This window comes from Salmo salar, unplaced genomic scaffold (assembly GCF_905237065.1).
Source record: "Salmo salar unplaced genomic scaffold, Ssal_v3.1, whole genome shotgun sequence".
Lineage (NCBI taxonomy): Eukaryota > Metazoa > Chordata > Actinopteri > Salmoniformes > Salmonidae > Salmo > Salmo salar.
In genome coordinates this window covers 1-72,089 of record NW_025548838.1, presented here as the reverse complement: position 1 = coordinate 72,089, position 72,089 = coordinate 1, and the positions used below count along the sequence as shown (strand labels likewise).

Below are 72,089 nucleotides of genomic sequence, written 5' to 3'. Positions count from 1 at the left end.
TGACCCGTCGGCCAACAGTGCCTCATAGACCGGTTAAAACTAGGCTACATCAATGAAATAGTGTGGTGACTTTGAGTTGATTAAATAGCAACAAATACAAGAACCCATTAGTGTATATTTCTCCATGTAGAGTGTTATAATCATGTTGGATTTTATTCGCTGCTTAACACCCTGCATCCCACAGCTGGCTTGCTTCTGAAGCTAAGCAGGGTTGGTCCTGGTCAGTCCCTAGATTGGAGACCAGTTGCTGCTGGAAGTGGTGTTGGAGGGCCAGTAGGAGTCACTCTTTCCTCTGGTCTAAAATAATATCCCAGGGCAGTGATTGGGGACATGTGCTGTCTTTCGGGTGGGACGTTAAACAGGTGTCCTGACTCTCTGTGGTCACTAAAGATCCCATGGCACTTATTGTTAGAGTAGGGGTGTTAACCCTGGTGTCCTGGCTAAATTCCCAATCTGGCCCTCATACCATCACGGTCACCTAATCATCCCAAGCTTACTATTGGCTCATTCACCCGCCCCATCCCCTGTAACTATTCCCCAGGTCATTGCTGTAAATGAGAATGTGTTCTCAGTCAACTTACCTGGTTAAATAAAACATATGCTTCTAAATAGCACTTTCGGTTTGAACGGGAAGCCTGGTAATTTCTTGCAATTTCCTCAGGAAGGAAAATTGGTAGGTTCTCTGGAAAAGATATGTCTCTACATGACCAATGAGGCCTACCCTCCTCCCCCAGCCATTGGGATGAACTTTGCGGGACCCCCATCCGAATACTCTACCAGGTACGGACGAGACATGGAGACAACTGTTCCTTTAATGTTTTGTACTCGTCTCATTAAAAATGGATTCATACTAAAGACTAGGTCAGAATACATTTGGACTCCCTCGCTCTTTGTCTTTCCCTCTCAAATCAACTCTTTACCGTGAAATGCTTGCTTACGAGCCCACCCCAACGATGCAGAGAACAAAACTATAGAATATATATATATATATATATATAGTACCAATCAAAAGTTTGGACACACCTACTTATTCAAAGGTTTTTCTTTATTTTGACTATTTTCTACATTGTAAAATAATAGTGAAGAACTCAAAACTATGAAATAACACATATGGAATCATGTAGTAACCAAAAAAGTGTTAAACATATCAAAATCTATTTTATATTTATATAGACTCTTCAATGTAGCCACCCTTTGCACACTCTTGGCATTCTCTCAACCAGCTTCACCTGGATTGCTTTTCCAAAAGGACAGATTTCCACCGGTCTAATGTCCATTGCTGGTGTTTCTTGGCCCAAGCAAGTCTCTTCTTCTTATTGGTGTCCTTTAGTAGTGGTTTCTTTGCAGCAATTTGACCATGAAGGCCTGATTCACGTAGTCTCCTCTGAACAGTTGATGTTGAGATGTGTCTGTTACTTGAACTTTACAGCAGAGGTAACTCTGGGTCTTCCTTTCCTGTGGCGGTCCTCATGAGAGACATAGCGCTTGATGGATTTTGCAACTGCACTTGAAGAAACATTCAAAGTTCTTGAAATTTTCCGGATTCACTGAACTTCATGTCTTAAAATAATAATAGACTTTTGTTTCTCTTTGCTTATTTGAGCTGTTCTTGCCATGATATGGACTTGGTATTTTACCAAATAGGGCTATCTTCTGTATACCACCCCTACCTTGTCACAAAACAAGTGATTGGCTCAAACGCACTAAGAAGGAAATAAATTCCACAAATTAACTTTGAACAAGGCACACCTGTTAATTGAAATGCATTCCAGGTGAGTACCTCATGAAGCTGGTTGAGTGAATGCCAAGAGTGTGCAAAGCTGTCATCAAGGCAAAGGGTGGCTACTTTGAAGAATCTCAAATCTCAAATATATTTTGATTTGTTTAACACTTTTTTGGTTACTTCAGGATTCCTTATGTGTTATTTCATACTTTTGATGTTCTACAATGTAGAAAATTGTAAAAAATAAATAAAGAAACCCTGGAATGAGTAGGTGTGTCCAAACTTTTGACTGGTACTGTATATATTGTAACACGAGGAATAAAATACCCAAGAATAAAGCTATATACAAGGAGTACAGGTTCCAGATCAGTGTGCAGGGGTACGAGGTATTTGAAGTAGATATGTACAAGAAGGCTGGGTAAAGTGACTAGGCATCAGGATTGATAATAATAATAATAATAGCAAAATAAAGAACAGAGCAGCAGCTGCAAATGATGAGTGTAAAGGTGTGTGTTTGTGAGAGTGTGTAATGTGGATGCATGTGTGTTTGGGTTGTGTCGGTTTTGTTGTGTGTGTGTGTGTGTGTGTGTGTGTGTGTGTGTGTGTGTGTGTGTGTGTGTGTGTGTGTGTGTGTGTGGGAGTGTGAATGTAGTGTGTGTGAGTGTGCATATGCTTTGTATACAGTCTAGTGATTGTGCGTAGGGTCAGAGCAAGACCCTTTAACTTTTTGAGGATGCGAGTGCCCATGCCCCGCCCCTTACGACTGTGCGGGTGTGTGTGGACCATGTTAGGTCGCCAAGGAACAGCCCTGTTGATGTGGATGGGGACGTGCTCTCCCCTCTTGCTCCTGTAGACCACGATCAGCTCCTTGGTCTTACTGGCATTGAGGGAGAGGTTGTCCTGGCACCACAATGCCAAGTCTCTGACCTCTCATCGCCTTCGTGTCGTCAGCAAACTTGACACACTGGGTCCCGACACACTGGGTCCCAACCCACTGGCTCCAACCTCCTGTCTCCAACCCTCTGGATCCAATCTCCATCTCTTCATTACTTGGTTATGAAAACCACCTGGCCCCAAAGCACTGGCCCAACCTCTCTTCATTACTTTTTAAGGCAGACAGGTCCAGAGGGTGCGCCCCTGGCTGTCCCTCACGTCTAGATCCAGCAGAGACTGAACCAGGACCTCCATAGCATGGTGGTGGCCGTGGTACGCCTGAATAGAAACACAAACACAGTCTCAAGCAAAGTCCAGTGGTACGCCTGAATCGATATATAATCAATGTCCTATAGTAGACCAGTGGTACGCCTGAACAGAAATACAGTGCTAGACCTCTAAAGTAGACCAGAGTCTTTCAATCGGGAGCCCATTTTTGCTCCCGCCCAGCATCAACATCGGAGGTCCCTGCCAAGCGTGTGATTGAGAAACAAACACTCTACTTCTCCTCTGAGGTTGATTAACTCAAATGGCAAAATAAGGAAATCATCCTCATCATCACTGTGTAGAATATGCATGTATTTTACACGAATCAGGAATAGATAGGAATTTGGTGTGTGAGTCTGTCTGGACAGTCAACTTCCTGTGGAAAATCAACACCATGCCTGCTTCCCAGATAGCACCCTATTCCCTATGTAGTGAACTACTTTTGATCAGGGCCTATAAGGATCTGGTCAAAAGTAGTGTACTAAATAGGGAATAGGGTGCCATTTGTCATATGGAGACCACTACAGGAGCAGGTAGGCTTTACTCACAGCGAGGTGTAGAGGGCTGATGGGAGCTCTGACATCAAAGTCGTTCAGGATGTCTGTCCCTGAGCTTTCAATTAGTTGAGGAAAGACAAGGACGGCCAGTTCAGACTTGTAACATATTTACTTGGAAGGTTAGTCTAGTAGCATGTGTAACATGGTAAATCTCAGTGACCAGCCCCTGCAGACATACTGGGGTGTTGCATCCATACCTTAAACAAGCAAGTGTGAGGAAAAGTTACCAACTGGCACTTACCACATCTAAAGGTGTTTCACTTGCAATCTGGAAAAAGAACATCAAGAGTGACGATGCGTCCACGACAAACATGCAGCCACACCTTAAAACCTACTGTTGGGTTCTGAGAATATGAAATATACTAATTCATGTCACTGAGGGAGAGAGCTTAATGTATAACGTTTACATTATGTCAGGTTAGGGGTCACATCCACTTGAATGTCCTTCATATGACGAACCTCCTACAGAGCAAATGAGGAAAATATGATATATTATGATTTATGTTAGTAACAATACAATATGGGAATTTTATCCCAAAGCTACCTACAGCTAACATATATATATTTAAGTATGTGATCTATGTAAATAAATAAATATATCACAGCTGTAAAACTGTATGGTGGAGGCCTACCCATTTCCCAGGAGCATTGTAAAAAGTGGATTTGGGTACAGTGTTTATTTCCCCTAATATCTTTGAAGATTCTGAGACCATTAGGGTTAAACATTACAGATATAAATGCAATATATGGAGTAGAAAAGATTGCCTGCCCACCAAAGAATCAACATATGTTCTACATGGTCTATTTCTATCTGAATGTAACACCTCAATCAAGCTTGTTAATTGATCGTTAAGTCATGTTTGTCAGGTAAACGGTCATTAGTGGCCTATATAAGCCTCATACAGGCCATGGGAAGACATTACCTGTTGATAACACAGACTATTCTCATGATCATGGGAGGTGTGAGAGAATTGCTGCTCTTTGTGATGACTGTGGGGGTTGTCAAAGGTTGGTTCACTAACGTTTTATTTGGATTGAAGGGATTTGTTTGGGAAATATGCTTAACTTTATAAGTTGGAGATTCAAATTTGACTGTCTGTTTCTTCCGCATTGGTCATCTATTATTAATATATGTAGCTATTTTGTGTGAACTCAACTTCTGTCAACACTTTCTCCTCAGTTTCTTGTTACCCTGTTGGAAAGTCCCAGAAGCAAGATCAAGTCTCTCTGCAGAGGAGACTTGGAGGTAAGTGTTTCTTTCCACAACCCTTCTAGCTATGTTCTTTGTCACTGTCTATGGTGCTGCTGTGTTTGACACTCATTCAACACCATAGAGTAACTCAGTCTAAATAACGTTGTCAAAGCCTTTGATTTGGTAATTTTGCTTGTGTACCTTAACCTACGTTTTTCAGAGCTGTCATCAAATGACGTCTCCATTGAGCATGCCCTGGCCTTGCTCCGATCCATAGGGTCTGACGCTAAACAAGACAGAGAAGGTACGGCCTGAAACATATACTTTGAAAACTGTTGGGTTCAACATTCGACTGGCAATTCGGCCTAGACCGTGTGGAACAGATGTGTTGCTGTAGAATACCCAACTGTTCCTTTTGTTTTTTCTATAGAGTATTTAGAGACTAACGAAGTAGAATCCCAAGCTTCTCCAAACCATGGTAGCTCTCAGGCAAATGATGCCCTGTCCTCTGAGGAGAAGCTGAGGCGCATGTCCTCTGACGACGCTGCGACTGGCCCGTCTGACGACGCTACCTCTGAAGCTGCGACTGGCCCGTCTGACGACGCTACCTCTGAAGCTGCGACTGGCCCGTCTGACGACGCTACCTCTGAAGCTGCGACTGGCCCGTCTGACGACGCTACCTCTGAAGCTGCGACTGGCCCGTCTGACGACGCTACCTCTGAAGCTGCGACTGGCCCGTCTGACGCACGCTACCTCTGAAGCTGCGACTGGCCCGTCTGACGACGCTACCTCTGAAGCTGCGACTGGCCCGTCTGACGACGCTACCTCTGAAGCTGCCACTGGCCCGTCTGACGACGCTACCTCTGAAGCTGCCACTGGCCCGTCTGACGACGCTACCTCTGAAGCTGCCACTGGCCCGTCTGACGACGCTACCTCTGAAGCTGCCACTGGCCCGTCTGACGACGCTACCTCTGAAGCTGCGACTGGCCCCGTCTGACGACGCTACCTCTGAAGCTGCGACTGGCCCCGTCTGACGACGCTACCTCTGAAGCTGCCACTGGCCCCGTCTGACGCACGCTACCTCTGAAGCTGCCACTGGCCCCCGTCTGACGACGCTACCTCTGAAGCTGCGACTGGCCCCCGTCTGACGCACGCTACCTCTGAAGCTGCGACTGGCCCCGTCTGACGACGCTACCTCTGAAGCTGCGACTGGCCCCGTCTGACGACGCTACCTCTGAAGCTGCGACTGGCCCCGCCTGACGACGCTACCTCTGAAGCTGCGACTGGCCCCCGTCTGACCACGCTACCTCTGAAGCTGCGACTGGCCCGCCGCGACGCTACCTCTGAAGCTGCGACTGGCCCCCCGTCTGACGACGCTACCTCTGAAGCTGCGACTGGCCCCGTCTGACGACGCTACCTCTGAAGCTGCGACTGGCCCCCGTCTGACGACGCTACCTCTGAAGCTGCGACTGGCCCCGCCTGACGCACGCTACCTCTGAAGCTGCGACTGGCCCCGCTCTGACGACGCTACCTCTGAAGCTGCGACTGGCCCCGTCTGACGACGCTACCTCTGAAGCTGCGACTGGCCCCCGCCTGACGCACGCCACCTCTGAAGCTGCGACTGGCCCCGTCTGACGACGCTACCTCTGAAGCTGCGACTGGCCCCGTCTGACGACGCTACCTCTGAAGCTGCGACTGGCCCCGCCTGACGATCGCTACCTCTGAAGCTGCGACTGGCCCCGTCTGACGCACGCTACCTCTGAAGCTGCGACTGGCCCCGTCTGACGACGCTACCTCTGAAGCTGCGACTGGCCCCGTCTGACGACGCTACCTCTGAAGCTGCGACTGGCCCCGTCTGACGACGCTACCTCTGAAGCTGCGACTGGCCCCGTCTGACGACGCTACCTCTGAAGCTGCGACTGGCCCCGTCTGACGACGCTACCTCTGAAGCTGCGACTGGCCCCGTCTGACGACGCTACCTCTGAAGCTGCGACTGGCCCCGTCTGACGACGCTACCTCTGAAGCTGCGACTGGCCCCGTCTGACGACGCTACCTCTGAAGCTGCGACTGGCCCCGTCTGACGACGCTACCTCTGAAGCTGCGACTGGCCCCGTCTGACGACGCTACCTCTGAAGCTGCGACTGGCCCCCGTCTGACGCACGCTACCTCTGAAGCTGCGACTGGCCCCGTCTGACGACGCTACCTCTGAAGCTGCGACTGGCCCCGTCTGACGACGCTACCTCTGAAGCTGCGACTGGCCCCGTCTGACGACGCTACCTCTGAAGCTGCGACTGGCCCCGTCTGACGACGCTACCTCTGAAGCTGCGACTGGCCCCGTCTGACGACGCTACCTCTGAAGCTGCGACTGGCCCCGTCTGACGACGCTACCTCTGAAGCTGCGACTGGCCCTCGTCTGACGACGCTACCTCTGAAGCTGCGACTGGCCCGCCTGACGCACGCTACCTCTGAAGCTGCGACTGGCCCGTCTGACGACGCTACCTCTGAAGCTGCGACTGGCCCGTCTGACGCACGCTACCTCTGAAGCTGCGACTGGCCCCGTCTGACGACGCTACCTCTGAAGCTGCGACTGGCCCCCGTCTGACGACGCTACCTCTGAAGCTGCGACTGGCCCCCGTCTGACGACGCTACCTCTGAAGCTGCGACTGGCCCCCGTCTGACGACGCTACCTCTGAAGCTGCGACTGGCCCCCGTCTGACGACGCTACCTCTGAAGCTGCCACTGGCCCCCGTCTGACGACGCTACCTCTGAAGCTGCCACTGGCCCCCGTCTGACGACGCTACCTCTGAAGCTGCCACTGGCCCCGTCTGACGACGCTACCTCTGAAGCTGCGACTGGCCCCCCGTCTGACGACGCTACCTCTGAAGCTGCGACTGGCCCCCGTCTGACGCACGCTACCTCTGAAGCTGCGACTGGCCCCCGTCTGACGACGCTACCTCTGAAGCTGCGACTGGCCCCGTCTGACGCACGCTACCTCTGAAGCTGCGACTGGCCCCGTCTGACGACGCTACCTCTGAAGCTGCGACTGGCCCCGCCTGACGCACGCTACCTCTGAAGCTGCGACTGGCCCCGTCTGACGACGCTACCTCTGAAGCTGCGACTGGCCCCCGTCTGACGACGCTACCTCTGAAGCTGCGACTGGCCCGTTCTGACGACGCTACCTCTGAAGCTGCGACTGGCCCCCGTCTGACGACGCTACCTCTAAGGAACTGTTCACCGCTTCATCGGAGCCCCCGTTGACCACAAACATGGATATCTGACGTGGGACATGCAAGAGTTCATGGGTACTCTAGTCCAGGTTGTCTGTGTGTGTAACTGCATTTGCTTGTTTTGGCTCAATTAAACATTAACTGTAATACTTGTGTCCTCAGTATTGTTTTGGCGGTTCCTACTTGGCAACATTTATTTTGCATTATAACCATGCTTTGGCCTCAGCAATATATTAATACTTTGACCCCTGTGTTTAAGCTACATTTGCTCAGTGTTGGTCAATTTATGCTAGTAGCATCACATGATGTGGAATGGGTTCTAGTTCATTTTAACTTGATGGTTGTGGAACACAGTGTCTGGGGTTGGTACATATGAGGATGTTGCTAGAATCGGGGTTTCAGTGCTAACTAATATCACGGTTGTCAACTTGCATTTAAATTACTCTGCTGGGTGTCTTCTCTCCTGACTGACTTGGTTTCCTATTAGTGAATGCTTACATGTGAAACCAGCTCTCGTCTCATTAGCCCATCGTTTTGGCGGTTGGTCTTCATATCCCAGTGACAATCCAAACTTTCAGGTTAAATAAGTCAATGCTAACCTGCTTTAGCTGGCAGGCTGCTATCAGGTCCTAGCTCTCCCAGAGTTGCTTGTAGCGCCTCTAACCTAGGGTTTGATGGGGGGAACAGTTTTACCAGGATTTCCCACCCACTCCGATTACATGGGAGAAATTAACCGGTTAATTTCTATGAAAAGCGTGAGGTGAAGTCTGTTCATACAGGCCTTCTCTATCCGCATGATCAACGCTCGGGGTGTGCGTCGTACTTATAGTCGCCATGAATTCAAAGAGCATGTACACGCAACCTTTAAATGCAGTTAATACAGCAACAAAATTGGCTCCAACTTTTGAGCTACCGGTAGGTATCTGCTTTAATTCAAAACAATTTCTGTGGCACCGCTTTACTCACTTATGCCAACCTGAATTCAGCCTGTTTTGAAGCAAGTTAAACCGTTACGGCCTATGCAAATATTTTGTTTGCTACAGGGTAGGCCTTCCAGGTTATTTTATGTAGCAGGGGCGAAAATCTGATATCAACTTTGGAGGGGACAATTACATGACATTTTCTGAAGAGCAATTCCTGAGGGGGACACCAAAAGTAGTGCTGTAACACACAGCCTACGTTGTAATATGGTAAATGTATATTGAGGAACCAAAGAAATAAGGTGTTTGCCGTACTCCTAACTACCGGTACCCAAAACTACACAACTAATCACAACAGCAATACCATTGCCTTTAACAGATCTTAGTTCAGTCACCAGTGTAAGTTGAGAGTGGGGGTATCCATGGCATTTTCCAATTATGTTCCTATTTTACAAGTCAAAAAAATGGAGAACCTTTCATAATGTTGCCAAACAAAGACTCAACAAACTTACCTGAGACTCCCTGTCTCTGCCAGTCTGTCCCCAGCTCTGCCGTCTGTGTGCCATCTGTTGCCTGCTCTGCCTAATGACATCTTGTGAAACATTTTCATTAGCATTTCACTTCTTTCTTATGAACATTTTATCAACTAGTCTTTGAGATATTAGGCTACTAGGGTTCTTACTTTGCGTTTTGGTGTACTGAAAAATACTCTGATGTCCGTCTTTTTTCTGCCATTTTTCTACCTGGCTGGCCACACACACACACACACACAGTGTGTAGGTTATTTACAGTAGGAGATGGGCTTCTATCATATCTTCTATCATTCTATATGGGCTTCGATCTAAAAGGTAGCTAGCAAATGTGAAACGGATTGCAGTGACAAGAGTTGACAGCTGTATGAGTTCACCATTTACACAACATATGCTGCAACCTTTTGTAATTTTAACCGTTTGTTTCATATTGGCTGGCTTCCAACAATAGCTGAATTTGCAAAGCTAGCGAGCACAAATTCCGTTTCAGTGGTGTTTGCTATAATCTTTGCTACCCGGGTTAAATAAAGGTGAAATAAAATAAATAAATAAAGTTCCCTTGCGACAATTTAGCTTTTGCAACGAGACCATTACATATATTTAAGACAATGGTAGAAGAGAGTGTAGTTCTGTTCAGTTTGGACTTCAGTTTATCGCTAACCTTATCACAGGGACTTTGAAGCACTAACTTACATTGCTGATCTTGGAATAAATTGACGATAGCAAAGATTCCATCTTTGACGACGCCACATAAATGGAATAGGTACTAGCTAGCTTAATAGTTAATATTTGCGCGCTAGCTCTGCAAATTCAGCTAGTGTGTGTGTGTGTGTGTGTGAACCCTGCCAACATAAAACAAATCATTGCTATGGCGCGATTGACTGGATTAACCTCATGTCAGTCACGTGCATTGAGTGCCTTTCAGACAGTAGATACGAACCCTCTGTTACCTTGCCAACTAAGGAACTGGCAGTGGATCAAACCATTGTGAGGCAAAGGGTGGGGGGTCGCAATCTTTTGAAACTTAAAAAAGCTCTATTAAGTGTCTATAATCAGCACAATTGCTTTCATTGCGTATTATTCATATTATTTAAATTACAGAGTTATGTTTACAGTGATATATTGGGGGGGACAAATCATATTTTTCCCAGGATGGGGGGGTCGTGTACCCCCCGTCCCCCCTGGGATTTCCGCCCCTGTTATGTAGCCTACGTTTGTGTATTGAATGTTATTCTACATTTGTTTGTCTGGGTCTTGAGAATCAGTTACCCTTTCTGACCAAGTCTGTAAAATAATGCGAGAACTGGGGGTATTTTGTCTTGAATAAAAGTAATAACGGAGAAGAATGGCAGGGTCTTGACAAGTTAATTTGATTGTGTAGGCTCACGTTTAATTTATGCTGTGACTAAATGAATATTAACTTGATAATGTACTTTATTGCTGGAGAACAGATGCAATAGGTAGGCCTGAGAAGATTTGATGTAAATATAGCCGAAGAATGGCACATGATAAACTGCGGGTTTAGATTCACGTGCAATTGATCAACTGCGGCGCTATCCATTGTGCTGAATCTCCGCTACAGCGTAACTGTTAGATTATCAGAGATTCAGATTTGTTTCCTCTGACAAAATCATCACAATAACCGAAGTATAAACAGCCACAACCTTCCCAAATTCCCTTGATAGCCAGGTGTAAGGGGAGAGGAAAGGACCGAAATGCATCTTTCAGTGAAAGGTAGGCTACTGTAATAACCTCATATTTGACCCGTCGGCCAACAGTGCCTCATAGACCGGTTAAAACTAGGCTACATCAATGAAATAGTGTGGTGACTTTGAGTTGATTAAATAGCAACAAATACAAGAACCCATTAGTGTATATTTCTCCATGTAGAGTGTTATAATCATGTTGGATTTTATTCGCTGCTTAACACCCTGCATCCCACAGCTGGCTTGCTTCTGAAGCTAAGCAGGGTTGGTCCTGGTCAGTCCCTAGATTGGAGACCAGTTGCTGCTGGAAGTGGTGTTGGAGGGCCAGTAGGAGTCACTCTTTCCTCTGGTCTAAAATAATATCCCAGGGCAGTGATTGGGGACATGTGCTGTCTTTCGGGTGGGACGTTAAACAGGTGTCCTGACTCTCTGTGGTCACTAAAGATCCCATGGCACTTATTGTTAGAGTAGGGGTGTTAACCCTGGTGTCCTGGCTAAATTCCCAATCTGGCCCTCATACCATCACGGTCACCTAATCATCCCAAGCTTACTATTGGCTCATTCACCCCCCCATCCCCTGTAACTATTCCCCAGGTCATTGCTGTAAATGAGAATGTGTTCTCAGTCAACTTACCTGGTTAAATAAAACATATGCTTCTAAATAGCACTTTCGGTTTGAACGGGAAGCCTGGTAATTTCTTGCAATTTCCTCAGGAAGGAAAATTGGTAGGTTCTCTGGAAAAGATATGTCTCTACATGACCAATGAGGCCTACCCTCCTCCCCCAGCCATTGGGATGAACTTTGCGGGACCCCCATCCGAATACTCTACCAGGTACGGACGAGACATGGAGACAACTGTTCCTTTAATGTTTTGTACTCGTCTCATTAAAAATGGATTCATACTAAAGACTAGGTCAGAATACATTTGGACTCCCTCGCTCTTTGTCTTTCCCTCTCAAATCAACTCTTTACCGTGAAATGCTTGCTTACGAGCCCACCCCAACGATGCAGAGAACAAAACTATAGAATATATATATATATATATATATATATAGTACCAATCAAAAGTTTGGACACACCTACTTATTCAAAGGTTTTTCTTTATTTTGACTATTTTCTACATTGTAAAATAATAGTGAAGAACTCAAAACTATGAAATAACACATATGGAATCATGTAGTAACCAAAAAAGTGTTAAACATATCAAAATCTATTTTATATTTATATAGACTCTTCAATGTAGCCACCCTTTGCACACTCTTGGCATTCTCTCAACCAGCTTCACCTGGATTGCTTTTCCAAAAGGACAGATTTCCACCGGTCTAATGTCCATTGCTGGTGTTTCTTGGCCCAAGCAAGTCTCTTCTTCTTATTGGTGTCCTTTAGTAGTGGTTTCTTTGCAGCAATTTGACCATGAAGGCCTGATTCACGTAGTCTCCTCTGAACAGTTGATGTTGAGATGTGTCTGTTACTTGAACTTTACAGCAGAGGTAACTCTGGGTCTTCCTTTCCTGTGGCGGTCCTCATGAGAGACATAGCGCTTGATGGATTTTGCAACTGCACTTGAAGAAACATTCAAAGTTCTTGAAATTTTCCGGATTCACTGAACTTCATGTCTTAAAATAATAATAGACTTTTGTTTCTCTTTGCTTATTTGAGCTGTTCTTGCCATGATATGGACTTGGTATTTTACCAAATAGGGCTATCTTCTGTATACCACCCCTACCTTGTCACAAAACAAGTGATTGGCTCAAACGCACTAAGAAGGAAATAAATTCCACAAATTAACTTTGAACAAGGCACACCTGTTAATTGAAATGCATTCCAGGTGAGTACCTCATGAAGCTGGTTGAGTGAATGCCAAGAGTGTGCAAAGCTGTCATCAAGGCAAAGGGTGGCTACTTTGAAGAATCTCAAATCTAAAATATATTTTGATTTGTTTAACACTTTTTTGGTTACTTCAGGATTCCTTATGTGTTATTTCATACTTTTGATGTTCTACAATGTAGAAAATTGTAAAAAAAATAAAGAAACCCTGGAATGAGTAGGTGTGTCCAAACTTTTGACTGGTACTGTATATATTGTAACACGAGGAATAAAATACCCAAGAATAAAGCTATATACAAGGAGTACAGGTTCCAGATCAGTGTGCAGGGGTACGAGGTATTTGAAGTAGATATGTACAAGAAGGCTGGGTAAAGTGACTAGGCATCAGGATTGATAATAATAATAATAATAGCAAAATAAAGAACAGAGCAGCAGCTGCAAATGATGAGTGTAAAGGTGTGTGTTTGTGAGAGTGTGTAATGTGTATGCATGTGTGTTTGGGTTGTGTCGTGTTTTGTTGTTGTTTTGTGTGTGTGTGTGTGTGTGTGTGTGTGTGTGTGTGTGTGTGTGTGTGTGTGTGTGTGTGGGAGTGTGAATGTAGTGTGTGTGAGTGTGCATATGCTTTGTATACAGTCTAGTGATTGTGCGTAGGGTCAGAGCAAGACCCTTTAACTTTTTGAGGATGCGAGTGCCCATGCCAGCCCTCTTCACGACTGTGCGGGTGTGTGTGGACCATGTTAGGTCGCCAAGGAACAGCCCTGTTGATGTGGATGGGGACGTGCTCTCCCCTCTTGCTCCTGTAGACCACGATCAGCTCCTTGGTCTTACTGGCATTGATGGAGAGGTTGTCCTGGCACCACAATGCCAAGTCTCTGACCTCTCATCGCCTTCGTGTCGTCAGCAAACTTGACACACTGGGTCCCGACACACTGGGTCCCAACCCACTGGCTCCAACCTCCTGTCTCCAACCCTCTGGATCCAATCTCCATCTCTTCATTACTTGGTTATGAAAACCCCCTGGCCCCAAAGCACTGGCCCAACCTCTCTTCATTACTTTTTAAGGCAGACAGGTCCAGAGGGTGCGCCCCTGGCTGTCCCTCACGTCTAGATCCAGCAGAGACTGAACCAGGACCTCCATAGCATGGTGGTGGCCGTGGTACGCCTGAATAGAAAGACAAACACAGTCTCAAGCAAAGTCCAGTGGTACGCCTGAATAGATATATAATCAATGTCCTATAGTAGACCAGTGGTACGCCTGAACAGAAATACAGTGCTAGACCTCTAAAGTAGACCAGAGTCTTTCAATCGGGAGCCCATTTTTGCTCCCGCCCAGCATCAACATCGGAGGTCCCTGCCAAGCGTGTGATTGAGAAACAAACACTCTACTTCTCCTCTGAGGTTGATTAACTCAAATGGCAAAATAAGGAAATCATCCTCATCATCACTGTGTAGAATATGCATGTATTTTACACGAATCAGGAATAGATAGGAATTTGGTGTGTGAGTCTGTCTGGACAGTCAACTTCCTGTGGAAAATCAACACCATGCCTGCTTCCCAGATAGCACCCTATTCCCTATGTAGTGAACTACTTTTGATCAGGGCCTATAAGGATCTGGTCAAAAGTAGTGTACTAAATAGGGAATAGGGTGCCATTTGTCATATGGAGACCACTACAGGAGCAGGTAGGCTTTACTCACAGCGAGGTGTAGAGGGCTGATGGGAGCTCTGACATCAAAGTCGTTCAGGATGTCTGTCCCTGAGCTTTCAATTAGTTGAGGAAAGACAAGGACGGCCAGTTCAGACTTGTAACATATTTACTTGGAAGGTTAGTCTAGTAGCATGTGTAACATGGTAAATCTCAGTGACCAGCCCCTGCAGACATACTGGGGTGTTGCATCCATACCTTAAACAAGCAAGTGTGAGGAAAAGTTACCAACTGGCACTTACCACATCTAAAGGTGTTTCACTTGCAATCTGGAAAAAGAACATCAAGAGTGACGATGCGTCCACGACAAACATGCAGCCACACCTTAAAACCTACTGTTGGGTTCTGAGAATATGAAATATACTAATTCATGTCACTGAGGGAGAGAGCTTAATGTATAACGTTTACATTATGTCAGGTTAGGGGTCACATCCACTTGAATGTCCTTCATATGACGAACCTCCTACAGAGCAAATGAGGAAAATATGATATATTATGATTTATGTTAGTAACAATACAATATGGGAATTTTATCCCAAAGCTACCTACAGCTAACATATATATATTTAAGTATGTGATCTATGTAAATAAATAAATATATCACAGCTGTAAAACTGTATGGTGGAGGCCTACCCATTTCCCAGGAGCATTGTAAAAAGTGGATTTGGGTACAGTGTTTATTTCCCCCTAATATCTTTGAAGATTCTGAGACCATTAGGGTTAAACATTACAGATATAAATGCAATATATGGAGTAGAAAAGATTGCCTGCCCACCAAAGAATCAACATATGTTCTACATGGTCTATTTCTATCTGAATGTAACACCTCAATCAAGCTTGTTAATTGATCGTTAAGTCATGTTTGTCAGGTAAACGGTCATTAGTGGCCTATATAAGCCTCATACAGGCCATGGGAAGACATTACCTGTTGATAACACAGACTATTCTCATGATCATGGGAGGTGTGAGAGAATTGCTGCTCTTTGTGATGACTGTGGGGGTTGTCAAAGGTTGGTTCACTAACGTTTTATTTGGATTGAAGGGATTTGTTTGGGAAATATGCTTAACTTTATAAGTTGGAGATTCAAATTTGACTGTCTGTTTCTTCCGCATTGGTCATCTATTATTAATATATGTAGCTATTTTGTGTGAACTCAACTTCTGTCAACACTTTCTCCTCAGTTTCTTGTTACCCTGTTGGAAAGTCCCAGAAGCAAGATCAAGTCTCTCTGCAGAGGAGACTTGGAGGTAAGTGTTTCTTTCCACAACCCTTCTAGCTATGTTCTTTGTCACTGTCTATGGTGCTGCTGTGTTTGACACTCATTCAACACCATAGAGTAACTCAGTCTAAATAACGTTGTCAAAGCCTTTGATTTGGTAATTTTGCTTGTGTACCTTAACCTACGTTTTTCAGAGCTGTCATCAAATGACGTCTCCATTGAGCATGCCCTGGCCTTGCTCCGATCCATAGGGTCTGACGCTAAACAAGACAGAGAAGGTACGGCCTGAAACATATACTTTGAAAACTGTTGGGTTCAACATTCGACTGGCAATTCGGCCTAGACCGTGTGGAACAGATGTGTTGCTGTAGAATACCCAACTGTTCCTTTTGTTTTTTCTATAGAGTATTTAGAGACTAACGAAGTAGAATCCCAAGCTTCTCCAAACCATGGTAGCTCTCAGGCAAATGATGCCCTGTCCTCTGAGGAGAAGCTGAGGCGCATGTCCTCTGACGACGCTGCGACTGGCCCGTCTGACGACGCTACCTCTGAAGCTGCGACTGGCCCGTCTGACGCACGCTACCTCTGAAGCTGCGACTGGCCCGTCTGACGACGCTACCTCTGAAGCTGCGACTGGCCCGTCTGACGACGCTACCTCTGAAGCTGCGACTGGCCCGTCTGACGACGCTACCTCTGAAGCTGCGACTGGCCCGTCTGACGACGCTACCTCTGAAGCTGCGACTGGCCCGTCTGACGACGCTACCTCTGAAGCTGCGACTGGCCCGTCTGACGACGCTACCTCTGAAGCTGCGACTGGCCCGTCTGACGCACGCTACCTCTGAAGCTGCCACTGGCCCCGTCTGACGACGCTACCTCTGAAGCTGCGACTGGCCCGCCTGACGCACGCTACCTCTGAAGCTGCGACTGGCCCCGTCTGACGACGCTACCTCTGAAGCTGCGACTGGCCCCGTCTGACGCACGCTACCTCTGAAGCTGCGACTGGCCCCCGTCTGACGACGCTACCTCTGAAGCTGCGACTGGCCCCGTCTGACGACGCTACCTCTGAAGCTGCGACTGGCCCCCGTCTGACGCACGCTACCTCTGAAGCTGCCACTGGCCCGTCTGACGACGCTACCTCTGAAGCTGCGACTGGCCCCGTCTGACGACGCTACCTCTGAAGCTGCGACTGGCCCCGTCTGACGCACGCTACCTCTGAAGCTGCGACTGGCCCCGTCTGACGACGCTACCTCTGAAGCTGCGACTGGCCCCCGTCTGACGCACGCTACCTCTGAAGCTGCGACTGGCCCCGTCTGACGACGCTACCTCTGAAGCTGCGACTGGCCCCGTCTGACGCACGCTACCTCTGAAGCTGCGACTGGCCCGTCTGACGACGCTACCTCTGAAGCTGCGACTGGCCCCGTCTGACGACGCTACCTCTGAAGCTGCGACTGGCCCCGTCTGACGACGCTACCTCTGAAGCTGCGACTGGCCCCGTCTGACGACGCTACCTCTGAAGCTGCGACTGGCCCCGTCTGACGACGCTACCTCTGAAGCTGCGACTGGCCCCGTCTGACGCACGCTACCTCTGAAGCTGCCACTGGCCCCGTCTGACGACGCTACCTCTGAAGCTGCGACTGGCCCCCGTCTGACGACGCTACCTCTGAAGCTGCGACTGGCCCCGTCTGACGACGCTACCTCTGAAGCTGCCACTGGCCCCGTCTGACGACGCTACCTCTGAAGCTGCCACTGGCCCCGTCTGACGACGCTACCTCTGAAGCTGCGACTGGCCCCCGTCTGACGCACGCTACCTCTGAAGCTGCCACTGGCCCCGTCTGACGCACGCTACCTCTGAAGCTGCGACTGGCCCCGTCTGACGACGCTACCTCTGAAGCTGCGACTGGCCCCGTCTGACGACGCTACCTCTGAAGCTGCGACTGGCCCCCGTCTGACGCACGCTACCTCTGAAGCTGCGACTGGCCCCGTCTGACGACGCTACCTCTGAAGCTGCGACTGGCCCCGTCTGACGACGCTACCTCTGAAGCTGCGACTGGCCCCGTCTGACGACGCTACCTCTGAAGCTGCCACTGGCCCCCGTCTGACGACGCTACCTCTGAAGCTGCGACTGGCCCCGTCTGACGCACGCTACCTCTGAAGCTGCGACTGGCCCCGTCTGACGCACGCTACCTCTGAAGCTGCGACTGGCCCCGTCTGACGACGCTACCTCTGAAGCTGCGACTGGCCCCGTCTGACGACGCTACCTCTGAAGCTGCCACTGGCCCCGTCTGACGCACGCTACCTCTGAAGCTGCCACTGGCCCCCGTCTGACGACGCTACCTCTGAAGCTGCCACTGGCCCCGTCTGACGACGCTACCTCTGAAGCTGCGACTGGCCCCGTCTGACGACGCTACCTCTGAAGCTGCCACTGGCCCCGTCTGACGCACGCTACCTCTGAAGCTGCGACTGGCCCCCGTCTGACGACGCTACCTCTGAAGCTGCGACTGGCCCCGTCTGACGACGCTACCTCTGAAGCTGCGACTGGCCCCGTCTGACGACGCTACCTCTGAAGCTGCGACTGGCCCCGTCTGACGACGCTACCTCTGAAGCTGCGACTGGCCCCGTCTGACGACGCTACCTCTGAAGCTGCCACTGGCCCCGTCTGACGACGCTACCTCTGAAGCTGCGACTGGCCCCGTCTGACGACGCTACCTCTGAAGCTGCCACTGGCCCCGTCTGACGACGCTACCTCTGAAGCTGCCACTGGCCCCGTCTGACGACGCTACCTCTGAAGCTGCGACTGGCCCCGTCTGACGACGCTACCTCTGAAGCTGCGACTGGCCCCGTCTGACGACGCTACCTCTGAAGCTGCGACTGGCCCCGTCTGACGACGCTACCTCTGAAGCTGCGACTGGCCCCGTCTGACGACGCTACCTCTGAAGCTGCGACTGGCCCCCGTCTGACGCACGCTACCTCTGAAGCTGCCACTGGCCCCCGTCTGACGACGCTACCTCTGAAGCTGCCACTGGCCCCGTCTGACGACGCTACCTCTGAAGCTGCGACTGGCCCCGTCTGACGACGCTACCTCTGAAGCTGCGACTGGCCCCGTCTGACGACGCTACCTCTGAAGCTGCCACTGGCCCCGTCTGACGCACGCTACCTCTGAAGCTGCGACTGGCCCCGTCTGACGACGCTACCTCTGAAGCTGCGACTGGCCCCGTCTGACGACGCTACCTCTGAAGCTGCCACTGGCCCCGTCTGACGCACGCTACCTCTGAAGCTGCGACTGGCCCCGTCTGACGCACGCTACCTCTGAAGCTGCGACTGGCCCCGTCTGACGACGCTACCTCTGAAGCTGCGACTGGCCCGTCTGACGCACGCTACCTCTGAAGCTGCGACTGGCCCGTCTGACGACGCTACCTCTGAAGCTGCGACTGGCCCCGTCTGACGACGCTACCTCTGAAGCTGCGACTGGCCCCGTCTGACGACGCTACCTCTAAGGAACTGTTCACCGCTTCATCGGAGCCCCCGTTGACCACAAACATGGATATCTGACGTGGGACATGGTCTCGGGGTCATGCAAGAGTTCATGGGTACTCTAGTCCAGGTTGTCTGTGTGTGTAACTGCATTTGCTTGTTTTGGCTCAATTAAACATTAACTGTAATACTTGTGTCCTCAGTATTGTTTTGGCGGTTCCTACTTGGCAACATTTATTTTGCATTCCTGCTTTGGCCCAATATATTAATACTTTGACCCCTGTGTTTAAGCTACATTTGCTCAGTGTTGGTCAATTTATGCTAGTAGCATCACATGATGTGGAATGGGTTCTAGTTCATTTTAACTTGATGGTTGTGGAACACAGTGTCTGGGGTTGGTACATATGAGGATGTTGCTAGAATCGGGGTTTCAGTGCTAACTAATATCACGGTTGTCAACTTGCATTTAAATTACTCTGCTGGGTGTCTTCTCTCCTGACTGACTTGGTTTCCTATTAGTGAATGCTTACATGTGAAACCAGCTCTCGTCTCATTAGCCCATCGTTTTGGCGGTTGGTCTTCATATCCCAGTGACAATCCAAACTTTCAGGTTAAATAAGTCAATGCTAACCTGCTTTAGCTGGCAGGCTGCTATCAGGTCCTAGCTCTCCCAGAGTTGCTTGTAGCGCCTCTAACCTAGGGTTTGATGGGGGGAACAGTTTTACCAGGATTTCCCACCCACTCCGATTACATGGGAGAAATTAACCGGTTAATTTCTATGAAAAGCGTGAGGTGAAGTCTGTTCATACAGGCCTTCTCTATCCGCATGATCAACGCTCGGGGTGTGCGTCGTACTTATAGTCGCCATGAATTCAAAGAGCATGTACACGCAACCTTTAAATGCAGTTAATACAGCAACAAAATTGGCTCCAACTTTTGAGCTACCGGTAGGTATCTGCTTTAATTCAAAACAATTTCTGTGGCACCGCTTTACTCACTTATGCCAACCTGAATTCAGCCTGTTTTGAAGCAAGTTAAACCGTTACGGCCTATGCAAATATTTTGTTTGCTACAGGGTAGGCCTTCCAGGTTATTTTATGTAGCAGGGGCGAAAATCTGATATCAACTTTGGAGGGGACAATTACATGACATTTTCTGAAGAGCAATTCCTGAGGGGGACACCAAAAGTAGTGCTGTAACACACAGCCTACGTTGTAATATGGTAAATGTATATTGAGGAACCAAAGAAATAAGGTGTTTGCCGTACTCCTAACTACCGGTACCCAAAACTACACAACTAATCACAACAGCAATACCATTGCCTTTAACAGATCTTAGTTCAGTCACCAGTGTAAGTTGAGAGTGGGGGTATCCATGGCATTTTCCAATTATGTTCCTATTTTACAAGTCAAAAAAATGGAGAACCTTTCATAATGTTGCCAAACAAAGACTCAACAAACTTACCTGAGACTCCCTGTCTCTGCCAGTCTGTCCCCAGCTCTGCCGTCTGTGTGCCATCTGTTGCCTGCTCTGCCTAATGACATCTTGTGAAACATTTTCATTAGCATTTCACTTCTTTCTTATGAACATTTTATCAACTAGTCTTTGAGATATTAGGCTACTAGGGTTCTTACTTTGCGTTTTGGTGTACTGAAAAATACTCTGATGTCCGTCTTTTTTCTGCCATTTTTCTACCTGGCTGGCCACACACACACACACACACAGTGTGTAGGTTATTTACAGTAGGAGATGGGCTTCTATCATATCTTCTATCATTCTATATGGGCTTCGATCTAAAAGGTAGCTAGCAAATGTGAAACGGATTGCAGTGACAAGAGTTGACAGCTGTATGAGTTCACCATTTACACAACATATGCTGCAACCTTTTGTAATTTTAACCGTTTGTTTCATATTGGCTGGCTTCCAACAATAGCTGAATTTGCAAAGCTAGCGAGCACAAATTCCGTTTCAGTGGTGTTTGCTATAATCTTTGCTACCCGGGTTAAATAAAGGTGAAATAAAATAAATAAAAGTTCCCTTGCGACAATTTAGCTTTTGCAACGAGACCATTACATATATTTAAGACAATGGTAGAAGAGAGTGTAGTTCTGTTGAGTTTGGACTTCAGTTTATCGCTAACCTTATCACAGGGACTTTGAAGCACTAACTTACATTGCTGATCTTGGAATAAATTGACGATAGCAAAGATTCCATCTTTGACGACGCCACATAAATGGAATAGGTACTAGCTAGCTTAATAGTTAATATTTGCGCGCTAGCTCTGCAAATTCAGCTAGTGTGTGTGTGTGTGTGTGTGAACCCTGCCAACATAAAACAAATCATTGCTATGGCGCGATTGACTGGATTAACCTCATGTCAGTCACGTGCATTGAGTGCCTTTCAGACAGTAGATACGAACCCTCTGTTACCTTGCCAACTAAGGAACTGGCAGTGGATCAAACCATTGTGAGGCAAAGGGTGGGGGTCGCAATCTTTTGAAACTTAAAAAAGCTCTATTAAGTGTCTATAATCAGCACAATTGCTTTCATTGCGTATTATTCATATTATTTAAATTACAGAGTTATGTTTACAGTGATATATTGGGGGGGACAAATCATATTTTTCCCAGGATGGGGGGGTCGTGTACCCCCCGTCCCCCCTGGGATTTCCGCCCCTGTTATGTAGCCTACGTTTGTGTATTGAATGTTATTCTACATTTGTTTGTCTGGGTCTTGAGAATCAGTTACCCTTTCTGACCAAGTCTGTAAAATAATGCGAGAACTGGGGGTATTTTGTCTTGAATAAAAGTAATAACGGAGAAGAATGGCAGGGTCTTGACAAGTTAATTTGATTGTGTAGGCTCACGTTTAATTTATGCTGTGACTAAATGAATATTAACTTGATAATGTACTTTATTGCTGGAGAACAGATGCAATAGGTAGGCCTGAGAAGATTTGATGTAAATATAGCCGAAGAATGGCACATGATAAACTGCGGGTTTAGATTCACGTGCAATTGATCAACTGCGGCGCTATCCATTGTGCTGAATCTCCGCTACAGCGTAACTGTTAGATTATCAGAGATTCAGATTTGTTTCCTCTGACAAAATCATCACAATAACCGAAGTATAAACAGCCACAACCTTCCCAAATTCCCTTGATAGCCAGGTGTAAGGGGAGAGGAAAGGACCGAAATGCATCTTTCAGTGAAAGGTAGGCTACTGTAATAACCTCATATTTGACCCGTCTGCCAACAGTGCCTCATAGACCGGTTAAAACTAGGCTACATCAATGAAATAGTGTGGTGACTTTGAGTTGATTAAATAGCAACAAATACAAGAACCCATTAGTGTATATTTCTCCATGTAGAGTGGTATAATCATGTTGGATTTTATTCGCTGCTTAACACCCTGCATCCCACAGCTGGCTTGCTTCTGAAGCTAAGCAGGGTTGGTCCTGGTCAGTCCCTAGATTGGAGACCAGTTGCTGCTGGAAGTGGTGTTGGAGGGCCAGTAGGAGTCACTCTTTCCTCTGGTCTAAAATAATATCCCAGGGCAGTGATTGGGGACATGTGCTGTCTTTCGGGTGGGACGTTAAACAGGTGTCCTGACTCTCTGTGGTCACTAAAGATCCCATGGCACTTATTGTTAGAGTAGGGGTGTTAACCCTGGTGTCCTGGCTAAATTCCCAATCTGGCCCTCATACCATCACGGTCACCTAATCATCCCAAGCTTACTATTGGCTCATTCACCCGCCCCATCCCCTGTAACTATTCCCCAGGTCATTGCTGTAAATGAGAATGTGTTCTCAGTCAACTTACCTGGTTAAATAAAACATATGCTTCTAAATAGCACTTTCGGTTTGAACGGGAAGCCTGGTAATTTCTTGCAATTTCCTCAGGAAGGAAAATTGGTAGGTTCTCTGGAAAAGATATGTCTCTACATGACCAATGAGGCCTACCCTCCTCCCCCAGCCATTGGGATGAACTTTGCGGGACCCCCACCCGAATACTCTACCAGGTACGGACGAGACATGGAGACAACTGTTCCTTTAATGTTTTGTACTCGTCTCATTAAAAATGGATTCATACTAAAGACTAGGTCAGAATACATTTGGACTCCCTCGCTCTTTGTCTTTCCCTCTCAAATCAACTCTTTACCGTGAAATGCTTGCTTACGAGCCCACCCCAACGATGCAGAGAACAAAACTATAGAATATATATATATATATATATATATATAGTACCAATCAAAAGTTTGGACACACCTACTTATTCAAAGGTTTTTCTTTATTTTGACTATTTTCTACATTGTAAAATAATAGTGAAGAACTCAAAACTATGAAATAACACATATGGAATCATGTAGTAACCAAAAAAGTGTTAAACATATCAAAATCTATTTTATATTTATATAGACTCTTCAATGTAGCCACCCTTTGCACACTCTTGGCATTCTCTCAACCAGCTTCACCTGGATTGCTTTTCCAAAAGGACAGATTTCCACCGGTCTAATGTCCATTGCTGGTGTTTCTTGGCCCAAGCAAGTCTCTTCTTCTTATTGGTGTCCTTTAGTAGTGGTTTCTTTGCAGCAATTTGACCATGAAGGCCTGATTCACGTAGTCTCCTCTGAACAGTTGATGTTGAGATGTGTCTGTTACTTGAACTTTACAGCAGAGGTAACTCTGGGTCTTCCTTTCCTGTGGCGGTCCTCATGAGAGACATAGCGCTTGATGGATTTTGCAACTGCACTTGAAGAAACATTCAAAGTTCTTGAAATTTTCCGGATTCACTGAACTTCATGTCTTAAAATAATAATAGACTTTTGTTTCTCTTTGCTTATTTGAGCTGTTCTTGCCATGATATGGACTTGGTATTTTACCAAATAGGGCTATCTTCTGTATACCACCCCTACCTTGTCACAAAACAAGTGATTGGCTCAAACGCACTAAGAAGGAAATAAATTCCACAAATTAACTTTGAACAAGGCACACCTGTTAATTAAAATGCATTCCAGGTGAGTACCTCATGAAGCTGGTTGAGTGAATGCCAAGAGTGTGCAAAGCTGTCATCAAGGCAAAGGGTGGCTACTTTGAAGAATCTCAAATATAAAATATATTTTGATTTGTTTAACACTTTTTTGGTTACTTCAGGATTCCTTATGTGTTATTTCATACTTTTGATGTTCTACAATGTAGAAAATTGTAAAAAAAATAAAGAAACCCTGGAATGAGTAGGTGTGTCCAAACTTTTGACTGGTACTGTATATATTGTAACACGAGGAATAAAATACCCAAGAATAAAGCTATATACAAGGAGTACAGGTTCCAGATCAGTGTGCAGGGGTACGAGGTATTTGAAGTAGATATGTACAAGAAGGCAGGGTAAAGTGACTAGGCATCAGGATTGATAATAATAATAATAATAGCAAAATAAAGAACAGAGCAGCAGCTGCAAATGATGAGTGTAAAGTTGTGTGTTTGTGAGAGTGTGTAATGTGGATGCATGTGTGTTTGGGTTGTGTCGTTTGTGTGTGTGTGTGTGTGTGTGTGTGTGTGTGTGTGTGTGTGTGTGTGTGTGTGTGTGTGTGTGTGTGTGTGTGGGAGTGTGAATGTAGTGTGTGTGAGTGTGCATATGCTTTGTATACAGTCTAGTGATTGTGCGTAGGGTCAGAGCAAGACCCTTTAACTTTTTGAGGATGCGAGTGCCCATGCCACGACTGTGCGGGTGTGTGTGGACCATGTTAGGTCGCCAAGGAACAGCCCTGTTGATGTGGATGGGGACGTGCTCTCCCCTCTTGCTCCTGTAGACCACGATCAGCTCCTTGGTCTTACTGGCATTGAGGGAGAGGTTGTCCTGGCACCACAATGCCAAGTCTCTGACCTCTCATCGCCTTCGTGTCGTCAGCAAACTTGACACACTGGGTCCCGACACACTGGGTCCCAACCCACTGGCTCCAACCTCCTGTCTCCAACCCTCTGGATCCAATCTCCATCTCTTCATTACTTGGTTATGAAAACCCCCTGGCCCCAAAGCACTGGCCCAACCTCTCTTCATTACTTTTTAAGGCAGACAGGTCCAGAGGGTGCGCCCCTGGCTGTCCCTCACGTCTAGATCCAGCAGAGACTGAACCAGGACCTCCATAGCATGGTGGTGGCTGTGGTACGCCTGAATAGAAAGACAAACACAGTCTCAAGCAAAGTCCAGTGGTACGCCTGAATCGATATATAATCAATGTCCTATAGTAGACCAGTGGTACGCCTGAACAGAAATACAGTGCTAGACCTCTAAAGTAGACCAGAGTCTTTCAATCGGGAGCCCATTTTTGCTCCCGCCCAGCATCAACATCGGAGGTCCCTGCCAAGCGTGGGATTGAGAAACAAACACTCTACTTCTCCTCTGAGGTTGATTAACTCAAATGGCAAAATAAGGAAATCATCCTCATCATCACTGTGTAGAATATGCATGTATTTTACACGAATCAGGAATAGATAGGAATTTGGTGTGTGAGTCTGTCTGGACAGTCAACTTCCTGTGGAAAATCAACACCATGCCTGCTTCCCAGATAGCACCCTATTCCCTATGTAGTGAACTACTTTTGATCAGGGCCTATAAGGATCTGGTCAAAAGTAGTGTACTAAATAGGGAATAGGGTGCCATTTGTCATATGGAGACCACTACAGGAGCAGGTAGGCTTTACTCACAGCGAGGTGTAGAGGGCTGATGGGAGCTCTGACATCAAAGTCGTTTCAGGATGTCTGTCCCTGAGCTTTCAATTAGTTGAGGAAAGACAAGGACGGCCAGTTCAGACTTGTAACATATTTACTTGGAAGGTTAGTCTAGTAGCATGTGTAACATGGTAAATCTCAGTGACCAGCCCCTGCAGACATACTGGGGTGTTGCATCCATACCTTAAACAAGCAAGTGTGAGGAAAAGTTACCAACTGGCACTTACCACATCTAAAGGTGTTTCACTTGCAATCTGGAAAAAGAACATCAAGAGTGACGATGCGTCCACGACAAACATGCAGCCACACCTTAAAACCTACTGTTGGGTTCTGAGAATATGAAATATACTAATTCATGTCACTGAGGGAGAGAGCTTAATGTATAACGTTTACATTATGTCAGGTTAGGGGTCACATCCACTTGAATGTCCTTCATATGACGAACCTCCTACAGAGCAAATGAGGAAAATATGATATATTATGATTTATGTTAGTAACAATACAATATGGGAATTTTATCCCAAAGCTACCTACAGCTAACATATATATATTTAAGTATGTGATCTATGTAAATAAATAAATATATCACAGCTGTAAAACTGTATGGTGGAGGCCTACCCATTTCCCAGGAGCATTGTAAAAAGTGGATTTGGGTACAGTGTTTATTTCCCCCTAATATCTTTGAAGATTCTGAGACCATTAGGGTTAAACATTACAGATATAAATGCAATATATGGAGTAGAAAAGATTGCCTGCCCACCAAAGAATCAACATATGTTCTACATGGTCTATTTCTATCTGAATGTAACACCTCAATCAAGCTTGTTAATTGATCGTTAAGTCATGTTTGTCAGGTAAACGGTCATTAGTGGCCTATATAAGCCTCATACAGGCCATGGGAAGACATTACCTGTTGATAACACAGACTATTCTCATGATCATGGGAGGTGTGAGAGAATTGCTGCTCTTTGTGATGACTGTGGGGGTTGTCAAAGGTTGGTTCACTAACGTTTTATTTGGATTGAAGGGATTTGTTTGGGAAATATGCTTAACTTTATAAGTTGGAGATTCAAATTTGACTGTCTGTTTCTTCCGCATTGGTCATCTATTATTAATATATGTAGCTATTTTGTGTGAACTCAACTTCTGTCAACACTTTCTCCTCAGTTTCTTGTTACCCTGTTGGAAAGTCCCAGAAGCAAGATCAAGTCTCTCTGCAGAGGAGACTTGGAGGTAAGTGTTTCTTTCCACAACCCTTCTAGCTATGTTCTTTGTCACTGTCTATGGTGCTGCTGTGTTTGACACTCATTCAACACCATAGAGTAACTCAGTCTAAATAACGTTGTCAAAGCCTTTGATTTGGTAATTTTGCTTGTGTACCTTAACCTACGTTTTTCAGAGCTGTCATCAAATGACGTCTCCATTGAGCATGCCCTGGCCTTGCTCCGATCCATAGGGTCTGACGCTAAACAAGACAGAGAAGGTACGGCCTGAAACATATACTTTGAAAACTGTTGGGTTCAACATTCGACTGGCAATTCGGCCTAGACCGTGTGGAACAGATGTGTTGCTGTAGAATACCCAACTGTTCCTTTTGTTTTTTCTATAGAGTATTTAGAGACTAACGAAGTAGAATCCCAAGCTTCTCCAAACCATGGTAGCTCTCAGGCAAATGATGCCCTGTCCTCTGAGGAGAAGCTGAGGCGCATGTCCTCTGACGACGCTGCGACTGGCCCGTCTGACGACGCTACCTCTGAAGCTGCGACTGGCCCGTCTGACGACGCTACCTCTGAAGCTGCGACTGGCCCGTCTGACGACGCTACCTCTGAAGCTGCGACTGGCCCGTCTGACGCACGCTACCTCTGAAGCTGCGACTGGCCCGTCTGACGCACGCTACCTCTGAAGCTGCGACTGGCCCGTCTGACGACGCTACCTCTGAAGCTGCGACTGGCCCGTCTGACGACGCTACCTCTGAAGCTGCGACTGGCCCGTCTGACGACGCTACCTCTGAAGCTGCGACTGGCCCGTCTGACGCACGCTACCTCTGAAGCTGCGACTGGCCCCGTCTGACGACGCTACCTCTGAAGCTGCGACTGGCCCCGTCTGACGACGCTACCTCTGAAGCTGCGACTGGCCCCGTCTGACGCACGCTACCTCTGAAGCTGCGACTGGCCCGTCTGACGACGCTACCTCTGAAGCTGCGACTGGCCCCGTCTGACGACGCTACCTCTGAAGCTGCGACTGGCCCGTCTGACGACGCTACCTCTGAAGCTGCGACTGGCCCCGTCTGACGACGCTACCTCTGAAGCTGCGACTGGCCCGTCTGACGACGCTACCTCTGAAGCTGCGACTGGCCCCGTCTGACGACGCTACCTCTGAAGCTGCGACTGGCCCCGTCTGACGACGCTACCTCTGAAGCTGCGACTGGCCCCGTCTGACGACGCTACCTCTGAAGCTGCGACTGGCCCCCGCCTGACGACGCTACCTCTGAAGCTGCGACTGGCCCCGCCTGACGACGCTACCTCTGAAGCTGCGACTGGCCCCCGCCTGACGACGCTACCTCTGAAGCTGCGACTGGCCCCCGTCTGACGCACGCTACCTCTGAAGCTGCGACTGGCCCCCGTCTGACGACGCTACCTCTGAAGCTGCGACTGGCCCCCGTCTGACGCACGCTACCTCTGAAGCTGCGACTGGCCCCCGTCTGACGACGCTACCTCTGAAGCTGCGACTGGCCCCGCCTGACGACGCTACCTCTGAAGCTGCGACTGGCCCCCGTCTGACGACGCTACCTCTGAAGCTGCGACTGGCCCCCGTCTGACGCACGCTACCTCTGAAGCTGCGACTGGCCCCCGTCTGACGACGCTACCTCTGAAGCTGCGACTGGCCCCCCGTCTGACGACGCTACCTCTGAAGCTGCGACTGGCCCCCCGTCTGACCACGCTACCTCTGAAGCTGCGACTGGCCCCCGTCTGACGACGCTACCTCTGAAGCTGCGACTGGCCCCGTCTGCGCCTGACGAACGCGCTACCTCTGAAGCTGCGACTGGCCCCCCGTCTGACGACGCTACCTCTAAGGAACTGTTCACCGCTTCATCGGAGCCCCCGTTGACCACAAACATGGATATCTGACGTGGGACATGGTGCTCGGGGTCCATGCAAGAGTTCATGGGTACTCTAGTCCAGGTTGTCTGTGTGTGTAACTGCATTTGCTTGTTTTGGCTCAATTAAACATTAACTGTAATACTTGTGTCCTCAGTATTGTTTTGGCGGTTCCTACTTGGCAACATTTATTTTGCATTATAACCATGCTTTGGCCTCAGCAATATATTAATACTTTGACCCCTGTGTTTAAGCTACATTTGCTCAGTGTTGGTCAATTTATGCTAGTAGCATCACATGATGTGGAATGGGTTCTAGTTCATTTTAACTTGATGGTTGTGGAACACAGTGTCTGGGGTTGGTACATATGAGGATGTTGCTAGAATCGGGGTTTCAGTGCTAACTAATATCACGGTTGTCAACTTGCATTTAAATTACTCTGCTGGGTGTCTTCTCTCCTGACTGACTTGGTTTCCTATTAGTGAATGCTTACATGTGAAACCAGCTCTCGTCTCATTAGCCCATCGTTTTGGCGGTTGGTCTTCATATCCCAGTGACAATCCAAACTTTCAGGTTAAATAAGTCAATGCTAACCTGCTTTAGCTGGCAGGCTGCTATCAGGTCCTAGCTCTCCCAGAGTTGCTTGTAGCGCCTCTAACCTAGGGTTTGATGGGGGGAACAGTTTTACCAGGATTTCCCACCCACTCCGATTACATGGGAGAAATTAACCGGTTAATTTCTATGAAAAGCGTGAGGTGAAGTCTGTTCATACAGGCCTTCTCTATCCGCATGATCAACGCTCGGGGTGTGCGTCGTACTTATAGTCGCCATGAATTCAAAGAGCATGTACACGCAACCTTTAAATGCAGTTAATACAGCAACAAAATTGGCTCCAACTTTTGAGCTACCGGTAGGTATCTGCTTTAATTCAAAACAATTTCTGTGGCACCGCTTTACTCACTTATGCCAACCTGAATTCAGCCTGTTTTGAAGCAAGTTAAACCGTTACGGCCTATGCAAATATTTTGTTTGCTACAGGGTAGGCCTTCCAGGTTATTTTATGTAGCAGGGGCGAAAATCTGATATCAACTTTGGAGGGGACAATTACATGACATTTTCTGAAGAGCAATTCCTGAGGGGGACACCAAAAGTAGTGCTGTAACACACAGCCTACGTTGTAATATGGTAAATGTATATTGAGGAACCAAAGAAATAAGGTGTTTGCCGTACTCCTAACTACCGGTACCCAAAACTACACAACTAATCACAACAGCAATACCATTGCCTTTAACAGATCTTAGTTCAGTCACCAGTGTAAGTTGAGAGTGGGGGTATCCATGGCATTTTCCAATTATGTTCCTATTTTACAAGTCAAAAAAATGGAGAACCTTTCATAATGTTGCCAAACAAAGACTCAACAAACTTACCTGAGACTCCCTGTCTCTGCCAGTCTGTCCCCAGCTCTGCCGTCTGTGTGCCATCTGTTGCCTGCTCTGCCTAATGACATCATTGTGAAACATTTTCATTAGCATTTCACTTCTTTCTTATGAACATTTTATCAACTAGTCTTTGAGATATTAGGCTACTAGGGTTCTTACTTTGCATTTTGGTGTACTGAAAAATACTCTGATGTCCGTCTTTTTTCTGCCATTTTTCTACCTGGCTGGCCACACACACACACACACACAGTGTGTAGGTTATTTACAGTAGGAGATGGGCTTCTATCATATCTTCTATCATTCTATATGGGCTTCGATCTAAAAGGTAGCTAGCAAATGTGAAACGGATTGCAGTGACAAGAGTTGACAGCTGTATGAGTTCACCATTTACACAACATATGCTGCAACCTTTTGTAATTTTAACCGTTTGTTTCATATTGGCTGGCTTCCAACAATAGCTGAATTTGCAAAGCTAGCGAGCACAAATTCCGTTTCAGTGGTGTTTGCTATAATCTTTGCTACCCGGGTTAAATAAAGGTGAAATAAAATAAATAAAAGTTCCCTTGCGACAATTTAGCTTTTGCAACGAGACCATTACATATATTTAAGACAATGGTAGAAGAGAGTGTAGTTCTGTTCAGTTTGGACTTCAGTTTATCGCTAACCTTATCACAGGGACTTTGAAGCACTAACTTACATTGCTGATCTTGGAATAAATTGACGATAGCAAAGATTCCATCTTTGACGACGCCACATAAATGGAATAGGTACTAGCTAGCTTAATAGTTAATATTTGCGCGCTAGCTCTGCAAATTCAGCTAGTGTGTGTGTGTGTGTGTGAACCCTGCCAACATAAAACAAATCATTGCTATGGCGCGATTGACTGGATTAACCTCATGTCAGTCACGTGCATTGAGTGCCTTTCAGACAGTAGATACGAACCCTCTGTTACCTTGCCAACTAAGGAACTGGCAGTGGATCAAACCATTGTGAGGCAAAGGGTGGGGGGGTCGCAATCGTTTGAAACTTAAAAAAGCTCTATTAAGTGTCTATAATCAGCACAATTGCTTTCATTGCGTATTATTCATATTATTTAAATTACAGAGTTATGTTTACAGTGATATATTGGGGGGGACAAATCATATTTTTCCCAGGATGGGGGGGGTCGTGTACCCCCGTCCCCCCTGGGATTTCCGCCCCTGTTATGTAGCCTACGTTTGTGTATTGAATGTTATTCTACATTTGTTTGTCTGGGTCTTGAGAATCAGTTACCCTTTCTGACCAAGTCTGTAAAATAATGCGAGAACTGGGGGTATTTTGTCTTGAATAAAAGTAATAACGGAGAAGAATGGCAGGGTCTTGACAAGTTAATTTGATTGTGTAGGCTCACGTTTAATTTATGCTGTGACTAAATGAATATTAACTTGATAATGTACTTTATTGCTGGAGAACAGATGCAATAGGTAGGCCTGAGAAGATTTGATGTAAATATAGCCGAAGAATGGCACATGATAAACTGCGGGTTTAGATTCACGTGCAATTGATCAACTGCGGCGCTATCCATTGTGCTGAATCTCCGCTACAGCGTAACTGTTAGATTATCAGAGATTCAGATTTGTTTCCTCTGACAAAATCATCACAATAACCGAAGTATAAACAGCCACAACCTTCCCAAATTCCCTTGATAGCCAGGTGTAAGGGGAGAGGAAAGGACCGAAATGCATCTTTCAGTGAAAGGTAGGCTACTGTAATAACCTCATATTTGACCCGTCGGCCAACAGTGCCTCATAGACCGGTTAAAACTAGGCTACATCAATGAAATAGTGTGGTGACTTTGAGTTGATTAAATAGCAACAAATACAAGAACCCATTAGTGTATATTTCTCCATGTAGAGTGGTATAATCATGTTGGATTTTATTCGCTGCTTAACACCCTGCATCCCACAGCTGGCTTGCTTCTGAAGCTAAGCAGGGTTGGTCCTGGTCAGTCCCTAGATTGGAGACCAGTTGCTGCTGGAAGTGGTGTTGGAGGGCCAGTAGGAGTCACTCTTTCCTCTGGTCTAAAATAATATCCCAGGGCAGTGATTGGGGACATGTGCTGTCTTTCGGGTGGGACGTTAAACAGGTGTCCTGACTCTCTGTGGTCACTAAAGATCCCATGGCACTTATTGTTAGAGTAGGGGTGTTAACCCTGGTGTCCTGGCTAAATTCCCAATCTGGCCCTCATACCATCACGGTCACCTAATCATCCCAAGCTTACTATTGGCTCATTCACCCCCCATCCCCTGTAACTATTCCCCAGGTCATTGCTGTAAATGAGAATGTGTTCTCAGTCAACTTACCTGGTTAAATAAAACATATGCTTCTAAATAGCACTTTCGGTTTGAACGGGAAGCCTGGTAATTTCTTGCAATTTCCTCAGGAAGGAAAATTGGTAGGTTCTCTGGAAAAGATATGTCTCTACATGACCAATGAGGCCTACCCTCCTCCCCCAGCCATTGGGATGAACTTTGCGGGACCCCCACCCGAATACTCTACCAGGTACGGACGAGACATGGAGACAACTGTTCCTTTAATGTTTTGTACTCGTCTCATTAAAAATGGATTCATACTAAAGACTAGGTCAGAATACATTTGGACTCCCTCGCTCTTTGTCTTTCCCTCTCAAATCAACTCTTTACCGTGAAATGCTTGCTTACGAGCCCACCCCAACGATGCAGAGAACAAAACTATAGAATATATATATATATATATAGTACCAATCAAAAGTTTGGACACACCTACTTATTCAAAGGTTTTTCTTTATTTTGACTATTTTCTACATTGTAAAATAATAGTGAAGAACTCAAAACTATGAAATAACACATATGGAATCATGTAGTAACCAAAAAAGTGTTAAACATATCAAAATCTATTTTATATTTATATAGACTCTTCAATGTAGCCACCCTTTGCACACTCTTGGCATTCTCTCAACCAGCTTCACCTGGATTGCTTTTCCAAAAGGACAGATTTCCACCGGTCTAATGTCCATTGCTGGTGTTTCTTGGCCCAAGCAAGTCTCTTCTTCTTATTGGTGTCCTTTAGTAGTGGTTTCTTTGCAGCAATTTGACCATGAAGGCCTGATTCACGTAGTCTCCTCTGAACAGTTGATGTTGAGATGTGTCTGTTACTTGAACTTTACAGCAGAGGTAACTCTGGGTCTTCCTTTCCTGTGGCGGTCCTCATGAGAGACATAGCGCTTGATGGATTTTGCAACTGCACTTGAAGAAACATTCAAAGCTCTTGAAATTTTCCGGATTCACTGAACTTCATGTCTTAAAATAATAATAGACTTTTGTTTTCTCTTTGCTTATTTGAGCTGTTCTTGCCATGATATGGACTTGGTATTTTACCAAATAGGGCTATCTTCTGTATACCACCCCTACCTTGTCACAAAACAAGTGATTGGCTCAAACGCACTAAGAAGGAAATAAATTCCACAAATTAACTTTGAACAAAGCACACCTGTTAATTGAAATGCATTCCAGGTGAGTACCTCATGAAGCTGGTTGAGTGAATGCCAAGAGTGTGCAAAGCTGTCATCAAGGCAAAGGGTAGCTACTTTGAAGAATCTCAAATATAAAATATATTTTGATTTGTTTAACACTTTTTTGGTTACTTCAGGATTCCTTATGTGTTATTTCATACTTTTGATGTTCTACAATGTAGAAAATTGTAAAAAAATAAAAAACCCTGGAATAGTAGGTTCCAAACTTTTGACTGGTACTGTATATATTGTAACGCGAGGAATAAAATACCCAAGAATAAAGCTATATACAAGGAGTACAGGTTCCAGATCAGTGTGCAGGGGTACGAGGTATTTGAAGTAGATATGTACAAGAAGGCTGGGTAAAGTGACTAGGCATCAGGATTGATAATAATAATAATAATAGCAAAATAAAGAACAGAGCAGCAGCTGCAAATGATGAGTGTAAAGGTGTGTGTTTGTGAGAGTGTGTAATGTGGATGCATGTGTGTTTGGGTTGTGTCGGTTTTGTGTGTGTGTGTGTGTGTGTGTGTGTGTGTGTGTGTGTGTGTGTGTGTGTGTGTGTGTGTGTGTGTGTGTGTGTGTGTGTGGGAGTGTGAATGTAGTGTGTGTGAGTGTGCATATGCTTTGTATACAGTCTAGTGATTGTGCGTAGGGTCAGAGCAAGACCCTTTAACTTTTTGAGGATGCGAGTGCCCATGCCAACGACTGTGCGGGTGTGTGTGGACCATGTTAGGTCGCCAAGGAACAGCCCTGTTGATGTGGATGGGGACGTGCTCTCCCCTCTTGCTCCTGTAGACCACGATCAGCTCCTTGGTCTTACTGGCATTGAGGGAGAGGTTGTCCTGGCACCACAATGCCAAGTCTCTGACTTCTCATCGCCTTCGTGTCGTCAGCAAACTTGACACACTGGGTCCCGACACACTGGGTCCCAACCCACTGGCTCCAACCTCCTGTCTCCAACCCTCTGGATCCAATCTCCATCTCTTCATTACTTGGTTATGAAAACCCCTGGCCCCAACGCACTGGCCCAACTCTCTTCATTCTTTCTTATAAATCCCTGGCCCCCTCCAACCCCGCCCCTGGCCCAACCTCCATATCTTCATTACTTGAAAGGAAATCATTCTCCAACACACTAGAGCTCTGTCTTTTCGTGGCGTTGTAATTGAACAGGGACTACACAGTTGAATGCGGGGAGGTGTATGTATGCATTGATTCACATCCACCCCAAGGTCCAGGAGTTGCTTGACCGTGCTGATCATGCCACTGAAGGCTGCATAGTGGAGAGGGGTGTAGGCCTTCTTGTCTTTACAGGACACCTCTGATCCATGAGAGGCCAGCAGTTTCACCTCCTCAATGTGCACTATGGGGGAGGGGAAGAGAGACAGAGAGAGAAACAGAGATGGAGAGAGAGAGAGACATGCAAAGAGATAGGCTGAGATATAGAGGGAGAGAGGTTAGTTTACAGTGGTACACAGCACCATTAGCAATACCTACATCGTGTTAGTACAATTGAAAACCTACATCTTATCAACATACTTAGTCCATCATTCTGACATAATAACACACTAGAGGTAGACCATACAGCTGAGCTGTGAGGGTAACACACAGCCAATTCATTCACTCACTGGGATAAGGACATTAGTCAGAATGTAAATGATGTGGTCAACTCATTACCCATGTAAGCAGCCCAGTGGATTGCTCGGCGGTCCTTCTTGTCAAAAGCATTAATGTTGGCTCCTCTGGAGAGAAGCAGCCTCACCATCTAACAGGAAAAGGAGAGAGAAACAAAACACAGGCTGAGGAAAACTAAAGCAAAATCTGCAAAAATCTGGCATCAAAGCCTCTCTTGAACAAACTCAAGCATACAACTAGGGCTGTGACGGTCATGGGACTTCCGGTGTTGGTGATTGGCGTGCCGTATGTACACAGTCATCGACATAACTGACAGCCGACGGACGGACGGACGGACGGGGGAAACATTAGCAAAGGAAAACAGAGTGTTTAGGCCTAACTGTCTTGCTCATAGGCATGCGAGTCTCAAGTTAAGGGGAAGCTAATTTTCACCATAAAAAATATATAAAGCATTCTATGCATCATCACATTTACAGACTTATGTAAGATAGCTAACTATTGCTAATGTGATTAGTAAATTGGATAGTCATCCTTTAGGCTAATAATATAACTCAATCACCGTTCGCAAAAAAACGGCTTTTCAATGCAGCGCGTGATGGAGTAAGGCTAGGCAACCTATATCAGATATGTTTCTCTTTACAGGAAAAAAAATTGGCCTTTTTAAAATATGTTTTATCGTGCAATTCTACTACACTTTATATGACTATAGAGATTAGCAGAATCTTTTTCAATATGACTTTCAAGTGGCACTGACCCAGGGATAAAGAAAGTGAATATGCACACTCACCGGGGATATAGCCAATGCCAAAAATACTGTTCGCTCAATTAAGTTGAGAATTTTGATAACTAAAAGACAGATTAGTCTTTTCATTGTCTTCTCTTTGAAGCAATAGCCAATTGCTTTCCAAACTATGTTAGCCTGAGATAGTGTTCAGTCTTTCGTGAGATGCACTGTCAGGCTCATGTAAGAAGTCATATTTACACTTGACCACGTCTGACAGACAAGGGTGGAAAAGACAAAAAACTGGTAATAACCAGGGTTGAGTCCCAAATGGCAACCCTATTCCCTATATCGTACACTACTTTTGACCTGAGCCCATAGGGCTTTGGTTTAAAGTAGTGCACGAAGTAGGGTATAGGTTGCCATTTGGGATGCAGCCCTAATGTCAAAATCTCTTTATTTCAGGAATTGTATCCAAAACCCAAGTGACTTACTGTCTATTCCCGTCTTGAAAGTCCACTGCACTCTGGAGGTCAGCATTTCCAATCAGCAAACGCAAACACTCTGAATGACCGTTGGTAGCTAGAGGAGGATAAACAGAGAGGATATAAGAATGTCAGATGATTGACCGTTGGTAGCTAGAGGAGGATAAACAGAGAGGATATAAGAATGTCAGATGATTGACCGTTGGTAGCTAGAGGAGGATAAACAGAGAGGATATAAGAATGTCAGATGATTGACCGTTGGTAGCTAGAGGAGGATAAACAGAGAGGATATGAGCAGATTGCTGGACGACTATAACCTTCACATGAACAGACAGATTTCTAGAACAGTGGTGTTGCTAGATGACATCCTCATGATGTTAACACAGCAGATAATAAAGAATTTTGGGGCTGAGGCCATCGAAGCCTGTCACCTGCTAGCTGTGTACCTGGCTCTGGATAGAAGTCTCCCCTGTGCACTGATGTAGGATCAGCTTACCCTCCCTAGATCCTCAATCATTAGTGGAGAACATGACAAAAAAATGACCTTAGATCAGTGTCTAGTGTGTATTTTCACACTATACCATGTAACATCCCTAGAGTGGACATTGTCGTCCTAGCAACATGACCAAACAAATGGCCATCTTGGTCAGGAAAACTTTTAATTACAGAAGCTCTATGTGATATTCTATGTGTACATGCAGTGTGGATGGGGGTCCTCTTCAGGGTGAAGTCCTTAACCAGGATGGAGGCTCCCTGGTTGATGAGGACGTCAACACAGTCCACATGGCTTTTTAAGGCAGACAGGTCCAGAGGGTGCGCCCCTGGCTGTCCCTCACGTCTAGATCCAGCAGAGACTGAACCAGGACCTCCATAGCATGGTGGTGGCCGTGGTACGCCTGAATAGAAACACAAACACAGTCTCAAGCAAAGTCCAGTGGTACGCCTGAATAGATATATATTCGATGTCCTATAGTAGACCAGTGGTACGCCTGAACAGAAATACATTGCTAGACCTCTAAAGTAGACCAGAGTCTATCAATCGGGAGCCCATTTTTGCTCCCGCCCAGCATCAACATCGGAGGTCCCTGCCAAGCGTGGGATTGAGAAACAAACACTCTACTTCTCCTCTGAGGTTGATTAACTCAAATGGCAAAATAAGGAAATCATCCTCATCATCACTGTGTAGAATATGCATGTATTTTACACGAATCAGGAATAGATAGGAATTTGGTGTGTGAGTCTGTCTGGACAGTCAACTTCCTGTGTAAAATCAACACCATGCCTGCTTCCCAGATAGCACCCTATTCCCTATGTAGTGAACTACTTTTGATCAGGGCCTATAAGGATCTGGTCAAAAGTAGTGTACTAAATAGGGAATAGGGTGCCATTTGTCATATGGAGACCACTACAGGAGCAGGTAGGCTTTACTCACAGCGAGGTGTAGAGGGCTGATGGGAGCTCTGACATCAAAGTCGTTCAGGATGTCTGTCCCTGAGCTTTCAATTAGTTGAGGAAAGACAAGGACGGCCAGTTCAGACTTGTAACATATTTACTTGGAAGGTTAGTCTAGTAGCATGTGTAACATGGTAAATCTCAGTGACCAGCCCCTGCAGACATACTGGGGTGTTGCATCCATACCTTAAACAAGCAAGTGTGAGGAAAAGTTACCAACTGGCACTTACCACATCTAAAGGTGTTTCACTTGCAATCTGGAAAAAGAACATCAAGAGTGACGATGCGTCCACGACAAACATGCAGCCACACCTTAAAACCTACTGTTGGGTTCTGAGAATATGAAATATACTAATTCATGTCACTGAGGGAGAGAGCTTAATGTATAACGTTTACATTATGTCAGGTTAGGGGTCACATCCACTTGAATGTCCTTCATATGACGAACCTCCTACAGAGCAAATGAGGAAAATATGATATATTATGATTTATGTTAGTAACAATACAATATGGGAATTTTATCCCAAAGCTACCTACAGCTAACATATATATATATGTAAGTATGTGATCTATGTAAATAAATAAATATATCACAGCTGTAAAACTGTATGGTGGAGGCCTACCCATTTCCCAGGAGCATTGTAAAAAGTGGATTTGGGTACAGTGTTTATTTCCCCCTAATATCTTTGAAGATTCTGAGACCATTAGGGTTAAACATTACAGATATAAATGCAATATATGGAGTAGAAAAGATTGCCTGCCCACCAAAGAATCAACATATGTTCTACATGGTCTATTTCTATCTGAATGTAACACCTCAATCAAGCTTGTTAATTGATCGTTAAGTCATGTTTGTCAGGTAAACGGTCATTAGTGGCCTATATAAGCCTCATACAGGCCATGGGAAGACATTACCTGTTGATAACACAGACTATTCTCATGATCATGGGAGGTGTGAGAGAATTGCTGCTCTTTGTGATGACTGTGGGGGTTGTCAAAGGTTGGTTCACTAACGTTTTATTTGGATTGAAGGGATTTGTTTGGGAAATATGCTTAACTTTATAAGTTGGAGATTCAAATTTGACTGTCTGTTTCTTCCGCATTGGTCATCTATTATTAATATATGTAGCTATTTTGTGTGAACTCAACTTCTGTCAACACTTTCTCCTCAGTTTCTTGTTACCCTGTTGGAAAGTCCCAGAAGCAAGATCAAGTCTCTCTGCAGAGGAGACTTGGAGGTAAGTGTTTCTTTCCACAACCCTTCTAGCTATGTTCTTTGTCACTGTCTATGGTGCTGCTGTGTTTGACACTCATTCAACACCATAGAGTAACTCAGTCTAAATAACGTTGTCAAAGCCTTTGATTTGGTAATTTTGCTTGTGTACCTTAACCTACGTTTTTCAGAGCTGTCATCAAATGACGTCTCCATTGAGCATGCCCTGGCCTTGCTCCGATCCATAGGGTCTGACGCTAAACAAGACAGAGAAGGTACGGCCTGAAACATATACTTTGAAAACTGTTGGGTTCAACATTCGACTGGCAATTCGGCCTAGACCGTGTGGAACAGATGTGTTGCTGTAGAATACCCAACTGTTCCTTTTGTTTTTTCTATAGAGTATTTAGAGACTAACGAAGTAGAATCCCAAGCTTCTCCAAACCATGGTAGCTCTCAGGCAAATGATGCCCTGTCCTCTGAGGAGAAGCTGAGGCGCATGTCCTCTGACGACGCTGCGACTGGCCCGTCTGACGACGCTACCTCTGAAGCTGCGACTGGCCCGTCTGACGACGCTACCTCTGAAGCTGCGACTGGCCCGTCTGACGACGCTACCTCTGAAGCTGCGACTGGCCCGTCTGACGACGCTACCTCTGAAGCTGCGACTGGCCCGTCTGACGCACGCTACCTCTGAAGCTGCGACTGGCCCGTCTGACGACGCTACCTCTGAAGCTGCGACTGGCCCGTCTGACGCACGCTACCTCTGAAGCTGCGACTGGCCCGTCTGACGCACGCTACCTCTGAAGCTGCGACTGGCCCGTCTGACGACGCTACCTCTGAAGCTGCGACTGGCCCGTCTGACGACGCTACCTCTGAAGCTGCGACTGGCCCGTCTGACGCACGCTACCTCTGAAGCTGCGACTGGCCCCGCCTGACGACGCTACCTCTGAAGCTGCGACTGGCCCCCGCCTGACGCACGCTACCTCTGAAGCTGCGACTGGCCCCCGCCTGACGACGCTACCTCTGAAGCTGCGACTGGCCCCGTCTGACCGACGCTACCTCTGAAGCTGCGACTGGCCCCCGTCTGACGCACGCTACCTCTGAAGCTGCGACTGGCCCCCGTCTGACGACGCTACCTCTGAAGCTGCGACTGGCCCCCCGTCTGACCACGCCTTTGAGGAACTGTTGGCCGCTACCTCTGAAGCTGCGACTGGCCCCCCGTCTGACGCATACCTCTGAGGCGCGACTGGCCTCTGGCCGCTACCTCTAAGGAACTGTTCACCGCTTCATCGGAGCCCCGTTGACCACAAACATGGATATCTGACGTGGGACATGGTGCTCGGGGTCCATGCAAGAGTTCATGGGTACTCTAGTCCAGGTTGTCTGTGTGTGTAACTGCATTTGCTTGTTTTGGCTCAATTAAACATTAACTGTAATACTTGTGTCCTCAGTATTGTTTTGGCGGTTCCTACTTGGCAACATTTATTTTGCACCCTCACAATATATTAATACTTTGACCCCTGTGTTTAAGCTACATTTGCTCAGTGTTGGTCAATTTATGCTAGTAGCATCACAGATGTGGAATGGGTTCTAGTTCATTTTAACTTGATGGTTGTGGAACACAGTGTCTGGGGTTGGTACATATGAGGATGTTGCTAGAATCGGGGTTTCAGTGCTAACTAATATCACGGTTGTCAACTTGCATTTAAATTACTCTGCTGGGTGTCTTCTCTCCTGACTGACTTGGTTTCCTATTAGTGAATGCTTACATGTGAAACCAGCTCTCGTCTCATTAGCCCATCGTTTTGGCGGTTGGTCTTCATATCCCAGTGACAATCCAAACTTTCAGGTTAAATAAGTCAATGCTAACCTGCTTTAGCTGGCAGGCTGCTATCAGGTCCTAGCTCTCCCAGAGTTGCTTGTAGCGCCTCTAACCTAGGGTTTGATGGGGGGAACAGTTTTACCAGGATTTCCCACCCACTCCGATTACATGGGAGAAATTAACCGGTTAATTTCTATGAAAAGCGTGAGGTGAAGTCTGTTCATACAGGCCTTCTCTATCCGCATGATCAACGCTCGGGGTGTGCGTCGTACTTATAGTCGCCATGAATTCAAAGAGCATGTACACGCAACCTTTAAATGCAGTTAATACAGCAACAAAATTGGCTCCAACTTTTGAGCTACCGGTAGGTATCTGCTTTAATTCAAAACAATTTCTGTGGCACCGCTTTACTCACTTATGCCAACCTGAATTCAGCCTGTTTTGAAGCAAGTTAAACCGTTACGGCCTATGCAAATATTTTGTTTGCTACAGGGTAGGCCTTCCAGGTTATTTTATGTAGCAGGGGCGAAAATCTGATATCAACTTTGGAGGGGACAATTACATGACATTTTCTGAAGAGCAATTCCTGAGGGGGACACCAAAAGTAGTGCTGTAACACACAGCCTACGTTGTAATATGGTAAATGTATATTGAGGAACCAAAGAAATAAGGTGTTTGCCGTACTCCTAACTACCGGTACCCAAAACTACACAACTAATCACAACAGCAATACCATTGCCTTTAACAGATCTTAGTTCAGTCACCAGTGTAAGTTGAGAGTGGGGGTATCCATGGCATTTTCCAATTATGTTCCTATTTTACAAGTCAAAAAAATGGAGAACCTTTCATAATGTTGCCAAACAAAGACTCAACAAACTTACCTGAGACTCCCTGTCTCTGCCAGTCTGTCCCCAGCTCTGCCGTCTGTGTGCCATCTGTTGCCTGCTCTGCCTAATGACATCATTGTGAAACATTTTCATTAGCATTTCACTTCTTTCTTATGAACATTTTATCAACTAGTCTTTGAGATATTAGGTTATAGGGTTCTTATTTTGCATTTTGGTGTACTGAAAAATACTCTGATGTCCGTCTTTTTTTTCTGCCATTTTTCTACCTGGCTGGCTACACACAGTGTGTAGGTTATTTACAGTAGGAGATGGGCTTCTATCATATCTTCTATCATTCTATATGGGCTTCGATCTAAAAGGTAGCTAGCAAATGTGAAACGGATTGCAGTGACAAGAGTTGACAGCTGTATGAGTTCACCATTTACACAACATATGCTGCAACCTTTTGTAATTTTAACCGTTTGTTTCATATTGGCTGGCTTCCAACAATAGCTGAATTTGCAAAGCTAGCGAGCACAAATTCCGTTTCAGTGGTGTTTGCTATAATCTTTGCTACCCGGGTTAAATAAAGGTGAAATAAAATAAATAAAAGTTACCTTGCGACAATTTAGCTTTTGCAACGAGACCATTAAATATATTTAAGACAACGGTAGAAGAGAGTGTAGTTCTGTTCAGTTTGGACTTCAGTTTATCGCTAACCTTATCACAGGGACTTTGAAGCACTAACTTACATTGCTGATCTTGGAATAAATTGACGATAGCAAAGATTCCATCTTTGACGACGCCACATAAATGGAATAGGTACTAGCTAGCTTAATAGTTAATATTTGCACGCTAGCTCTGCAAATTCAGCTAGTGTGTGTGTGTGTGTGAACCCTGCCAACATAAAACAAAACATTGCTATGGCGCGATTGACTGGATTAACCTCATGTCAGTCACGTGCATTGAGTGCCTTTCAGACAGTAGATACGAACCCTCTGTTACCTTGCCAACTAAGGAACTGGCAGTGGATCAAACCATTGTGAGGCAAAGGGTGGGGGGTCGCAATCTTTTGAAACTTAAAAAAGCTCTATTAAGTGTCTATAATCAGCACAATTGCTTTCATTGCGTATTATTATTATTATTTAAATTACAGAGTAATGTTTACAGTGATATATTGGGGGGGACAAATCATATTTTTCCCAGGATGGGGGGGTCGTGTACCCCCCGTCCCCCCTGGGATTTCCGCCCCTTTTATGTAGCCTAAGATTGTGTATTGAATGTTATTCTACATTTGTTTGTCTGGGTCTTGAGAATCAGTTACCCTTTCTGACCAAGTCTGTAAAATAATGCGAGAACTGGGGGTATTTTGTCCTGAATAAAAGTAATAACGGAGAAGAATTGCAGGGTCTTGACAAGTTAATTTGATTGTGTAGGCTCACGTTTAATTTATGCTGTGACTAAATGAATATTAACTTGATAATTGACTTTATTGCTGGAGAACAGATGCAATAGGTAGGCCTGAGAAGATTTGATGTAAATATAGCTGAAGAATGGCACATGATAAACTGCGGGTTTAGATTCACGTGCAATTGATCAACTGCGGCGCTATCCATTGTGCTGAATCTCCGCTACAGCGTAACTGTTAGATTATCAGAGATTCAGATTTGTTTCCTCTGACAAAATCATCACAATAACCGAAGTATAAACAGCCACAACCTTCCCAAATTCCCTTGATAGCCAGGTGTAAGGGGAGAGGAAAGGACCAAAATGCATCTTTCAGTGAAAGGTAGGCTACTGTAATAACCTCATATTTGACCCGTCGGCCAACAGTGCCTCATAGACCGGTTAAAACTAGGCTACATCAATGAAATAGTGTGGTGACTTTGAGTTGATTAAATAGCAACAAATACAAGAACCCATTAGTGTATATTTCTCCATGTAGAGTGGTATAATCATGTTGGATCTTATTCGCTGCTTAACACCCTGCATCCCACAGCTGGCTTGCTTCTGAAGCTAAGCAGGGTTGGTCCTGGTCAGTCCCTAGATTGGAGACCAGTTGCTGCTGGAAGTGGTTGATAAGAGAATTATCTAATAAAGGTAAATGAATCAATAAACCATGATGAATTATTAGTCATACAGCAGGGTTAATGAATAATCAATGTAATGATCAATGTAGGGATCGATTGGTCTGATTAGTTCCGGAAAGTCCAGGAACCACTGGAGAGGGAAAGAAATGTGTGTATGCAATTAGTATAGCTACAGAAGCAGATGGTCAAGGGAGTAAAACTTCAGAGAGTTCCTAACCTTGAAGGAAAGGAACAGGCTGAGCCAGAAGGTGATAAACAGTGTGAGAAGTTTATGGGGGTTGCAGGTCACCAACGGATTGTGTGTAAATGCATGTGCGTTGTAATGGAAATTATATGATTAAAGGTTTGACTAAATGATTTCACCCTGAAAAGGTATAACCGAGTGATTATAAGATGAATGTACTAATGTGTGTGTGTTGGAAAAGTTTAAGCTTAATGATTTAGCAATATAGGCAAGACATTCAAGGGAAAAGGGGAACTGTTACCAGACAGAAGACAACTTGTGACCACAGTGAAACTGATAACAGGAAGAAGGTCTCCCCCACCCAGAGAGGGGAGAAAACTTTAGGCTTGCAGTAGATTATGTAACATGGGGCAGGATTTGTGATGGAGAAGACTTGTAAATAAGCATTGACAGTGTTAAAGAAGAGGAGGGGGCATCTGTAAGGGGTATGACATATGATATGACCAAATGTTAGGTATAAAAGGCTGTGTACATTGTATGATATTCTGAGCTCTCGTGAATAAACTTGGTTGACTATTGTAGGCTGGGCCTCCGTCTGTGTCATTTAACCAGAACCTTACAAACTCTGGGGTGCAGACTGAGTAGTTTAATTGAAGTTCAGTTTATGAACATTGGGAACAAAATTCTCATAACATGCGTAAGTAAGCAAGAACTATATAATGACTGTTTTGTTATCCTGACGCCAGAACCTTCTCTGAATAAAGCTACAGAAACCTTTTGCAGAAAGCTGAGTCCTTGCCTAATTATTTTAACCCATTGTCTTACAAACCTTGGGCATTAGTCAAGGCGAATTGATTATTGATTATTATCATCAAGATATAAAATTCCTTTAACAATTGGTCCTTCGAGCCGGATTTCAATACCCGCTCCTGTCGTTCCAAGGAGACACCGAAACCGTGCACGGGCGGATGAAATATCCGTAAATCAAAGACCCGGCCCTTTTCTGTGGGTTCTTTACAGGCCGGTGGCAAACTGGTATGTGACAGAAGCGGTGACGAGATCCAACCTACATTGAATTCTCAGCTGCAAAATAAGGTCAGTAATCTTTATTCATTAGTTTGGGGTTAAATTCTAAACTTACTAAAAATTGACTTAGAATGGACTGGATTAGGTTCCTATTAAGCATTGGTCAAGATAAATGTGAGGGAGGATATTAACCGTAAAACTAACAAAAAGTAAGATTTGTATCGGGTATACCGTCCATATAATCTAATGTAGAGAAAGTTTAAGACAAAAGTATCTATGTTAGTGTTGGCGGCACTGGGTCACAGATCTAAGTAAGACCTAAAAGTAAAACCGGTTGCAGTAAGACCTAACAGTAAAACTGGTTGCAGTAAGACCTAACAGTAAAACTGGTTGCAGTAAGACCTAACAGTAAAACTGGTCGAAGTACAGTAGCCGGAAAACGTAATATAGAAGGCGAAATAAAGATAAGTAAGTTACGTTAGTATAGGACTAACAGGAGTAAGTGAGATAACAGTAGAGCACACACATAGATTGTGAGATTTAAGTATAATAACAGAATTATAGAAGCATACACATAGATTGTGAGAATTGGAGCTAATATTGAGACCTAAATGATACCTGGTCAATAATATATTAGGCGGAAAACATAATATGGAAGGCGAAATATAATAATAACATTTATAAGAACGTAGGTCAGGGACATAATTTGTATGAATATAGATCGCCTGTCAAAATACATTTTAGAGGGGATAATCGAGATCTACCAGAGGCGCGCAAAATAGGTCTGATTATTCCAAACAGGAGGAAGGAGGTTACACCCATAGAAAGTGAGAATACATATTAGAAAATAAACGAAGTAATTGAGTAAGTACACACATATTGTGACAATAGGAATAACAGTAATTGAATAAACATGGGTGGTAAATCCTCAAAGGAGAGGAAAGAAGAGCCAGAACCAAGAGAGTCTAACCTTAAAAAGCGACTGGCGCTGTATAATAAGCCAGGGCTGAGGGAGGTTCAATCAGATTGGGAGGAGGATCAGTGTCCTCTCATAGAGCTTCCTAATCCTAGGGCAGGCGAAGCTGATCAATCGGATATCTTACAAATGTATCGACCCTGGACTCAGAGAGATGTAGCAAGAGCAGTTGAGGGAATAGCACATCCAAAAACAGGAATAGAAGGGTTTAGGAGAGATATGGTGGGACTGACCGAGAGTTTTAAACTAAATACAGGAGAATTGGAAAGGGCTGTCCGACAGATAGTGGGGAAAGACTGGGCAGCAGTGAAGGGAGCCTGGGTTCCAGGGCAAGGAGAAGAACCGGTTTTACCATGGGCAGGAGATGGGGATTATGCAGACAAATTGACACAGCTCTGTAATAATCTTAGGGACTATTACCATAGACATGCAGACTTTTCAAAAATACATGAGTGTAAACAAGGGGATGGGGAAACTGTTTGCCAGTATTTAGAGAGACTGAGAGATGTGTTCAATGCTAATAGTGGACTGGTAGAGCCTAGACAGGGAGACGACGGACCTTACCACCAACAGTTAAAAATAGCCTTCTTGAGTGGTATGGAGCCTGAAATTTGTCAAATCATAAAAGAGACTCTGATAGGGTGGGGAACAGCCACATTGGCCGAAGTAAAGAGGTATGCTATACACCATGAGCATAATGGCAAGGAAAAGAAAAGTAAGAAAGAACAGACAGGAGCAGAACATTTGATCGCCACTCTTGGAGAAATTGCAGGAAAAAGCAGGAAAGATTTTAAAAAGAAAGGGGGAAACAGGGAGAGTAGAAAGTGGATAGAACCTGAGGACAGAAAGTGCTACAACTGCAATATAACCGGCCACATGGCAGAGGATTGTAAGGCCCCACCAAGGAACCATAGACAGAGACAGTTTAGGGATAGACAGAGAGGAGAACAGGATTTAGCAAACTTATTGAGAAAAGTGGATAGAGACAGTCACTGTAGACAGAAGGGGAAAACAGGGAGACGCGCTGACAAAGACGGAGAGAAGTGGTGTTTTAATTGAGATAGAACAGGACATTTCGCCAGAAACTGTAAAACAGCCTGTAAACGTTGTGACCGAGTAGGACACAACCACCGGAATTGCAGCTCTAAGCAATAGCATTTTGGTTCAGTGGTAGAATTCTTGCCTGCTATGCGGGGGGCCCGGGTTCGGTTCCCAGCCCATGCACCATGGGACTAAAATTTAATTTAATTATTTTTATGTTATGACTAGAAGCATACGGTTGTTAGTGTTTGTTTAAGATAGAAACCAAATGCTTTGATAGCTTGTTGAGGTTAAATTGAAAGACAGATTCATTCAAAATAATAGCGAGGCGAATTCGATAAAGTACGTTGTTTTGCGGTCTAAATGGCCTGCTTAAATGATTTATAGAGAATGGGAGTTGTATTTCAATGACGGAATCAAGGAAAAGGCAGTTACCTAAATCTAATGAATTATAAGGAGCGGAAAGTAATAATTGCGACAGAATTGTGGTGATATACATGATATTTTTTAAACCCTTGGACATTTCATAAGAGTGAAGCCGAAGGAGAGATAAAGTTGTAACATTGGGTTTAATCTTACGATAGAGGTAAGGCAGAACGCTGTTTGAAAAGAGATATATATTATTTTTTCGTACGGGTAAAATGAGAAGCGTTGGTTGTGAGCACTGAAAACATATGTGGCTGGAAGCGATTCTGGTCTGAATAATGGAATCGTAAAAGTTTGGTGATAAATTCTGGTTATAGATTCGTGGTTTGATTGTTTAGTAACACCAGTGATTTGAACGGGAAGTGGATGTATGCTAACATTATGTTTTCATTGCATGAAACAATGTCAGGTCAGAAAGGTGGATTACAGGGCGAGTTTATTTTATTTCGCAGGAACAGTGTAAATTAATTATAGTTGTGCGTGAGCCTGGCCGGCGTGCGCGTTCCTGTAGGACGTAGAGTCACAAGCTAACTCGAGGACGCGCTATTTGTAAGGGGGTGAGTGTAACCGCGGTGGTACGAGTACAATGGAGTTATAAGTACTATGAAGTTTTGTTTATAGTCAACTTTTGGGTTTTTGAATCAGTGTGGTAGGATGAAACGCTGACCAAGTACTTATTTTATGGAAAAAGAAGCGCTTAGCTCTCTTTGGAAAAAAAAAAATTCCTAGGGACATGATATCTTAAAGGGGTTTACACACATGGCATTTTGGAAGTTTTGTTTTATGAGTTTAATTAAACACGTGAAATTCTTTTGATAGGGAATGTTCTGGGACCCTGGGATACAAAATGTAAATAAAGTTCTTAGCTTTAATTTGTTTAATGTAGTAAGAAACACGGTTCCGAAAGGGTGGTATGACTTTTGACCCCTCTGGTGACTCTTCCTGTGTGGTCTGATCAGCCACATTGAAAAGCCATGGATGGTGAATTTAAGGTCATTGGTGATATTGATTTTAAGGGAATTTGTAGAACTGATAATTATGAGGAGTTAAAGTTCTTAAACACAATTGATAATTTGAACCAATGAGAGGACTAAAAGGGCAAAGCTTTAGACTAAGGGTAGGCTTCCTTAAGTCTATTTTCCTATAACAATAAGGGTAAAATAATTTTTCTTGGTGGAGTAAATCAGATTAGTCATTTTGATCTGATTATGTTATTTTAAAATATTTTGACCAGTAGCAGGGGTATTTTTTTTTTAACGTGATCTAGATACGTTTATTTTCCCTTAGGAAGTCAGCTGTTGTTGAAAGCAGTGTAAGAGATTTAACCTGTTATGGATAGGGGGCAGTATTTTCACAACCGGATAAAAAACGTACCCGATTTAACCTCTTACATCTAGACGTTCCGCTAGCGGAACACCTGCTCCAATATCCAATGATAGGCGTGGCGCGAATTACAAATTCCTCAAAAATACAAAAACTTCAATTTTTCAAACATATGACTATTTCACAGCATTTTAAAGACAAGACTCTCCTTTATCTAACCACACTGTCCGATTTCAAAAAGGCTTTACAGCGAAAGCAAAACATTAGATTATGTCAGCAGAGTACCAAGCCAGAAATAATCAGACACCCATTTTTCAAGCTAGCATATAATGTCACAAAAACCCAGAAGACAGCTAAATGCAGCACTAACCTTTGATGATCTTCATCAGATGACACACCTAGGACATTATGTTATACAATACATGCATGTTTTGTTCAATCAAGTTCATATTTATATCAAAAACCAGCTTTTTACATTAGCATGTGACGTTCAGAACTAGCATACCCCCCCAAACTTCCGGGGAATTCGCTAACATTTTACTAAATTACTCACGATAAACGTTCACAAAAAGAATAACAATTATTTTAAGAATTATAGATACAGACCTCCTCTATGCACTCGATATGTCCGATTTTAAAATAGCTTTTTGGTGAAAGCACATTTTGCAATATTCTAAGTACATAGCCCAGGCATCACGGGCTCGCTATTTAGACACCCGGCAAGTTTAGCACTCACCATAATCATATTTACTATTATAAAAGTTTCATTACCTTTTGTTGTCTTCGTCAGAATACACACCCAGGACTGCTACTTCAATAACAAATGTTGGTTTGGTCCAAAATAATCCATCGTTATATCCGAATAGCGGCGTTTTGTTCGTATGCGTTCCAGACACTATCCGAAATAGTAAAGAAGTGTCACGCGCATGGCGCAATTCGTGACAATAAAATTCTAAGTATTCCATTACCGTACTTCGAAGCATGTCAACCGCTGTTTAAAATAAATTTTTACGACATTTTTCTCGTAGAAAAGCGATAATATTCCGACAGGGAATCTCCTTTTCGGCAAACAGAGGAAAAAATCCCAAAGGCGGGGGCGGTCGGGGTCACGCGCATAAGCTAGTGTCCCTTGATCGGCCACTTGAGAAAGGCGATAATGTGTTTCAGCCTGGGGCTGGAATGACAACATTCTGTTTTTTCCCGGGCTCTGAGCGCCTATGGACGACGTGGGAAGTGTCACGTTAGAGCAGAGATCCTTAGTAAATGATAGAGATGGAAAAGAAGTTCAACAAATGGTCAGACAGGCCACTTCCTGTAAAGGAATCTCTCAGGTTTTGACCTGCCATTTGAGTTCTGTTATACTCACAGACACCATTCAAACAGTTTTAGAAAATTTAGGGTGTTTTCTATCCATATGTAATAAGTATATGCATATTCTAGTTACTGGGTAGGAGTGGTAACCAGATTAAATCGGGTATGTTTTTTATCCAGCCGTGTCAATGCTGCCCCCTAGCCCTAACAGGTTAAAATAGCTTTTTGGTGAAAGCACATTTTGCAATATTCTAAGTACATAGCCCAGGCATCACGGGCTAGCTATTTAGACACTCGGCAAGTTTAGCACTCACCAATATCAGATTTACTATTATAAAAGTTTGATTACCTTTTGTTGTCTTCGTCAGAATGCACTCCCAGGACTGCTACTTCAATAACAAATGTTGGTTTGGTCCAAAATAATCCATCGTTATATCCGAATAGCGGCGTTTTGTTCGTGCCTCCCAGACACTATCCGAATGGTAAAGAAGGGTCGTGCGCATGGCGCAATTCGTGACAAAAAAAATCTAAATATTCCATTACCATACTTCGAAGCATGTCAACCGCTGTTTAAAATCCATTTTTATGCCATTTTTCTCGTAAAAAAAGCGATAATAATCCGACCGGGAATGTCCATTTAGCTAAACAGAGGAAAGTAAACAAAGCTTTCGGTCGACGCGGGCACGAGCCTGAGTCTCACAGTACTGTAACAAGCCACTACCCAAACGCGCTACTTTGTTTCAGCCAGAGCCTGCAAAGCCACGATTCAGCTTTTTACCGCCTTCTGAGACCCTATGGCAGCCGTAGGAAGTGTCACGGGACAGCTAAGATCCTCACTCTTCAATAAACAGAGACAAGAAGAACGACACCTTGTCAGACAGGCCACTTCCTGCATGAAACCTTCTCAGTTTTTTGCCTGCCAAATGAGTTCTGTTATACTCACAGACACCATTCAAACAGTTTTAGAAACTTTAGGGTGTTTTCTATCCATATGTAATAAGTATATGCATATTCTAGTTACTGGGTAGGAGTGGTAACCAGATTAAATCGGGTAAGTTTTTTATCCAGCCGTCTGGAGAATACTGCCCCCTAGCCATAACAGGTTAATCTGATTATTACTCCTGCCCAGAAACTAGAATATGCATATAATTATTAGCTTTGGATAGAAAACACTCCAAAGTTTCTAAAACTGTTTGAATGGTGTCTGTGAGTATAACAGAACTCATTTGGCAGGCCAAAACCTGAGAAGATTCTGTACAGGAAGTACCCTGTCTGACCATTTCTTGGCCTTCTTTGCCATCTCTATCCATTAAAAAGGATCTCTGCGGTTACGTGACACTTCATACGGCTCACATGGTCTCTCAGAAGGCGGCAAAAGCTGAATCGTGGCTTTGCAGGCTCTGGTTGAAACAAAGTAGCGCGCTCGGGTAGTGGCTGGTTACAGTACTGTGAGACTCGAGGCGCGGCGCCGCGTCGACCGAATGCTTTGTTTTCTTTCCTCTGTTTACCTAAACGCAGATTCCCGGTCGGAATATTATCGCTTTTTACGAGAAACATGGCATAAAAATTGATTTTAAACAGCGGTTGACATGCTTCGAAGCACGGTAATGGAATATTTAGAAATCTTTTTGTCACGAATTGCGCCATGCTCGTAACCCTTATTTACACTTCGTATAGTGTCTAGAACGCACGAACAAAACGCCGCTATTTGGATATAACAATGGATTATTTTGGACCAAACCAACATTTGTTATTGAAGTAGCAGTCCTGGGGAGTGCATTCTGACGAAGACAACAAAGGTAATCAAACTTTTGTAATAGTAAATCGGAGTTTGGTCAGGGCTAAACTTGGTCGGTGTCTAAATAGCTAGCCGTGATGGCTGGGCTATTTACTGAGAATATTGCAAAATGTGCTTTCACCGAAAAGCTATTTTAAAATCGGACATATCGAGTGCATAGAGGAGTTCTGTATCTATAATTCTTAAAATAATTGTTATGTTTTTTGTGAACGTTTATCGTGAGTAATTTAGTAAATTCACCGGAGGTTTGCGGGGGTATGCTAGTTCTGAACGTCACATGCTAATGTAAAAAAGCTGGTTTTTGATATAAATATGAACTTGATTGAACAAAACATGCATGCATTGTATAATATAATGTCCTAGGGTTGTCATCTGATGAAGATCATCAAAGGTTAGTGCTGCATTTAGCTGTGGTTTTGTTTTTTGTGACGTTATATGCTAGCTTGAAAAATGGGTGTCTGATTATTTCTGGCTGGGTACTCTGCTGACATAATGTAATGTTTTGCTTTCGCTGTAAAGCCTTTTTGAAATCGGACAGTGTGGTTAGATTAACGAGAGTCTTGTCTTTAAAATGCTGTAAAATAGTCATATGTTTGAAAAATGGAAGTTTTCGGATTTTAGAGGAGTTTGTATTTCGCGCCACGCCCATCATTGGATATTGGAGCAGGTGTTCCGCTAGCGGAACGTCTAGATGTAAGAGGTTAACACAACAAGGCTGTGGAATGGATATAATATTACTATATTTTGTTGTGAATAAGTTTAATAATGGTAGACTTATGTCAACAGGACAGGGATATATGACATCTGTAGGTGATCCAGGATTATTGAGGGTATCGAGATAAATTTAAGTAGATATGCAATATCTAGACAGGTGGATTTTTCTAAGGTTCAGGAGTGCAACCAAGGAGACAATGAGACATTTAGTCAATATTTGGAAACAACCATATTATGAGAAAAAACTGGAGACAGAGAAGGACAGACGGAGAAATCCTCCCCTGCACTGCTGAAACCTTGAGGGTTGGGGAGTAGCAGGAAGAAAGGAGGGGGGCCAGCAGGAGTAGATAGGAAGAGAATTTGGTTCACTAAGCTCTAGGATATTAATTCATGGAGAGACTATCGGCTCCATTGGCAGGCATGTATTTTAGTTTTGATTTTAAGTTTATGTTTGGTAAATTCGCTAGGAGGAGATTAGTATAATTTTGTTGAAAGTAATTGTTACCCTAACTAAAAGGGCAATGAAAGCTTAGTTGGTTTCAGGTGTTAGACACTGAACCATTGCCCAGACACTATTCTGCACAGTAGGCCGAAATAGTAGCATTGACTAGAACCGGTGAAATAAGAAAGGAGAGAAAGTTACTATTTACACAGACAAGCACATAGACATTTAAAACCATACAAAACAGCACAGATACATCTTAAACAATTTCCTGGGGAAGCAGACAACTGTACAGGAATTGGGGTTGGCCAGATTGAAGTACTCAGCCAACCCACCTCGGTTCACCTAAATTCCGGATGAATACCAGTGTTATAGATACAAGAATGGCACCGAGAACTTAGATGATTTTAATGGCTGAAAGTAATCGTTAATGTGACTGACTTAAGTTTGAAAGCACAGGAGAAAATGTTTAACGTCATAGCACCTATAACTGATGTAGGGTGGGCCAGTACCAGTAAAGGACGCATACGACAGAAATTACCACAAAGGGTGGTTAGGAACTTGCGCCCTGGGGTTATTGGTCCAACCAGTTCGAGTTAGTCATCAGAGGCCAGTTATAGGAGGCTAAAGTAGGCACAGGAGGAGTTTTGACCAGGATGGGAGTAGCTTTACAAGATGGATGCTATTGGCATCCTCAGGGAAGTTCCAGATGAATACAAAGCTATGAATCAAATATGTGAAGGCTTTAACACTACATTATTTTGGTGGTTGACAATAAATAGAAATGTGGATTGGATTAATGACATCTTTAATAATCAACAGAGATTCATGAATGAAAACGGGGATGCAGTAAAGAGGTTCTCTGACCAATTATCCGCCACCTCCCTCATGACCTGGTAAAATAGACTGACTCTCGATATGTTATTGGCAGAACAGGGCAGTGTAGGTAGAATGATTAGGTTCAGCGCTACACGTACATTCCTGATAACACATCCCATGTTTGGGAAATGGAAAAGTGTTGTAAGAACTGTATTATGGGCTGCTTTCACCCATATGAGTGTGTTTGTGTTGTGTGGATGTTGTCTCGTCCCATGTGTGAGAGGTTTAATCACCAGGACTCTAGAGAGATCGATGACGCAGCAGATGGTGAGATATGGACCAATTCCGAGCTCCGATCAGTGGGATGGCGAATGCGGGCCTCCAGGCCAGGAAGATGGCTCTGTTTCTTTCAATAACGAGGAGCCAATGTTTGATGAAACAATTTTCAACGTTTAGATAGAATTTTCAATGTTTTGATAGACTGTTCCTTTAATGAAAATGATGATGAAAATCCTGAATCGAAGTGTCATAATTGGAAATAGGCCTAGGACAGTAATGGAGGAGTAGGAGGAATATTCATGTATTGCTTTTGTTTAATCCTTGTATCACAATTAATTTCCATATAGCGTGTGATTAGTTGTATTTCCATATAGCGTGTGATTATTTGTATTTCCATATAGCGATTATTTGTATTTCCATATAGCGTATAATTATGTGTGATTACATATAGAATGTGATTAGTAGGGTTCTCATATCCTGTTAGGGCTAGGGGGCAGTCTTGACACGGCTGGATAAAAAACATACCCGATTTAATCTGGTTACCACTCCTACCCAGTAACTAGAATATGCATATACTTATTACATATGGATAGAAAACACCCTACATTTTCTAAAACTGTTTGAATGGTGTCTGTGAGTATAACAGAACTCAAATGGCAGGTCAAAACCTGAGAGATTCCTTTACAGGAAGTGGCCTGTCTGACCATTTCTTGAACTTCTTTTCCATCTCTATCATTTACTAAGGATCTCTGCTCTAACGTGACACTTCCCACGTCGTCCATAGGCGCTCAGAGCCTGGGAAAAAACAGAATGTCGTCATTCCAGCCCCAGGCTGAAACACATTATCGCCTTTCTCAAGTGGCCGATCAAGGGACACTGGGCTTATGCGCGTGACCCGACCGCCCCCGCCTTTGGGATTTTTTCCTCTGTTTGCCGAAAAGGAGATTCCCTGTCGGAATATTATCGCTTTTCTAAGAGAAAAATGTCGTAAAAATTGATTTTAAACAGCGGTTGACATGCTTCGAAGTACGGTAATGGAATATTTAGAATTTTATTGTCACGAATTGCGCCATGCGCGCGACACTTCTTTACTATTTCGGATAGTGTCTGGAACGCATCGAACAAAACGCCGCTATTCGGATATAACGATGGATTATTTTGGACCAAACCAACATTTGTTATTGAAGTAGCAGTCCTGGGTGTGCATTCTGACGAAGACAACAAAAGGTAATCAAACTTTTATAATAGTAAATATGATTATGGTGAGTGCTAAACTTGCCGGGTGTCTAAATAAGCGAGCCCGTGATGCCTGGGCTATGTACTTAGAATATTGCAAAATGTGCTTTCACCAAAAAGCTATTTTAAAATCGGACATATCGAGTGCATTGAGGAGGTCTGTATCTATAATTCTTAAAATAATTGTTATGCTTTTTGTGAACGTTTATCGTGAGTAATTTAGTAAAATGTTAGCGAATTCCCCGGAAGTTTGCGGGGGTATGCTAGTTCTGAACGTCACATGCTAATGTAAAAAGCTGGTTTTTGATATAAATATGAACTTGATTGAACAAAACATGCATGTATTGTATAACATAATGTCCTAGGGTTGTCATCTGATGAAGATCATCAAAGGTGAGTGCTGCCTTTAGCTGTCTTCTGGGTTTTGGTGACATTATATGCTGGCTTGAAAAATGGGTGTCTGATTATTTCTGGCTTGGTACTCTGCTGACATAATCTAATGTTTTGCTTTCGTTGTAAAGCCTTTTTGAAATCGGACAGTGTGGTTAGATTAACGAGAGTCTTGTCTTTAAATAGCTGTAAAATAGTCATATGTTTGAGAAATTGAAGTAATAGGATTTTTAACGTTTTGAAAATCGCGCCACAGGCTGCCAGTGGCTGTTACGTAGGAAGGACGCAAGCGTCCCACCTAGCCCATAGAGGTTAAAGCATCTGATCATCATGGTGAATTATTGAATCATTTAAGGGTGGAATTGATAAGAGAATTATCTAATAAAGGTAAATGAATCAATAAACCATGATGAATTATTAGTCATACAGCAGGGTTAATGAATAATCAATGTAATGATCAATGTAGGGATCGATTGGTCTGATTAGTTCCGGAAAGTCCAGGAACCACTGGAGAGGGAAAGAAATGTGTGTATGCAATTAGTATAGCTACAGAAGCAGATGGTCAAGGGAGTAAAACTTCAGAGAGTTCCTAACCTTGAAGGAAAGGAACAGGCTGAGCCAGAAGGTGATAAACAGTGTGAGAAGTTTATGGGGGTTGCAGGTCACCAACGGATTGTGTGTAAATGCATGTGCGTAAGTAAGCAAGAACTATATAATGACTGTTTTGTTATCCTGACGCCAGAACGTTCTCTGAATAAAGCTACAGAAACCTTTTGCAGAAAGCTGAGTCCTTGCCTAATTATTTTAACCCATTGTCTTACAAACCTTGGGCATTAGTTAAGGCGAATTGATTATTGATTATTATCATCAAGATATAAAATTCCTTTAACAGTGGTGTTGGAGGGCCAGTAGGAGTCACTCTTTCCTCTGGTCTAAAATAATATCCCAGGACAGTGATTGGGGACATGTGCTGTCTTTCGGGTGGGACGTTAAACAGGTGTCCTGACTCTCTGTGGTCACTAAAGATCCCATGGCACTTATTGTTAGAGTAGGGGTGTTAACCCTGGTGTCCTGGCTAAATTCCCAATCTGGCCCTCATACCATCACGGTCACCTAATCATCCCAAGCTTACTATTGGCTCATTCACCCCCCCTCCCCTGTAACTATTCCCCAGGTCATTGCTGTAAATGAGAATGTGTTCTCAGTCAACTTACCTGGTTAAATAAAACATATGCTTCTAAATAGCACTTTCGGTTTGAACGGGAATCCCGGTAATTTCTTGCAATTTCCAGGAAGAAAATTGGTAGATTCTCTGGAAAAGATATGTCCCTACATGACCAATGAGGCCTACCCTCCTCCCCCAGCCATTGGGATGAACTTTGCGGGACCCCCACCCGAATACTCTACCAGGTACGGACGAGACATGGAGACAACTGTTCCTTTAATGTTTTGTACTCATCTCATTAAAAATGGATTCATACTAAAGACTAGGTCAGAATACATTTGGACTCCCTCGCTCTTTGTCTTTCCCTCTCAAATCAACTCTTTACCGTGAAATGCTTGCTTACGAGCCCACCCCAACGATGCAGAGAACAAAACTATAGAATATATATATATATATATATATAGTACCAATCAAGTTTGGACACACCTACTTATTCAAAGGTTTTTCTTTATTTTGACTATTTTCTACATTGTAAAATAATAGTGAAGAACTCAAAACTATGAAATACCACATATGGAATCATGTAGTAACCAAAAAAGTGTTAAACATATCAAAATCTATTTTATATTTATATAGACTCTTCAATGTAGCCACCCTTTGCACACTCTTGGCATTCTCTCAACCAGCTTCACCTGGATTGCTTTTCCAAAAGGACAGATTTCCACCGGTCTAATGTCCATTGCTGGTGTTTCTTGGCCCAAGCAAGTCTCTTCTTCTTATTGGTGTCCTTTAGTAGTGGTTTCTTTGCAGCAATTTGACCATGAAGGCCTGATTCACGTAGTCTCCTCTGAACAGTTGATGTTGAGATGTGTCTGTTACTTGAACTTTACAGCAGAGGTAACTCTGGGTCTTCCTTTCCTATGGCGGTCCTCATGAGAGACATAGCGCTTGATGGATTTTGCAACTGCACTTGAAGAAACATTCAAAGTTCTTGAAATTTTCCGGATTGACTGAACTTCATGTCTTAAAATAATAATAGACTTTTGTTTCTCTTTGCTTATTTGAGCTGTTCTTGCCATGATATGGACTTGGTATTTTACCAAATAGGGCTATCTTCTGTATACCACCCCTACCTTGTCACAAAACAAGTGATTGGCTCAAACGCACTAAGAAGGAAATAAATTCCACAAATTAACTTTGAACAAGGCACACCTGTTAATTGAAATGCATTCCAGGTGAGTACCTCATGAAGCTGGTTGAGTGAATGCCAAGAGTGTGCAAAGCTGTCATCAAGGCAAAGGGTGGCTACTTTGAAGAATCTCAAATCTAAAATATATTTTGATTTGTTTAACACTTTTTTGGTTACTTCAGGATTCCTTATGTGTTATTTCATACTTTTGATGTTCTACAATGTAGAAAATTGTAAAAAATAAATAAAGAAACCCTGGAATAGTAGGTGTGTCCAAACTTTTGACTGGTACTGTATATATTGTAACACGAGGAATAAAATACCCAAGAATAAAGCTATATACAAGGAGTACAGGTTCCAGATCAGTGTGCAGGGGTACGAGGTATTTGAAGTAGATATGTACAAGAAGGCAGGGTAAAGTGACTAGGCATCAGGATTAATAATAATAATAATAATAGCAAAATAAAGAACAGAGCAGCAGCTGCAAATGATGAGTGTAAAGTTGTGTGTTTGTGAGAGTGTGTAATGTGTATGCATGTGTGTTTGGGTTGTGTCGGTTTGTGTGTGTGTGTGTGTGTGTGTGTGTGTGTGTGTGTGTGTGTGTGTGGGAGTGTGAATGTAGTGTGTGTGAGTGTGCATATGCTTTGTATACAGTCTAGTGATTGTGCGTAGGGTCAGAGCAAGACCCTTTAACTTTTTGAGGATGCGAGTGCCCATGCCACGACTGTGCGGGTGTGTGTGGACCATGTTAGGTCGCCAAGGAACAGCCCTGTTGATGTGGATGGGGACGTGCTCTCCCCTCTTGCTCCTGTAGACCACGATCAGCTCCTTGGTCTTACTGGCATTGATGGAGAGGTTGTCCTGGCACCACAATGCCAAGTCTCTGACCTCTCATCGCCTTCGTGTCGTCAGCAAACTTGACACACTGGGTCCCGACACACTGGGTCCCAACCCACTGGCTCCAACCTCCTGTCTCCAACCCTCTGGATCCAATCTCCATCTCTTCATTACTTGGTTATGAAAACCCCCTGGCCCCAAAGCACTGGCCCAACCTCTCTTCATTACTTTTTAAGGCAGACAGGTCCAGAGGGTGCGCCCCTGGCTGTCCCTCACGTCTAGATCCAGCAGAGACTGAACCAGGAACTCCATAGCATGGTGGTGGCCGTGGTACGCCTGAATAGAAACACAAACACAGTCTCAAGCAAAGTCCAGTGGTACGCCTGAATAGATATATAATCAATGTCCTATAGTAGACCAGTGGTACGCCTGAACAGAAATACAGTGCTAGACCTCTAAAGTAGACCAGAGTCTTTCAATCGGGAGCCCATTTTTGCTCCCGCCCAGCATCAACATCGGAGGTCCCTGCCAAGCGTGTGATTGAGAAACAAACACTCTACTTCTCCTCTGAGGTTGATTAACTCAAATGGCAAAATAAGGAAATCATCCTCATCATCACTGTGTAGAATATGCATGTATTTTACACGAATCAGGAATAGATAGGAATTTGGTGTGTGAGTCTGTCTGGACAGTCAACTTCCTGTGGAAAATCAACACCATGCCTGCTTCCCAGATAGCACCCTATTCCCTATGTAGTGAACTACTTTTGATCAGGGCCTATAAGGATCTGGTCAAAAGTAGTGTACTAAATAGGGAATAGGGTGCCATTTGTCATATGGAGACCACTACAGGAGCAGGTAGGCTTTACTCACAGCGAGGTGTAGAGGGCTGATGGGAGCTCTGACATCAAAGTCGTTCAGGATGTCTGTCCCTGAGCTTTCAATTAGTTGAGGAAAGACAAGGACGGCCAGTTCAGACTTGTAACATATTTACTTGGAAGGTTAGTCTAGTAGCATGTGTAACATGGTAAATCTCAGTGACCAGCCCCTGCAGACATACTGGGGTGTTGCATCCATACCTTAAACAAGCAAGTGTGAGGAAAAGTTACCAACTGGCACTTACCACATCTAAAGGTGTTTCACTTGCAATCTGGAAAAAGAACATCAAGAGTGACGATGCGTCCACGACAAACATGCAGCCACACCTTAAAACCTACTGTTGGGTTCTGAGAATATGAAATATACTAATTCATGTCACTGAGGGAGAGAGCTTAATGTATAACGTTTACATTATGTCAGGTTAGGGGTCACATCCACTTGAATGTCCTTCATATGACGAACCTCCTACAGAGCAAATGAGGAAAATATGATATATTATGATTTATGTTAGTAACAATACAATATGGGAATTTTATCCCAAAGCTACCTACAGCTAACATATATATATTTAAGTATGTGATCTATGTAAATAAATAAATATATCACAGCTGTAAAACTGTATGGTGGAGGCCTACCCATTTCCCAGGAGCATTGTAAAAAGTGGATTTGGGTACAGTGTTTATTTCCCCCTAATATCTTTGAAGATTCTGAGACCATTAGGGTTAAACATTACAGATATAAATGCAATATATGGAGTAGAAAAGATTGCCTGCCCACCAAAGAATCAACATATGTTCTACATGGTCTATTTCTATCTGAATGTAACACCTCAATCAAGCTTGTTAATTGATCGTTAAGTCATGTTTGTCAGGTAAACGGTCATTAGTGGCCTATATAAGCCTCATACAGGCCATGGGAAGACATTACCTGTTGATAACACAGACTATTCTCATGATCATGGGAGGTGTGAGAGAATTGCTGCTCTTTGTGATGACTGTGGGGGTTGTCAAAGGTTGGTTCACTAACGTTTTATTTGGATTGAAGGGATTTGTTTGGGAAATATGCTTAACTTTATAAGTTGGAGATTCAAATTTGACTGTCTGTTTCTTCCGCATTGGTCATCTATTATTAATATATGTAGCTATTTTGTGTGAACTCAACTTCTGTCAACACTTTCTCCTCAGTTTCTTGTTACCCTGTTGGAAAGTCCCAGAAGCAAGATCAAGTCTCTCTGCAGAGGAGACTTGGAGGTAAGTGTTTCTTTCCACAACCCTTCTAGCTATGTTCTTTGTCACTGTCTATGGTGCTGCTGTGTTTGACACTCATTCAACACCATAGAGTAACTCAGTCTAAATAACGTTGTCAAAGCCTTTGATTTGGTAATTTTGCTTGTGTACCTTAACCTACGTTTTTCAGAGCTGTCATCAAATGACGTCTCCATTGAGCATGCCCTGGCCTTGCTCCGATCCATAGGGTCTGACGCTAAACAAGACAGAGAAGGTACGGCCTGAAACATATACTTTGAAAACTGTTGGGTTCAACATTCGACTGGCAATTCGGCCTAGACCGTGTGGAACAGATGTGTTGCTGTAGAATACCCAACTGTTCCTTTTGTTTTTTCTATAGAGTATTTAGAGACTAACGAAGTAGAATCCCAAGCTTCTCCAAACCATGGTAGCTCTCAGGCAAATGATGCCCTGTCCTCTGAGGAGAAGCTGAGGCGCATGTCCTCTGACGACGCTGCGACTGGCCCGTCTGACGACGCTACCTCTGAAGCTGCGACTGGCCCGTCTGACGACGCTACCTCTGAAGCTGCGACTGGCCCGTCTGACGACGCTACCTCTGAAGCTGCGACTGGCCCGTCTGACGACGCTACCTCTGAAGCTGCGACTGGCCCGTCTGACGACGCTACCTCTGAAGCTGCGACTGGCCCGTCTGACGACGCTACCTCTGAAGCTGCGACTGGCCCGTCTGACGACGCTACCTCTGAAGCTGCGACTGGCCCGTCTGACGACGCTACCTCTGAAGCTGCGACTGGCCCGTCTGACGACGCTACCTCTGAAGCTGCGACTGGCCCGTCTGACGACGCTACCTCTGAAGCTGCGACTGGCCCGTCTGACGACGCTACCTCTGAAGCTGCGACTGGCCCGTCTGACGACGCTACCTCTGAAGCTGCGACTGGCCCGTCTGACGACGCTACCTCTGAAGCTGCGACTGGCCCGTCTGACGACGCTACCTCTGAAGCTGCGACTGGCCCGTCTGACGACGCTACCTCTGAAGCTGCGACTGGCCCGTCTGACGACGCTACCTCTGAAGCTGCGACTGGCCCGTCTGACGACGCTACCTCTGAAGCTGCGACTGGCCCGTCTGACGACGCTACCTCTGAAGCTGCGACTGGCCCGTCTGACGACGCTACCTCTGAAGCTGCGACTGGCCCGTCTGACGACGCTACCTCTGAAGCTGCGACTGGCCCGTCTGACGCACGCTACCTCTGAAGCTGCGACTGGCCCGTCTGACGACGCTACCTCTGAAGCTGCGACTGGCCCCGTCTGACGACGCTACCTCTGAAGCTGCGACTGGCCCCGTCTGACGACGCTACCTCTGAAGCTGCGACTGGCCCCCCGTCTGACGACGCTACCTCTGAAGCTGCGACTGGCCCCCCGTCTGACGACGCTACCTCTAAGGAACTGTTCACCGCTTCATCGGAGCCCCCGTCTGACCACAAACATGGATATCTGACGTGGGACATGGTGCTCGGGGTCCATGCAAGAGTTCATGGGTACTCTAGTCCAGGTTGTCTGTGTGTGTAACTGCATTTGCTTGTTTTGGCTCAATTAAACATTAACTGTAATACTTGTGTCCTCAGTATTGTTTTGGCGGTTCCTACTTGGCAACATTTATTTTGCATTATAACCATGCTTTGGCCTCAGCAATATATTAATACTTTGACCCCTGTGTTTAAGCTACATTTGCTCAGTGTTGGTCAATTTATGCTAGTAGCATCACATGATGTGGAATGGGTTCTAGTTCATTTTAACTTGATGGTTGTGGAACACAGTGTCTGGGGTTGGTACATATGAGGATGTTGCTAGAATCGGGGTTTCAGTGCTAACTAATATCACGGTTGTCAACTTGCATTTAAATTACTCTGCTGGGTGTCTTCTCTCCTGACTGACTTGGTTTCCTATTAGTGAATGCTTACATGTGAAACCAGCTCTCGTCTCATTAGCCCATCGTTTTGGCGGTTGGTCTTCATATCCCAGTGACAATCCAAACTTTCAGGTTAAATAAGTCAATGCTAACCTGCTTTAGCTGGCAGGCTGCTATCAGGTCCTAGCTCTCCCAGAGTTGCTTGTAGCGCCTCTAACCTAGGGTTTGATGGGGGGGAACAGTTTTACCAGGATTTCCCACCCACTCCGATTACATGGGAGAAATTAACCGGTTAATTTCTATGAAAAGCGTGAGGTGAAGTCTGTTCATACAGGCCTTCTCTATCCGCATGATCAACGCTCGGGGTGTGCGTCTTACTTATAGTCGCCATGAATTCAAAGAGCATGTACACGCAACCTTTAAATGCAGTTAATACAGCAACAAAATTGGCTCCAACTTTTGAGCTACCGGTAGGTATCTGCTTTAATTCAAAACAATTTCTGTGGCACCGCTTTACTCACTTATGCCAACCTGAATTCAGCCTGTTTTGAAGCAAGTTAAACCGTTACGGCCTATGCAAATATTTTGTTTGCTACAGGGTAGGCCTTCCAGGTTATTTTATGTAGCAGGGGCGAAAATCTGATATCAACTTTGGAGGGGACAATTACATGACATTTTCTGAAGAGCAATTCCTGAGGGGGACACCAAAAGTAGTGCTGTAACACACAGCCTACGTTGTAATATGGTAAATGTATGTTGAGGAACCAAAGAAATAAGGTGTTTGCCGTACTCCTAACTACCGGTACCCAAAACTACACAACTAATCACAACAGCAATACCATTGCCTTTAACAGATCTTAGTTCAGTCACCAGTGTAAGTTGAGAGTGGGGGTATCCATGGCATTTTCCAATTATGTTCCTATTTTACAAGTCAAAAAAATGGAGAACCTTTCATAATGTTGCCAAACAAAGACTCAACAAACTTACCTGAGACTCCCTGTCTCTGCCAGTCTGTCCCCAGCTCTGCCGTCTGTGTGCCATCTGTTGCCTGCTCTGCCTAATGACATCATTGTGAAACATTTTCATTAGCATTTCACTTCTTTCTTATGAACATTTTATCAACTAGTCTTTGAGATATTAGGCTACTAGGGTTCTTACTTTGCGTTTTGGTGTACTGAAAAATACTCTGATGTCCGTCTTTTTTCTGCCATTTTTCTACCTGGCTGGCCACACACACACACACACACACAGTGTGTAGGTTATTTACAGTAGGAGATGGGCTTCTATCATATCTTCTATCATTCTATATGGGCTTCGATCTAAAAGGTAGCTAGCAAATGTGAAACGGATTGCAGTGACAAGAGTTGACAGCTGTATGAGTTCACCATTTACACAACATATGCTGCAACCTTTTGTAATTTTAACCGTTTGTTTCATATTGGCTGGCTTCCAACAATAGCTGAATTTGCAAAGCTAGCGAGCACAAATTCCGTTTCAGTGGTGTTTGCTATAATCTTTGCTACCCGGGTTAAATAAAGGTGAAATAAAATAAAAGTTCCCTTGCGACAATTTAGCTTTTGCAACGAGACCATTACATATATTTAAGACAATGGTAGAAGAGAGTGTAGTTCTGTTCAGTTTGGACTTCAGTTTATCGCTAACCTTATCACAGGGACTTTGAAGCACTAACTTACATTGCTGATCTAGGAATAAATTGACGATAGCAAAGATTCCATCTTTGACGACGCCACATAAATGGAATAGGTACTAGCTAGCTTAATAGTTAATATTTGCGCGCTAGCTCTGCAAATTCAGCTAGTGTGTGTGTGTGTGTGTGAACCCTGCCAACATAAAACAAATCATTGCTATGGCGCGATTGACTGGATTAACCTCATGTCAGTCACGTGCATTGAGTGCCTTTCAGACAGTAGATACGAACCCTCTGTTACCTTGCCAACTAAGGAACTGGCAGTGGATCAAACCATTGTGAGGCAAAGGGTGGGGGGTCGCAATCTTTTGAAACTTAAAAAAGCTCTATTAAGTGTCTATAATCAGCACAATTGCTTTCATTGCGTATTATTCATATTATTTAAATTACAGAGTTATGTTTACAGTGATATATTGGGGGGACAAATCATATGTTTTCCCAGGATGGGGGGGTCGTGTACCCCCGTCCCCCTGGGATTTCCGCCCCTGTTATGTAGCCTACGTTTGTGTATTGAATGTTATTCTACATTTGTTTGTCTGGGTCTTGAGAATCAGTTACCCTTTCTGACCAAGTCTGTAAAATAATGCGAGAACTGGGGGTATTTTGTCTTGAATAAAAGTAATAACGGAGAAGAATGGCAGGGTCTTGACAAGTTAATTTGATTGTGTAGGCTCACGTTTAATTTATGCTGTGACTAAATGAATATTAACTTGATAATGTACTTTATTGCTGGAGAACAGATGCAATAGGTAGGCCTGAGAAGATTTGATGTAAATATAGCCGAAGAATGGCACATGATAAACTGCGGGTTTAGATTCACGTGCAATTGATCAACTGCGGCGCTATCCATTGTGCTGAATCTCCGCTACAGCGTAACTGTTAGATTATCAGAGATTCAGATTTGTTTCCTCTGACAAAATCATCACAATAACCGAAGTATAAACAGCCACAACCTTCCCAAATTCCCTTGATAGCCAGGTGTAAGGGGAGAGGAAAGGACCGAAATGCATCTTTCAGTGAAAGGTAGGCTACTGTAATAACCTCATATTTGACCCGTCGGCCAACAGTGCCTCATAGACCGGTTAAAACTAGGCTACATCAATGAAATAGTGTGGTGACTTTGAGTTGATTAACCTGTTAGGGCTAGGGGGCAGCATTGACACGGCTGGATAAAAAACATACCCGATTTAATCTGGTTACCACTCCTACTCAGTAACTAGAATATGCATATACTTATTACATATGGATAGAAAACACCCTAAATTTTCTAAAACTGTTTGAATGGTGTCTGTGAGTATAACAGAACTCAAATGGCAGGTCAAAACCTGAGAGATTCCTTTACAGGAAGTGGCCTGTCTGACCATTTGTTGAACTTCTTTTCCATCTCTATTTACATTTACATTTTAGTCATTTAGCAGACGCTCTTATCCAGAGCGACTTACAAATTGGTGCATTCACCTATAATATCCAGTGGAACAACCACTTTACAATAGTGCATCTAAATCTTTTAAGGGGGGGTTAGAAGGATTACTTTATCCTATCCCAGGTATTCCTTGAAGAGGTGGGGTTTCAGGTGTCTCCGGAAGGTGGTGATTGACTCCGCTGTCCTGGCGTCGTGAGGGAGCTTGTTCCACCATTGGGGTGCCAGAGCAGCGAACAGTTTTGACTGGGCTGAGCGGGAACTGTGCTTCCTCAGAGGTAGGGAGGCGAGCAGGCCAGAGGTGGATGAACGGAGTGCCCTTGTTTGGGTGTAGGGCCTGATCAGAGCCTGAAGGTACGGAGGTGCCGTTCCTTTCACAGCTCCGTAGGCAAGCACCATGGTCTTGTAGCGGATGCGAGCTTCGACTGGAAGCCAGTGGAGAGAGCGGAGGAGCGGGGTGACGTGAGAGAACTTGGGAAGGTTGAACACCAGACGGGCTGCGGCGTTCTGGATGAGTTGTAGGGGTTTAATGGCACAGGCAGGGAGCCCAGCCAACAGCGAGTTGCAGTAATCCAGACGGGAGATGACAAGTGCCTGGATTAGGACCTGCGCCGCTTCCTGTGTGAGGCAGGGTCGTACTCTGCGAATGTTGTAGAGCATGAACCTACAGGATCGGGTCACCGCCTTGATGTTGGTGGAGAAACGACAGGGTGTTGTCCAGGGTCACGCCAAGGCTCTTAGCACTCTGGGAGGAGGACACAAGGGAGTTGTCAACCGTGATGGCGAGATCATGGAACGGGCAGTCCTTCCCCGGGAGGAAGAGCAGCTCCGTCTTGCCGAGGTTCAGCTTGAGGTGGTGATCCGTCATCCACACTGATATGTCTGCCAGACATGCAGAGATGCGATTCGCCACCTGGTTGTCAGAAGGGGGAAAGGAGAAGATTAATTGTGTGTCATCTGCATAGCAATGATATGAGAGACCATGTGAGGATATGACAGAGCCAAGTGACTTGGTGTATAGCGAGAATAGGAGTGGGCCAAGAACAGAGCCCTGGGGGACACCAGTGGTGAGAGCACGTGGTGCGGAGACAGATTCTCGCCACGCCACCTGGTAGGAGCGACCTGTCAGGTAGGACGCAATCCAAGCGTGCGCGGTGCCGGAGATGCCCAGCTCGGAGAGGGTGGAGAGGAGGATCTGATGGTTCACGGTATCAAAGGCAGCAGATAGGTCTAGAAGGATGAGAGCAGAGGAGAGAGAGTTAGCTTTAGCAGTGCGGAGAGCCTCCGTGACACAGAGAAGAGCAGTCTCAGTTGAATGCCCAGTCTTGAAACCTGACTGATTAGGATCAAGAAGGTCATTCTGAGAGAGATAGCAAGAGAGCTGGCCAAGCACGGCGCGTTCAAGAGTTTTTGAGAGAAAGGAAAGAAGGTATACTGGCCTGTAGTTGTTGATATCGGAGGGATCGAGTGTAGGTTTTTTTCAGAAGGGGTGCAACTCTCGCTCTCTTGAAGACGGAAGGGACGTAGCCAGCGGTCAAGGATGCGTTGATGAGCGAGGTGAGGTAGGGGAGAAGGTCTCCGGAAATGGTCTGGAGAAGAGAGGAGGGGATAGGGTCAAGTGGGCAGGTTGTTGGGCGGCCGGCCGTCACAAGACGCGAGATTTCATCTGGAGAGAGAGGGGAGAAAGAGGTCAAAGCACAGGGTAGGGCAGTGTGAGCAGGACCAGCAGTGTCGTTTGACTTAGCAAACGAGGATCGGATGTCGTCAACCTTCTTTTCAAAATGGTTGACGAAGTCATCCGCAGAGAGGGAGGAGGGGGGGAGGGGGAGGAGGATTCAGGAGGGAGGAGAAGGTAGCAAAGAGCTTCCTAGGGTTAGAGGCAGATGCTTGGAGTTTAGAGTGGTAGAAAGTGGCTTTAGCAGCAGAGACAGAAGAGGAAAATGTAGAGAGGAGGGAGTGAAAGGATGCCAGGTCCGCAGGGGAGGCGAAGTTTTCCTCCATTTCCGCTCGGCTGCCCGGAGCCCTGTTCTGTGAGCTCGCAGTGAGTCGTCGAGCCACGGAGCAGGAGGGGAGGACCGAGCCGGCCTGGAGGATAGGGGACAGAGGAAATCAAAGGATGCAGAGAGGGAGGAGAGGAGGGTTGAGGAGGCAGAATCAGGAGATAGGTTGGAGAAGGTTTGAGCAGAGGGAATAGCTGATAGGATGGAAGAGGAGAGAGTAGCGGGAGAGAGAGAGCGAAGGTTGGGACGGCGCAATACCATCCGAGTAGGGGAGAGTGAGAAGTGTTGGATGAGAGCGAGAGGGAAAAGGATACAAGGTAGTGGTCGGAGACTTGGAGGGGAGTTGCAATGAGATTAGTGGAAGAACAGCATCTAGTAAAGATGAGGTCAAGCGTATTGCCTGCCTTGTGAGTAGGGGGGGAAGGTGAGAGGGTGAGGTCGAAAGAGGAGAGGAGTGGAAAGAAGGAGGCAGAGAGGAATGAGTCGAAGGTAGACGTGGGGAGGTTAAAGTCACCCAGAACTGTGAGAGGTGAGCCATCCTCAGGAAAGGAACTTATCAAGGCGTCAAGCTCATTGATGAACTCTCCAAGGGAACCTGGAGGGCGATAAATGATAAGGATGTTAAGCTTGAAAGGGCTGGTAACTGTGACAGCATGGAATTCAAATGAGGAGATAGACAGATGGGTCAGGGGAGAAAGAGAGAATGTCCACTTGGGAGAGATGAGGATTCCAGTGCCACCACCCCGCTGGCTCGATGCTCTAGGGGTATGCGAGAACACGTAGTCAGACGAGGAGAGAGCAGTAGGAGTAGCAGTGTTATCTGTGGTGATCCATGTTTCCGTCAGCGCCAGGAAGTCTAGGGACTGGAGGGTAGCATAGGCTGAGATGAACTCAGCCTTGTTGGCCGCAGACCGGCAGTTCCAGAGGCTGCCGGAGACCTGGAACTCCACGTGGGTCGTGCGCGCTGGGACCACCAGGTTAGAGCGGCAGCGGCCACGCGGTGTGGAGCGTTTGTATGGCCTGTGCAGAGGAGAGAGAACAGGGATAGGCAGACACATAGTAGACAAGCTACAGAAGAGGCTACGCTAATGCAAATGAGATTGGAGTGACAAGTGGACTACACGTCTCGAATGTTCAGGAAGTTAAGCTTACGTTGCAAAAATGTTATTGACTAAAATGATACAGTACTGCTGGCTGGTGGAGTAGGCTAGCTAGCAGTGGCTGCGTTGTTGACTTTGAACGTGTAGCTGGCTAGGTAACCTCGGTAGTTTCAGTACTACACCTTGTCATGATACAAAGCAACTTTGTAGCTAGCTAGCTAACATAACACTAATCAAGACGTTCCTTGTAGTGTATTTAGTTTCAACAATGCTGCTCGTCGGGTAATAGTTGGCTAGGTTAGGGAAAATGGCGTCGCGGGGGACGGAAATAGCTGGCTAGCTAACCTCGATGGCTGGCTAGCTAACAATGATCAATTAACAATTATCAAGCTATGACAAAGACAACTAGGTAGCTAGCTAGATAACACTGCACTAGTCAAATCGTTCCGTTGTGAAGTATTAGTAACTACAGCGCTGCTAGTCGGTAACGGATGGCTATCTGGCAGTGGGTTAATGATGACTAGGTGTGTTGAGTAAGTCTGGCGCCGCGTCGCGGCTGGCTAGCACACCTCGATAATACTCAAACTCAAACTACACAATTATCTTAGATACAGAGACAGCACAGACAACTATGTAGCTGGCTAACTAACGCTAACACCACACTAATCAAGTCGTTTGCGTTGTAATGTAATAGTTTCTGCGGTGCTGCTAGTCGGTAGAAGTTGGCTAGCTAACAGTGATGACTAGCTAGCTAGCAGCTAGCAGTGTTGACTACGTTAGGAGGACGAAGATAGCTAGCCTCGATAATTACTCAGTTACTCTAAACTACACAATTATCTTTGATACAAAGACGGCTATGTAGCTAGCTAAGAAGAATTGCTCAGATCAAACAAATCAAGCCGTTGTAATGTAGCGAAGTGGAATATTACCTGTGGTGCGACTGCTCGCTCCAAACCGGAAGTTTAGGAGCGAGCATTTACTAAGGATCTCTGCTCTAACGTGACACTTCCCACGTCTTCCATAGGCTCTCAGAGCCCGGGAAAAAACAGAATGTCGTTTCTCCAGCCCCAGGCTGAAACACATTATCGCCTTTCTCAAGTGGCCCATCAAGAGACACTAGCTTATGCGTGTGACCCCGACCGCCCCCGCCTTTGGGATTTTTTCCTCTGTTTGCCGAAAAGGAGATTCCCTGTCGGAATATTATCGCTTTTCTACGAAAAAATGACGTAAAAATTGATTTTAAACAGCGGTTGACATGCTTCGACGTACGGTAATGGAATACTTTGAATTTTATTGTCAGGAATTGCGCCAAGCGCGTGACACTTCTTTACTATTTCGGATAGTGTCTGGAACGCACGAACAAAACGCCGCTATTCGGATATAACGATGGATTATTTTGGACCAAACCAACATTTGTTATTGAAGTAGCTGTCCTGGGTGTGCATTCTGACGAAGACAACAAAAGGTAATGACATTTTTATAATAGTAAATATGATTATGGTGAGTGCTAAACTTGCCGGGTGTCTAAATAGCGAGCCCGTGATGCCTGGGCTATGTACTTAGAATATTGCAAAATGTGCTTTCACCAAAAAGCTATTTTAAAATCGGACATATCGAGTGCATAGAGGAGGTCTGTATCTATAATTCTTAAAATAATTGTTATGCTTTTTGTGAACGTTTATCGTGAGTAATTTAGTAAAATGTTAGCGAATTCCCCGGAAGTTTGCGGGGGGTATGCTAGTTCTGAACGTCACATGCTAATGTAAAAAGCTGGTTTTTGATATAAATATGAACTTGATTGAACAAAACATGCATGTATTGTATAACATAATGTCCTAGGGTTGTCATCTGATGAAGATCATCAAAGGTGAGTGCTGCATTTAGCTGTCTTCTGGGTTTTGGTGACATTATATGCTGGCTTGAAAAATGGGTGTCTGATTATTTCTGGCTTGGTACTCTGCTGACATAATCTAATGTTTTGCTTTCGTTGTAAAGCCTTTTTGAAATCGGACAGTGTGGTTAGATTAACGAGAGTCTTATCTTTAAATGGCTGTAAAATAGTCATATGTTTGAGAAATTGAAGTAATAGGATTTTTAAGGTTTTGAAAATCGCGCCACAGGATAGCCGTGGCTGTTACGTAGGTGGGACGAATTCGTCCCGCCTAGCCTAGAGAGGTCAAATAGCAACAAATACAAGAACCCATTAGTGTATATTTCTCCATGTAGAGTGGTATAATCATGTTGGATTTTATTCGCTGCTTAACACCCTGCATCCCACAGCTGGCTTGCTTCTGAAGCTAAGCAGGGTTGGTCCTGGTCAGTCCCTAGATTGGAGACCAGTTGCTGTTGGAAGTGGTGTTG

At 44.8% G+C, this 72,089-nt stretch overlaps 4 pseudogenes across 3 annotated transcripts; all 4 read left to right on the top strand.

The window, feature by feature from the left end:
- Positions 1 to 4,382: 4,382 nt before the first annotated feature.
- Positions 4,383 to 7,642, top strand: LOC123733369 (polysialoglycoprotein-like; annotated as a pseudogene). Its single transcript, XR_006763746.1, has 11 exons — positions 4,383 to 4,488; positions 4,661 to 4,726; positions 4,893 to 4,976; positions 5,103 to 5,664; positions 5,776 to 6,150; positions 6,225 to 6,301; positions 6,438 to 6,488; positions 6,549 to 6,599; positions 6,771 to 6,860; positions 6,995 to 7,192; positions 7,406 to 7,642. The product of XR_006763746.1 is annotated as a polysialoglycoprotein-like (transcript).
- Positions 7,643 to 15,493: 7,851 nt separating this feature from the next.
- On the top strand, positions 15,494 to 19,169 carry LOC123733366 (polysialoglycoprotein-like; annotated as a pseudogene).
- Positions 19,170 to 26,894: 7,725 nt separating this feature from the next.
- LOC123733368 (polysialoglycoprotein-like) lies at positions 26,895 to 29,245 on the top strand (annotated as a pseudogene). Its single transcript, XR_006763745.1, has 4 exons — positions 26,895 to 27,000; positions 27,173 to 27,238; positions 27,405 to 27,488; positions 27,615 to 29,245. The product of XR_006763745.1 is annotated as a polysialoglycoprotein-like (transcript).
- Positions 29,246 to 39,258: 10,013 nt separating this feature from the next.
- On the top strand, positions 39,259 to 63,201 carry LOC123733367 (polysialoglycoprotein-like; annotated as a pseudogene). The gene is made up of 8 exons (XR_006763744.1): positions 39,259 to 39,364; positions 39,537 to 39,602; positions 39,769 to 39,852; positions 39,979 to 40,330; positions 40,369 to 40,473; positions 40,509 to 40,577; positions 40,692 to 40,794; positions 62,101 to 63,201. The product of XR_006763744.1 is annotated as a polysialoglycoprotein-like (transcript).
- Positions 63,202 to 72,089: the final 8,888 nt, after the last annotated feature.